This window comes from Molossus molossus, unplaced genomic scaffold (genome assembly GCF_014108415.1).
Source record: "Molossus molossus isolate mMolMol1 unplaced genomic scaffold, mMolMol1.p scaffold_m16_p_4, whole genome shotgun sequence".
Lineage (NCBI taxonomy): Eukaryota > Metazoa > Chordata > Mammalia > Chiroptera > Molossidae > Molossus > Molossus molossus.
In genome coordinates, this window is record NW_023425377.1 from 118,828,759 (window position 1) to 118,900,847 (window position 72,089).

Consider the following 72,089-nt stretch of genomic DNA (forward strand, 5'->3'; position numbering starts at 1 on the left):
TAAACTGGATCCTTTCTTGACTTTTAGCATCTCTTGTAATTTTCGTTGAAAGCTGGATGAGATGTGTCAGGCAACAGGAATGGGACTCAAATCCCTTGAATGGGAGGTCTTGTGTTATTCTGATTGTGATCGAGCCATAATGTTTGCTGTAGCTGTGAAGTGCCAGAGGATTCAGTTTTCTCCATTGTTCTCATTTTGTTTTCTCCCCCATTGTTTTATTTTGACTTCCCAAAAGGCTCCTCCTTAAATAGAAGCTATGCTTTGCAGCTCTTTGAGTAGCAATCCACTGTTGATGTACTGGATACTGGAGTCCTAATGATGTGCAGTAAGGTATCAAGGAGAAGCACTCTCTAGTCCTCTGATTAAGTCCCAGTTTTTTAATGGGCCTGTGTGTCTGGCCTGTGATCTTTATTAGAGTTTTTTTTTTTTGTGTGTGTGTGTTTTGTTTTGTTTTTGCATCACCTACCCTTTTGGTGAAATAATAAGAATAGAGGTGGGTGGTGTGGGCTACATGTTTTTCTCCTTGTGGAATGATGCTCTGTTCAAGTTCTCCACACTCCAAAGTATGCCTTGGTTATGGAAAATGCTCTGGACATAATTCACATTTCTGTTCTTCCTGTTGTCCACAAGGGGCTCTTACTTGACATGAAAATCCGGTTGGTTCTTGGGGGGTAAAACCCATTAAATTCTGGGTGCAAGGGACGGTAGGACTGGGACCAGACAAGTTTCTCACTCTCCTCTAGATCACATGCAGGCTCCAGTAACCCATCAAGTATTCTTTAAGTCTTCCTTTCAGTTCGTGGCTCCAGCAGCTTCTGCTCCAGGATATTGGGTGTACCTCTGGATTGGCCTGTCTTTCCAGATTTTGGGGTTAGTAGTTTTCCCTGTGACTTTAATTCTCTAATAAGTCCAAGAACACTCATTCATTTTCAGTCTGTTCAACTTTTTCTTGTTGTGAGGACAGGAGTAATGACTTCTAAGCTCTACATTTTAGAGTTGAAACCAGTAGTCCAATATCAAAAATTTACTTAATATTTCCACTAAATTCTAAATTACTTCTGAAAATCGACTGCCCCAAAACGAAGTCTAATCTCTACTCACCACCTGTTAACTTGCTTTTCTCCTGAGTATTTCCCCAACCACAAATAGCAGCTCCATCTTCATGTATGTTCAGACTCTACAGCTTGGAAAGATATTTTGTTTCTCTCTCTCATAACCCTTGTACACATTATGAGGAAACCCTGTTGATTTGATCACCTCTGTTACCACCTCTACCACAGCCATCTTGGTCCAAGCATCCCTCATGAGAACACAAGTTATTGCAGGAGCCTCCCTACTGTTGTTCTTCCATGGTCAAAACATGAACAATAGGAGATTCTATTCAAGGATGAGTATGATTTTGTCACTCACATTTTTAAAATTCTAGTATTTACTCTCTCACTATGATTGAAATAGGTATGCCTATATTTAGATAAATCCTACCCACCCCCTCCAGTCTAGCACGGCTACACTCAACGTCAGCCACAATCACTTTTGGACTGGTCTTGGGATGCTCATGCATGCTTCTTCAGAGCCTTTACATTTAATCTCTCTGCCCTGTGTTACCTAAGATGCTCCCTCCTTTTTCTTCCTTCACAGCACCTATTATCATCTTTAATTGTATGTGTTTATTTCTGTACTGTTTGTCTCCACACAGAATATATAATCCTTAAAAGCAAGTATATTTAACTATTTGACTACTGGTCTAATATATTTAACTATTTTATAGACCAATGCAACACCAATACCTTGAACACTAAGATAAAGTAGGTGCTTAATGTATATTTATTCAAAACTGACTAAAGTTTAGTCTACTCAAGTAAGACCATTTTGTCTATATTCTCTCTGTTCTGACTAACAAAAGAATACAGACCTAATTAGGATTATAGATATTTTTATATTCCAAACTTATGGTTAACCTCTTGTGGTTAAATTTGGTATGAGATCTTGACCTTATTATAGGTTATTGAAGGAAGGAGAATGGAATAATGTTGAATAAAACCTAAAGGGGATGAAAGTATTCCTTTCTTCTCTGGAGTAGATTTTCAATGCCAAACATTTTGTCAAGTGGTCCAACTTGATGTAAGTAGCTGCCATTTTCAAGGACTCTACAAATTGTGCAATCACCTGGATAAATACATTTATGTTAAAAGATAAATACTTTCTGACTACAATTAAATAAGACCTCATGTTTACATATGACCTAAAAATAATGAATGCTTGCTCTTTTAGTCATATTTTTTTCTAATTACTTCTTCAAATTACTTAGGCAGCTTCCTGAATCCATAGAGTTCATACTTAGGCATTTCATCATGCACTTATCTTCCATCTCAGACTACTAAGTAATTAAAACTTTTCTGGCTAAGAACCTGCATTTCTAATATATAATCACTTCCAAATTAAATTTGTAATCAATTAATCATTCCTCTAATAGTAATAATCATTATTATAATAATGTTTCTTTTCCTAATTTCCATAATCATGTTACAAGTGGCAGAAAATGTCACAGCTTATTAGAAGTTTGGAAGTCATGTGTGTGCCTCAGCTCTGCTCCTTCCATCTGGTAGAAGGAATTAAAGAATGCCAATACGTTCTTATACTGCTCACCTGTCCCTGCAATCCTTTCCCAGGAAATATGGATGATGCTTCTGGTTCCATTCGAGAAGCAAAGATCCTAAAGAACATGAAGTGCAAAAAAACATGCAGTCATGAATGAAATTCAGGCTATTGTTCAAGGTTGACTTGAGTAAAAAATGAAAAACCACCTGTGCAAGTACTAACCAAAAATCAAGGTTCTTGACCCTTCTATGTGCAGCTCTACTTCCTTACCGTTTATCATATTTTTCTTAAAATTCTATTTTATCTATGGCCTCTCCTCATGTATTCATTTATGCATTGTTCTTCTTAAAGTAGTATCTAAGGGAAAGAGAGTGCTGGCTATCAGCCATGGTCCTGAGTTTAAAATCCTTTAATTGAAGCAAAAAAAAAAAAAAATGTTAAAATATTGTATTATATTTTTGAAATATTTACTTTTCTAATTTATGTGTAATAAATGCTAGTCATATAGTCTAAAGGACAGTTCTTTTATTTTTCAGAGATCTTTAAATATCCTTGCATTTTCCACATTCATTTACTCATGAACTTCTATGAGATGTGAACAGAAAATATGCAAAATCAAAGTCAAGTGAAGCTCTCTCAGTCAGGAGTTTATATGCATCTTTAGTGTATCACATTGAATATTATTATATTTTAGTTTGTTTAGCTTCAAATTTTTTAGGAGAGCTTTTTCTCCCAGATGGATTCGCCACCCCATGGCATGAACTTATAAAATGCCAATAGAGCAAAGTTCCTAGAGATCTATCAGCTCACAGATCTTTCTCATATATGCAAATTTTACCGATTACCAGATTTACATCCTGTTAGCTTGTAAATGAGTCTAAAGGGAAATATCCCAAAGCAATAACTTTTAGAGTTTCTCATTATTCTTTTATCAGGCCTAAGAACCTAATTAATTAGAGGCATGTTAACATGTATTATATTTAAATTGCATAATCCACTTATTCTTATAGAGAGACATCCAGGGAGTGTATGCAGGCTACTGCTTTCTGTTACCTCGTCCACCCAAGTAGACTGACGGACAGGTAGCTCAATTAGCTGGAGATGTTTTCACAATTTTGCCCAATATTTTCATACATTACATGTGCCAAGCATTGTGCCAGATATTAAAGTTATACAGATCAAACTAAAATAATAAAATAGTTCATAGAGCTTTGGGAACTGTACTATATTTTTGAGATAATATAAAAGGTAAAATTTGCTATCCAAAGCATTATGGGAAGAACAGAAAGAGGTATAATGGTTCTGCCTCTTACTGCACCTGTGACCAAGGATGCTCTGATGTCTGGGACTACACTGGGGCTGTAAGATAAAAGGAATTTCTCGTCAGACTTGGTAGAGCTCTCCCACTGGGATGTGACCCCCAATCTCTCCTTATCTTCTACACACTGAAATATTTGGAATCAAGTTTATAATCCACATAGTTGAATATTATTTATAATGGCCTTTATACAATGTCCAATGAACTCTGACCAGACAAACGAGGGTGGACAAAAGTAGGTTAATAATAAGGAATACCATAATTAATTAATTAATAAAAATACAAGAATAAACTCTGTGTACTCACAACTGTGAACCTAATTTTCCCCACCCCTGTATATATGGAGAAGCAGAGGTGCTGACTGTGTGGTGGCCATCTCTTAAGTTCTCTGGAGGTGGTTGTATTAGTCTGAGCTGTCTGAAAACAGTGGTAAGAAATGGTGTAGTATATTAAGCATATAAAAATAAAAATAGAACTGGGCTGTAAACTAGATTCTAGACTGGAATCCTAAATCTGCAATTAATCAATGCTTTTGACTTTTGTTTCATTATTTACAATTTCCACATAAATTATTAAAAGTATTGAATTAAGTAGCTTCTAAAGTTCAGTACCTTCCAAAAAACTTGGCATATTTATTTCATAGATTTGAAGTTAAAATTTATTTGTGTGTGATTCACAACAGTTTATACCAGCAATATTACTTATTTGTTCTGAAATAAGATTGTGTATAAAAATTTGAACTGTGTTTTAAGTATTTACTTAGTGATTCTTGAGGGCTAGACATTTCTATGAGCTGGGGCTTTGGTTCCGTGTTTGCTAATTGACTCCTAGGTTCTGTGTTTGCCAGTTGACTCTTCCCAAAGGAAAAGTGAATTATCTTGTATCTCATGACAGGCGGTAGTTTTACAGCCTGGAGTTTGGCATTCTATAAAGTTAGGCTCCTCCTGTCTCACAGAGAAGGGGAGATAGAGCCTTATCTTCCACGATGATGACTTTTCAATGAGTTGGTTCCTAGGTCGTTTCAGAAAGACATGCCTGAGATGCAACAACTTGCAAGGTGCCTTTAAAAAGATTTAAGTCTCAAAGGATCAGAGTTTTCTGATAAATGCTCTAAGAAAAGACAGGTGTGGGCCTCATGTCAGGGAGAAGCCCATCTAAAGTTTAGTCAAGCTGAGATCTTTTAGATGCTTTTAGTCAATATCATGAGCTTTTGTGTGTGGGCTTAGAAACAGGATTTTACCAGCCTAATTTCCTCTAAGCTGGTCCTCAAGTTTGCCATGTTTTATGGCAGCTGAATGATATATTTGTTGATAGAATTATGTTTAACTTAAAACATGAAGACAACTGTGAATGACTAAGTTATTTGTTGACACATACTGATTTATTGCCCTGCCAGTATAATAATGACGAGCCTTTTAATGCCCATTTTTGTTACTAAATGACCCTTTTGTCATTTCATAAAAATAAGAAATCCTAGGGTAGTAGTTATTGAATGAGTTCTTCGAGCATCCTTTGGAACTATCAGGTTCATTGGGACTAATTATATTCAGAAATGTCATCAAGATAACTGAATCTAAAAAACTGATCTGTTGTGCCTAAAAAAATTAGAATTCACCCAAGAATTTTAGTATATTCTTCTATTTAGCAATAATTATAGTCATACAAAATTGATAGGCAGCTTTCAATTACAACAACTTCTCAAAGCAAACATTATTCATGATCATTCATTATTTCACTATTTTAAGAATATGTTTTGAAATTTCAAAAGTTATATTTTTATAGGCCAACAATTTTTTTCAAAAGTTAGAATATAATGAACTAAGGTAACTGCCATCTAACATAGTACATAGTTGAGTACAAATTTAACTTATATGTTATAATCTCTAAACAATGCTTAATTGATATGTCATAATCTGAATAAAGCCATTAACTTTGAGAATGATCTTATAATTACTAGAAAAATAATTCATGAGGTCTTACCTGGTATTCTTCCCTCCTGAGAGCATTTTCCTTCAAACCTATTAAGGTTCTTCTCAGTAACATGTTAAAATGTGCAGGTGCTATAAGGTCAAATCTCAAGACTCCCCTTTGATTTAATAAATTAAATTAATTTTATTATTAAATAATTAATAAATCAAAATCACTTCAAATAAGAGAGATAAAATATCTTAATGATTTATAAACTCAATAAAATATGGACATATAGATAGATGGAAAAGACCAGGAAAGTATTTTGTAAGATAAACCATATAAAGCTCACACTGATTTTTAAAACATTATGCGATTTGCGCTGGCTGGTTTAGCTCAGCAGTCAGAGCATCAGCCTGAAGACTAAGGGTCTCAGGTTTAATTCCTGGTCAAACCTGAGTTGTACCTGGGTTGCAGGTTTGATCCCAGCCCCAGCTGGGGTCATGCAGGAGAAAACCAACCAATCGATGTGTCTCTCACACGTGGATGTGTGTGTCTCTCTCTCTTCCTTCTTCTCGTCCACTTTATCTAAAAAGCAATGGAAAAATATCCTTAGGTGAGGATTAACAACAAAATAATAATAATAAAATAAAATATTGTGCAATTCAATTGTGTATATAAGGAGTGAAAATACACTTATTGGAACTTTAGTCCTTAGACATCTGTTATATGAAAAATATTATATAAGCCTATTATTTGGTGCCTTGTGTTGGAAAAGCCCATATGTTTGCATTTTTAGACAGTTTTCGGAAGCAGTTAGGCAAAGTCACATTGGAAAGAGATGGCATTTTCTTATACATTTAAGCATATACTTACTATTCAATCCAGGCAGCTCACACCCTGATATTCACCAAGAAGTATGAAAACATATGTCCATAGGACAGCACTTCTCAACCTGTGGGTCACGAACCCTTTGGAGGTCGAATGACCCTTTCACAGGGGTCACCAAAGACCATCAGAAACATGTGTTTTCTGGAACCGAGACCCCGCTCCTCTATCCGTCTCCAGGCGGGTCCGCCCACATGCAGATCCGCCCACATACAGCATGAGAACTGTGTTACAGGGTCGGGGCATTAGGAAGGTTGAGAACCACTGCCTTAGAAGGATTTGTATTCAGATGTTTAGAACAGCTTTATTCATAATAGAGAAAATCTGAAAAACACCCTAAAAAGCACTCATGGAAAATTAATTGTGGTACCATGGGCAATGGGACACTATATAGCAATGAGAAGAAATTAACCACTAAAGGTGGAAGGACACGGAACCATCGCCGCAGTGTTATGTTAACGCAGTGGTTCTCAACCTTCCTAATGCCTGCCCTTCAATACAGTCCCTCATGTTGTGGTGACCCCCAACCATAAAATTATTTTTGTTGCTACTTCATAGCTGTAATTTTGCTACTGTTATGAATTGTAATGTAAATATCTGATATGCAGGATGTATTTTCATTGTTACAAATTGAACAGAATTAAAGCATAGTGATTAATCACAAAAACAATATGTAATTATATATTGTGAAATATTTATTTCTAATTACAAATAAATGAAATTTTGTCTTGAAGCATGGTGTAGCATGGGTAACAGTCTTAATATAACAGCAGTAAACTACAGTGCTACATTTTGCGACAGTATGCATAAAAAGCCAACATCAGTGCGAAGGTTGAGATTGCTTCTTTCTCACCAGATCAGAAATTCTCGGGGCAGTCTTTGCAAGAGCACAACAAAGATCATCTTCCACAACAAGTCTACTTCTGGATTTAGACTTGATAACCAACAAGCTGAAAAACCCTGTTTCACAAAGATGTGTTGTTGGAAAGGGAAGAAGAAGGCACAACACAGTCTCAGACAAAACAAGATATTACTGCAAACACTGGATGCAGAATTTTCTAACTGGAATTGTAGAGAAATCAGTTCTCGCTGCACCACTGTTAATAAGTTCAATGAACTCCTCTTGTGCTGTCTCAGGAACATCTTCAACTTTGACTCTGAATAGGCTCCCGGCAAGTGCAAATGGGGTGTCAGGTAGATTTGGAAAGTACAATGAAATTTCATCTGCAAGCATGTGCACATGTTCTTTCACGGAAATTATTATCATAATCCTTTTGTCTGGTTCAATGTCATGTTCCTCAAAGAAAGCAGATAAAGTAGGCAACATGGAAATTTTATTTTCTTCCAATTTTTTTGCCAAAGCTGAAGTTTCATTTGGAATGATCAGATCTTTTCAGACAAATGAGGCATGTTGCATTTGGTCCTTGCAGTGATAAATTTAACTCATTCAAGATGGCAAAGATGTCAACCAAGTAAGCTATTCTCTGCAGTTCACTTTTATCACTGAAAAGTGCTTGGAACTGTGGTCTTGCTTTCTGATTAAAAAACGTTTTGAGTTCATCACGAAGCTCAAAAACATGTTTTAAAACCTTTCCTGTTGCCAACCATCTCACTTCAGTGTGAAATAGCAAAGCATCATTCAGTGCATCCAACTCGTCACACAGTTGCGAAAACACTCAACTGTTTAAAGTGCTCGTCTTTACAAAATTGACAGAACTTATGACGCTGTTCATTACTTCTTGTAACTCTTGTGGCAGTGTCTTCATTGCTAATATTTGCCAATGAATTATACAGGGAGTTCTGACGACTTTTGGTGATTCATTCAGTACCAAATGTTGAAATCCGGATCAACATCCTAGCATAGCTGGAGCACCATCTGTGCAAACACCACAAACCTTTCCCAAGAGATCTTATGCTCTTTCAGAAATGAACCAGCTGTGTCAAATACATCATGTGCAGTAGTTATCATTCCAAGAGGTTTGCAAAAAAGAACTCATCTTTAAAGTCACCTTTATTAATATACCTCATGTAAACCAGTAACTGTGAACAGTTTGCACGTCTGTAGATTCATCAAGCTGGATGCTAAATATTGGAAGTGGAGCAGAGTTAATTTCCTGGATAACCTGATCAAGAATATCAGCGAACATGTCATCTATTCTTCCGTAGATAGTGTTGTTAGATAAGGACATTGCACTCAATTTTGTAACAAATTCATCTCCAATCACAGCTTGAACAATGTCTTTGGCCGCTGGCAGCAGTAAATCCTCAGCAATGGTGTGAGGTTTCACAGCTCTGGTGATTCTGAGTGCCACCAAATATAAAGCTTCCATGGCTGCTACATTTTGTTTGTGGTACTTGACACCAGTGTCAAGTCTGGCTTTCTTGAGTCGATCAGCTTTGCTTCTAAAATAGTTGGTATCCTTGCCGGGAAAGCTTGGATGCTTGCTATCAAAATGGCGTTTTAGTTTGTTTGGCTTCATAGATTTGGCTGATAGAACTTCACAACAAATAACACATTGCGGTTTCTAAATTTCTGATGTAATTATTGAGGTAAAACTATACTGTAAAAAATCCTCACTATATATATTTTTTCTTAATGTTATTCTCTACATGATCCATTGTCATGGGATGGTTCACAACATGTGTGAAATAATATATAATAAGAGCTTTAATAATACAAGAGATGATACAAGGCATAGTTTAGTCAATATGATTTATTAAATTTTCCTATGATTTATCATTCTGTGTTGTGTGTTTTTTACATATCTGTTACTATCACAAGGGGACAGTCTTCACATCAACCACAGCTGAATATAAAAAGACGGATCAGCATCCAGATTAAGTTCCCATGGTATAGATCTTTTTTTTGTAGTAGTTGATGATTTTACAGTACATGTTTTACATTTACCCACTAATTATAATTCATGAAGTGTCGTTTTTACCTCCAATACTGCTGCTTTCAACACAGTAGCTGCTTTTAACAGAGTAGCTGCTTTCTACACAGTAGCTGCTCTCTAGACATGTGTGACTGGTCCACATAAGTACATTATGGTGCCAACCCTGGCACATACACCTGTATTTGTATGGGGTGTATGTGATGGTCTTGGCGTGATGATGTCATCATGCCAGATACTCGTACATGGGCGTATCTGTATGTGGACGTATCTGCATGTGCGCAGACCCTCCTGGAGACGGATAGAGTAGCGGTGTCTCAGTTCCTAAGACCATCGGAAACATGTGTTTTTCGATGGTCTTAGTCAACCCCTGTGAAAGGGTCACTTGACCCTCAAAGAAGTCACGGCCCAGGTTGAAAACCACAGTGCTAAGGGAAAGAATCAAAAAAAATATGACTGTGTACATTATTCCTTATACCTATAGTTTCTGTTAAATGGAATTCTAGGTGAAAGAAAATGACCTTGGTGGAAAGTCGAGCAGTGGCTATTAGTGCCCAGGGCAAGAGGAAAGGAGACCGAGTGCATGTGGAACAAAGAACAGGTGATCGAAGACTTTAGGTTTTTATTGTCATGTGTGAACAATATGCAACCTCAAAGTCATCAAGAACAAGGAAAATCTGAGGAATTGTCACAGCCAAGAGCTGCCAAAGATATATGACAGCAAAATACAATGTGGGATCCTGGAACAGAAAATGATATGAGGTAAATTCTAAGAATATCTAAATCAATGATAGATTTAAGTTAATAATGGTATGTGAATTTTGATTCATTAATTGTAACAAATATATCCTACTAATGTAAGATGTTCATAAGAGAAAAGGGGTGCATGATGTGTGGGCACTCATTCAATAGTCTGTACCTACCTCCCATATTCAACATGCTTTTGCATGATTTCTTGAATTGTTATTGAATGAAAAGAAATACTTTTTAACTGTCTCCTAAATTCGATGATTCTTGAATATGGAAGCAGCTCAAGAGTCTAACATGTTATTTTCACTGGATGCCAACAAACACCCCAGAAAAATGTCCCTGTAGAACTTCACTGTAACAACTCACTAAAGATTAAGTATCATAACAGCAATACAGAAAGCAATGTATCTGTTACTATTGATTATAAAAGGAAAAAAATGCTCTGGATTTGAAAGTCTCAAGGGCAACAATCTATTTCATTCCAATTAATGAAAGTAAGTTATACTTCCATGAATTCTTAAATATGTCATCAAAGTTTTGCATTTGTTTTTCAGATGAAATGAAAATGTTTTCTAATCTCAGATAAAGTTTCTTCTCACTCTAGATTCCTCTTTTCCTATTGATGATCAGAGTCGACTCACGTTTATTAAAACATGCTATATAGATTTTGTGTCAGTGTTAAAAGTGGTTTTGTATCTACACATCCATGTTTTATTAGCTGTGTTTTATGTATGGCTTAGTTTAAGCAGAACTAAAAGCACAATGAAGGAAGAGCTTATTCAAAGTGGAATTTAATATATGATGTCAGTTCTAAAATATTTTGTGCATATTTCCTCACACAAAATGTATACCAGCGTATTTATTTAAAGCAAAATGCATTCCATATACTATCTTTATCATTTATTTTTTCTTTATTTTTAATTCTTTGTTGATTTTAGAGAAAGAGAGGAAGGGAGAAGGAGAGAGAGATAGAAACATTGCTGAGGGAGAACATCAATTGGCCTCCTGCATGCCCCTCACTGGGGATTTGGCCCACAACCTGGGCATATGCCCTGACTAGGAATCGAACTGGCAACCTCTTGGTGCATGGGTCACATAGGTCGGGCTTGTGTAAATCTTAATAGCTGCTTTTTCATTTCTATCTAATCTACTTATAAATACTGCAATATAATTTTGTGTAATAACATACATTTTCTAATATTATCTTCTTGAAAAAGATGGAGTATTGGGTCAAAAGGTTTTTTTATAATTATTTTGATGTTTAGTCTATGAACATTAGTGATTTTGTTTTCACAGGGAAGATAATATTTTGTCAGTGTAAAACACAAAACAATGCAAAATCACTTTTACATTTTTTTCTATCAAGACAAGAGAGGTCATGTGTGGAATTCACTGTTATTACACTGCAAGCATAAAATGAATTCTAGCACACATATAATAAATAATTTCCATCCTCAATGGTGTAGCTATAAATTAGAAAGTACCAATTTGACACCATCAATACATTTTTTAATTTCAAATTGAAAATCAGAAAAATATCACTCCTTGAATAATCTAATTTTCTATTCAATCATTAAAATTTATGAAGTGACCACTTTAATACATGTGAAGCAGTTATTTAATCTGACTTACATATAAAAACAATATAGAACTTATTTTAAAAGTGCTTCTTTCAACTTCTTTACAACCTAACTAAAATGTTTGATAATTTAACTTAAAATCCTCATTTGAAATATTTCCTTGGAATTTTTGGTAGACGTGAAACTGTTTTTCCCTGAGAACAGTTCCCTCCTTATTTATCACTGTGTCTGCACATAATACATACTTATCACATTGATCGGCATTACTGAATGAATAAATGTATGAATGATAAACTGAGTATAGATTGGCATACAGTTAATCAAGATATAATTTTAAAGGTGGCCCGTGTGGCTCAGTGGGTTGAGTGTTCATCCGTAGACTGAGAGGCCCCAGTTTGATTCCCGGTCAGGGCAAATGCTCAGGTTGCCCCGGGTTGTGGGCTTGATTCCCAGTAGGGGGCGTGCAGGAAGCAGCCGATCAATGTTTCTCTCACATCGATGTTTCTATCTCTCTCTCTCCCTTCTTCTCTCTCTAAAAAGTCAATAAAAACATGTTTTAAAAAGATATAATTTTTTAAGTTATTCCCCATATTTATAAGCTGCTCAAGATGCCCTCTTACCATCTACATAACCGATAAAAGGTTACACGGAGAAGTTCTGACGTGACTCAGATTTTTGCTGGCATGAACTGCCATCTGGACCTGTCACCCACCCAATCAGCTGCATGAGGATAAGCCAGAAAACAATGAATTAATTCATAGATCATCACAATAATAAACTTGTTATTTAAAGATATTACTTTTTGTGATGCTTTGTTATAATAGATAACCAAAACTATGATTCTTACTAAATGCTAAGGAATGTTCTAAGTGCCTTACATATATTAACTTACTTATTTTTCATAAGAAGCCTAAGGAGAAGTGTTATTTTTATCCCTATTTTAGACAGGAGATAAAAAGGCACACTGAGGCTATAACTTGTCAGAGATTCTCAGATTAGTGAGTGGCAGAACTCTTAGTTCTCTCAAAACCCCTATCATTTTATGTCTATTAATATGAAAGTCAGTTTATTTTTGTTTTCAAACTCTCATTTGAAAATCATATTGATTACAATCAGTATCACAGACAAAAATCAGATAGCATGATTAATGAATATTCAGAAACGTGTTACTATCCCTTCAAACTCATCAAATTTAAACTTGTTTGCATTTTTAAATATACATTTATTACAATTACAGATAGATATTTTCTCAAAAGTTAAAATATACTTTTGGTTACACAGCAATGGAAAAATATGTCCAAATTTACTTACCAGAATTTTATGAAAATTAATTACCACAGTCAATAATCAAGAAGTCTCTATACCAATTCTAAAATAAGTATGGGCTTTGAGCAGATCACACATTCCGTTATAGGTATTCCTCTATGTATTACAAATCAAAACACAATAATGATGACCAGCAATTGAGTGTTTGCTTAAGTACCAAGTCTTTGGTAAACACTTTGCATAATATAATGCTTCGTTTAGCCTTTAAACAACGCAGGGAGGTAGACAAGATGACTGTTCCTTTTAACATATGAGAAAACTGGGGTTGAAAGAAGTTATATAAATTCCCCAAAGTTAAAGCACCTGTGAATCTAACTTCTGATCCTCTATTATTACCCACTGTCCTATATTGCCTCAGTTCTCTTTCTTTTGTCTAATGAAAATAAGAACTTTTATTTATAAATATTTTCTTTTTCAATATCTTGGGTAGAGCAATTTTTCTAAATCATTACTTGCCTATATAACTGCCCAGAGAGCTAGGTATTAAAATGAAGAAACCAAACCAATTTCTGTTATGGGTTAGCAGTTTAGTTTTAGCTAAGTTATGCGTGTGTGTGTGTGTGTGTGTGTGTGTATAATTTTGCACATAGTAAATATGTACATATGTATATCATTCTATTAATAAACATATGTAACCTTATTTAAGAATTTCATCATTCATAGCCAAATATGTCACATTGATGTTTTTTTTTACTTTTTCCCCTTAAAAAAATGTTTTAAGTTTGATGATTCCACTTTCTTTTTATTCAATGCCAACTGATACATGCTATCAAATAAGCATTTGCACCAAAATCCTCATCTCCTTACATTTGATTAGTACTTAAATGCAGTCACACAATGTAAACATTCCAGCACTTTTTAAAGAAATTACTTTAGTTTGTTTTGTAGTATAGTCAATTTACAACATGTATTGGCAACCGAGATTATGTAGCTATCTGTGGCAGGTGTCGGGTCTCATGTGTCTGTTGTACATACAGTGCGCTTACCTCAAATTTTGCTTATAGTAAATAATAAATACTTGTGTTTTCAAGTAAAGCGAACCAAAATCATTGGGAGTTAATAAAAAAATGCAAACCTGTTCTGATATGAAAAGTTTAAATCAGACCAACAACTTGAACTTGCCAACAGATTGGCCTCAACCAAAGCTGGAAAAACAATGCTCAGTTATTCTGTACCCAGTTGTCACATATATGGCTTATTTAAATCTGAGTCTTAAAAGCGGTTTAGCTTAAGTAAAAACAAATCCTCCTGACATGCCTTTGAGCATTTTGAGGCTTAATGATGCCTATCGCAGCAATGTAATTAACAGTGCCCGTGATATATAACTCCGCTATGTTTCCTAGTGCTGCAAACAGAAGGTTTATGCCAGATTGCTTGTTAAGGTGCACACGGTATCAAAGTACACCAGATGAAACAATCCCCTAGTAACCATGTAATGAGGTGAAGACATCTGTAACATAATTCTCCAACTTTGAGTGCGACGATTTAAAGTCTTTGTAATGGTACATATGGAATTATCACCATCCCCTTGGACACTAACTAGAAATAAATTGGCCCCGTCATACTACCACTAAGAGATAAATTGTGTTTGCCTTCAACAACAACGAAAATAACATCCCCTAGGTTAATGGTACATCTTAACTGCAAATGAATATCACCATCTCAAAGTCAATAAAGATTTCTTACAGCGGGAATATTGTACAGATTGAGAGACATCGAAACGAATATAAGACACTCATTTGATAGATGATTTTTTTTAAAAAAAAATAGAGAAATATGTCTATATTTGTTAAGCCACTTAACCAGGAATATACTATTAAATATACAGATAAAAGCAATCAAATGCAACTAAAAGAAAATATTCTGAAAAAATTGGAAAACGGTAGGATCTTGCTGTGGCAGACTGAAAATTCCAGAAGAAACATTGGAAGCATTTGTTTGGGGCGGTGGACACTGAATCAGACGAGACTGACGCAGAAGAGACCTGGCAGGCTGTGCCTACTAGTGGAGCCTAGACCACGGCTTGGCTCAGGGATTCAACTCGAACATGATGTGTCGTGGGGAACGGGTTGCTTAGGGAGTTGTCAGTGTTGAGGAAGACGGCGATCTGCTGGGTGGGTGGTGCGGGTATAGAATGGGGAAGATTTACCCAAAATAACAGAAGTTCTGGGGATTTCAACCTCTGCCTAATCCCCCCCCCCTTTTTTTTTTAAATGAAAGACCAAAAGGTCCTCTAACACCACAGACTAACTTAATTTTAAGCGATTTTATCCATCTCTATTGTATAAACTGATTTTCCGTCGGACACAATAATCTGAGTGTCAATGTTATGTCCACTGTATGCCGGGCACCGTAAATCTCTTCACATTCTGTGCAGTGTACCTTATAATCCAGAAAGCAAACTTGTGAGTGTACACAGGAGAGTACACTCTAAGAGCTACATCCCAGTAAAAGGAAAGAATAAGACTCATTCTGTGCACTGTGCTTTTTCTGATTTTTTTAAATCATCTTTATGTTGCTATATAATTATATTATTATTAGTTTTAATGAGACTTGAATAAAAACTCAATTTACTAAGTTTTCTGGCTAACAATCTGACAATTAATTAAAGGTCTTGTAGTATTTATTGGATTCACTTTCTTTGTTCCTTCCTTAATTCATCCCTTAAACTCTATCTGAATTGCTTTCTTAATGCTCTGCTGACAACTCTTTGAGTCCTCTCCTCCTTATTCGACTTTCCATCCCTTATTCTCTTTCCTTTCTAGTCTTCATTTATTCTCTTCTTTCCTGTCTTTTTAAAAAATTTAATTGTGATATAATTTACATATAATTGTATGAGTTTTAGGTGTACAACACAATGATTCGGTATACGTATTATATTGAAAAATGGTCACAACAACAAATTTTAGTTAACACCCCTCACCACATTAAGGTACAAGTCTTTTTGCGATGAGAACTTAGTGTTCTCTTGGTAACTTTAAAATATAAAATACAGTATTGTTAACTATAGTCACCATGCTGTACATTAGATCCCCAGACTCTTTATCTTATAACTGAAAGTTTGTACCTTTTGACTACCCACACCCATTTTACACCGTTCCCCAACCTGGCAACCACCGATCTGTTCTCTCTAGCTATGAGCATCAGTGTCCTGATGTTTCTGAAAGAGAATGTATGGTAGTTTGGACAGTTTCGTTTTGAGTTTGTCCAAAGATATAAAGTAACTAACTTCCAAATGTGATGTATAATATGATTACAAATTAATATTTACTTGTGCTCACATTTAAATATATGGAGATAGAAATAGATATGTTAGTTTTAGAATTCTAGGAACTAACCATACAACTTATGTTACAACTTTGATTCACTGTTCCAATAACTGAACATATATTTTTATTTTATTTAGTGATCCCCTATAAATGGCTTTCAACTTTGTAATCTTAGGACAATAACATGTTGGCCTTAAATAACACGTCTTTAAAAAAATATGTTTTTATTGATTTTAGAGAGAGAAGCAGGGAGAGGGAGAGAGAGATAGAAACATTGGTGAGAGAGAAACATCAGTCCGCTGCTCCTGCACGCCCCCTACTGGGATGGAGCCCACAACCTGGGCATTTGCCCTGACCGGGAATCGAACGGGTACCTCTCAGTCCATGGGATGATGCTCAATCCACTGAGCCACACCAGCCGAGCAATAACACTTTTTTTTTTTTTATGAACATGATATTTTAAGAAAGTCAAAAGATATTTATATTACTAAATTTTGTTAAAGAGTGCAAAATTTTGTTTGAAAATTTTGATTTTAAAACTGATTTAATTGACTGTCACATAAGCAAAAGATAAATGTAATCATATATCTATGCCCTCAAGAATACTGAATCTTATAAAATTTTGTTACATTGACAACATGATAGTTATAAGATTTTATCTTATTGTAATAATCATCACTTCCCTAACTTCCAGTGGCCTTAAGAATAATTTTATACATTAACTGCTCCACTAAAATTCCGTTTTTGTGAAATATTTATTTATGTTTTTGCATTGTAATTTATTTTGTCTGTTTAACTTGTCTCGCTTGTCTTATCCATATGAATTATTAGCATCTCTGCACATATTTTTATCACACTTTGATATTATTTTCTCTAAGCCTGTCACATATATTTTGGTTTTGTTGATATTCTTTGTAAACTGTTACCATGTAATGTTTTTATTTACAAATTTATACACTGCAAAATGTCTTAACTTTATCATTGTGATTGCTCTTCTCAAAACTAACATATGTATACAGGTTTACCTTTATCTTGATTCTTTCATTTTTAATATCTAGCAATAGTATAATGGCTAAGTATGTGGATACTGTGCCTTGGTTCAAATCCCAGCTTCACCCCCTAGCAGCTGTGTGGCATTGGCAAGTACTACTCTCTCTGTGAAGATCATAATATAAAGATACTGGTACTGCCCATGTCATGAAGTAGTTATGAAGATAAAATATCTTATTTTAAAAAGTGTAAGGCAATGATTGGCATACATTAAATTATTTGTAGGCTCTTAGTTATTACTTATTTTGTAAATAATTTATTTACCTATAATATTTTATCTTTATTTTGCATAAAAATCATAAAGCTTTATACATATGTAAATACTTAGCTGATTGCCATTAAAATTATAATTGTGATAGAAAATCAAATCAAGAAATTTTGCCAAATATCACTGAAAGTTTTTAAAAAGTGGTATTAACATTAAAAATAATTGATTAAAGTATCTTTATTTTAAATTGATATAAATTACATTTTAAAAACCTGACTTTTATAAAATAAATATGGTAAAAATATATACATAGAGCAAATAATTTTAAGTGTTTATTAATATATATTTAATATATGTGCAACTTATTTTATATGCTATCATATATTTTATGAGAAAGTCTAAGTATATTACCACTTTGCCTATATTTTATTCTGAGGTTATAAATTTAAATGATCTTTCTCTTCCTTAAAATCTTTACATATTTTTAGCAAAAAGTTATATTGGCTTTATAAAATAAACAGGCTACTTGTTTGTTTTATTGGTTTTCTATTCATTCATAATAAATCACCACAAAATTAGCATTGGAAAACCACAACGGTTTTTTATGTCCTCTGCTAAGCTCATTCAAACTTTAGGCAAAGTTTAGTATCTTGAGGTTTGTTCATCTAAAAATAAAAGGCCAAAATGGGAGGCAAGAAGCGCTTCTTTGAGATCCAAAAAGTAGCGACTCAAGAAGCACAGTTCAGGCAGAAACCCAGGACTGTTTCTGTTAGGGGGTAAAGATAGGGGTTTGTGAGAAAGGGAGGAGGGGCCATTATAGGAAGACAAGGAAGGAATTTCTATTGGTGTTAATAAACCACATTGTTCTTTAGTTGTATGTGGTGTGCCAGCTCTAAAGAACGTCTTTAATTTTCTGTTCGGTGGTCAGAGTGTCTGCTTTCCTGTTAGCTTTGGAAGAATGGTTTGGAACACAATGTTGGGGTGACCCAGTCCACAGGTAATTTCGCCCTGTTTTAACGTTCTAAAGGGTCGAGGAGTAAGACCTGCAAGGCACCTCCTCTGGGAAGGCAGCTTCGACTCCAGTTTGAAGTGATTCCATTTTTATTCTTTTTCACAGGTTGTAGAACCAAGGTCACAATTTTTTGGCTGGCCGACAAATGGAGACAATTCTCAGCTTCCAGAAGCTTCCACAGACCCTGCCCTGCAGTCCTCTGCACAAGGGGGCAGTGTGCTTCTCCAAGGTGAACAGGAAACCGCTGCTGCGGCCTCCAACCTCTGGGATTGGCCCATCTCTGTCCCTTAGACATCCCTTTAAAGGACTCGGTTTATGGAGGGCTTCTACACCAGGACTGTGGGATCATCTTAAAATTCTGCCTGTGGCATTCATCTTATTTCTATCAACTGGAATATTCTGGATAGCATAGATAGTCTCTAGCCCTCTTTTTTATATTGTACGAGTTATTGGTATAAAATTAATCCTGGTTTTATTATTCTTAATTTTTCTTAGGCGTTGCTGAATGCTATAAATAGGCTACTGATATAATCTTTTACATTTCTAGCATCATTTATTTCTTTTTGCTCTTCGATATTTTGTTCCGTTTGGCCAGTGATATATTGCTTTGCCTTTTCGAGGACCCAGTATTTGTCGTCGCTTGTTCCTCTGGTCCCAACTATTGAGAGTCATTAGCTGCGTGGTGGAGATTTTCATCTCCACCTTCCCACCTCTTAATTTGTTTTTGGTCTTTCTCATTTTAATATAGCATGCCTCTACTTGTGCTGCTGACTTTCAGTAGTTCCGCCCAGTGCAGACGGAGCTGGGCAGCCGGGTGTCAGAGCAGTAGGTTGAAATAAGCCCAAGTGAAACTTTCCATCACTTAGTGAGACAGGGCAGCAAGAAGCTAACCCAGAGAAAGTGCTGACCCCTCCCCCACACTGCACAGCTGCCAGCAGGTCAAGTGTGTGAACATGGATGGGAGGGTCGTCACACTGCCAAGGAAGACCTGAGCAAAAGCTCCTGCAGTTTTAGGAACCAAAATTGAGGAGGGGGAGGCCAAGGGAAATGGGGGAGGACTAAGAGTGGAAACTACTGAGACGTACATGAGCTCGGGGAAAGGTATAGTCAAGGTTTCTTCTTCGGCTCCGTGAGGACGCCTAGGCAGAGAGGCCAAAACCAAACCTCACAGAAAGCCTCAGATACAGAGACCTACAAATGAGGGTGCCTGGGCTAAGGATGCTGATGCGAACATGGTCAGGAAGGTCCTTGATCCTTGACTGTGCCCCCCCCCTTAGGACAGCAGTGCACTGGCTGTTCATCCGGCCTGGCAGCTGTGCCCAGGGAGACACCAGGCGAGGCCTTCGTAACTGCCGGTGGCGGACCCTGACAAATCACCCAAACTTGTTGGCCCACAGACAGCTTCCTGAGACCCACAGCTCCCTTTCATTCCCACTTCTCTTTTCGGGAATGCCACTCGACAGTTGCCTATTTATCAAGCGTTTATCCTCTTGTCACGGTTTCTTAAATGTTTTAGGTCATCCGGCTGGATGACTTCTAAATATTCCTTTTCTGTTTCTCATTCGCATCATTAATTTATGCATTCTCAAGAAAATACACATCTAGTTTTATAACCCCATTATTTTTGTGTGTGATTTTCAATGACTTTGGTACAATTCTCTTTCATTTTATCTACTGACTAAGCTACAAATGGGAGGATTACCTAATATTTGTGTAAGAGTGTGTGGTGTGTGTGTGTGTGTGTGTGTGTGTGAGTGTGGGGCAGACCATCAGCCTGACTTGTGAATGTACTTCACTTGATGTTTATGGATGAATTTTGCCTTTTGCCTTTATTTTGGTCTATGTTCTGTGTGACTTGTTTCAAGACCAGTGTTTTAGTTGTCCATGGAGTTGGAGTTTCAGTGCACATGACACTGCGAAGTTTGTTGGCCCATTCAAGCAGAAAGGGCTCTGGGAGGATTGTGTTTCTCCATCAGTTCTGTAGGATGGCTAACCTATTTTTAGAATATAGCTCAAGGCTGGTGAGTAGAATGTTTCTGGTCTTACTCGTGAATGAGAGGATTTTATCCTGACCATTTCCTTTCTCGTGTGTAGAGAATAACTTCCTGCTCCCACCACCTTGACCCTTATCACCTATTTCTTCCTCTCGGCTTCCCTCTTTCTTCATGACACCTGTGAACCTCACCTTCTCGCTCTCGAGCTCATCCATGCTCCTCTCCACCCCAATGTACCCACTATGATGTGTGTTCTGGGTAATAGTGTTTTTTGTTCTGCCTCCAATAAATATAACATTTTGCCAAGAATTGTTTAAGTTTTCCTCTTATGAAGCTTTTGTCATTGTTTTGAAGGGTCTGGAACAAATGAGCAGACGTTTTATAAAAACAGATTTCAGTTATCTCTAACCTACTCACATATTTTGAGTGAATTAAGCCCCACACATAAAGCTGACACTTAAAAGCAAAGAGAACCATGAAAGAGAGTGGACCTGTAAGGCTCATCTTAATAAATCATGTTTTCAAACTTCAGACTTCTAGAAGCATGGAAACTGACTTTCACCGTCCTGTCTGGAGAGACCGCTAGAGGGCTGATAATGAGAACTTGGTTCTGGTTCTTCCTTCCTAAATTTTTTTTTTTTTCTTTATTGACTTTTAGAGAGACAGGAAGGGAGAGGGAGAGAGAGATAAAAACATCGATGAGAGAGAACATCGATTGGTCGCCTCCTGCATGCCCCGCACTGGGATGGAGCCCACAACCTGGGCATGTGTCCTGACCGGGAATCAAACCCAGCAACCTCTTGGTGCGTGGGCTGATGCTCAACCACTGAGCCACACCAGCTGGGCTTGGTTCCCATTCTAGCTCTGCCACTTAGGAGCCATATCTGAAAACTTGACATAATTTATAAAATAAAAAGTCAGGAGAAATGCTGATGATGTCTGCAGGACTATTAAGCTTTATAATATTCTGAAAGTATGATTCTGAATTCACCCCAAAATCTCATTGTCCCTAATTCAGAAATCACTCACCCCTCTTTCATTATTGTCTCATTCATCAGTCCTCACCACAGCTTGGTCTGTCAGGATTCCTTCCGACGGGATAAATGTAAGGATCATTTCTTTGTACCCATGAGTTGTTTTTTTTATTGTGGTCAAATAGAACACAGCTGTGGCAGAGTTCCTAAGCAAACTCTATCTATAACTGTCTCTATCTTTATATCTGTTTCATCATTATCTATATGCTTGTAAGAGTGGATGGTGGAAAGAAAGCCGGTGTTGGTATGTAAATCAAGATTGACCAGATTTGTTAGTTATAAACAACTCCTAAATCACTTTGTCATAAATGGATAAAAGTTTATATCTTATCCATGTGATGTGTCTAATATGGATGTGGGCAGGATGCTTGTGGCAGCCTTCAGAGATGTAGGCTGGCGGAGGCTCTGTCCTTGTGCGTGTATATGTTAGCACCTTGGCAGGTGATAATGTACAAGGCATAACCACAAATAGTACAAGGGCTTTTAACGTTTTGTTTTTTTTTTCCTCTGAAGTGACAGTCACCAATTCCATACTCTTCACTATCAAAAAACATCACATGGCCACACCTGACTTGAAAGGGATAGGGAAGTACAATATCACCACGGACTGTGAACTAGAACCCCATGCTTGTACATCCCAGAAGTATGAAAAGAGTTTGACTCTTCCATGAGGTATTATTCCGTGACTGTGACTTACTGTCTTCACCCAGGCGGAAGGAAAGGGATGTGTATTAAGTAGGCTGCTATGTAGACATATTGTCTGGCATTAAGAAGGACGTATGAGTGATTTTCTTCCAAATACATTTAGAAATAAAATTTTACTAAACTAAAAAGTAATTATTACTATTATTAAAATAAAAATTAATGTGGACTTTGGACAAAAGAGTTTAAAATAAGTGTTACTGTTTAAAGAGTTAAAGCTATATTAGAGATTAATAATTTGTAATAAAAAGCAGCATTATTGTAATAAAAAGCAAGAGTTTAATAAACACTATTTCTAGTTTTATAAAGTTGCTTTGTAACCAATGTTACCTACATACCTCACACATACCAAATAGCGAAAGCAGAATTATTTAATGGAGCAAATTATTTACACTACTACTATCTTGAATAAAAAGTTAACAAGTCAAGAGATCAGTACTACTTCTTTGTCCTTGTGTTTGTAGAAAATACATATTAGCTAGCCAGTGGTCTGGTTACTTCAAGGACAAATAGAAGAAGGGCAATTTGGGAGTTAAGATTTAACACTAAGGAAGACATCATTATGGGCTCATTCATATCTTTTTCATTGACATATACATTTCTCAATATGATTATTTTTGTTTCCTGTCTTCATATATTCAAGAAGTGCTATTAATTGGCCATTTGGAGCCCTGGCTGGTTTGGCTCAGTGGTTACAGTGTTGGCCCATGGACCAATGAGTCACGGGTTTGATTCTGGTCAAGGGCATGTACCTCAGTTGCAGTTCGACCCGAGCCCTGATTGGGGTCATGCGGGAGGCAACCAATCGATGTGTCTCACCCCCGTGGATGTTTCTCTTTCTTTCCCTCTGTCTCTCTCCCTCCCTCCCTCTCTCCCACTCTATCTAAAAAAAGGGAAAAGATGCTTGGGTGAGGATTTAAAAAAAGAAGAGAAAAAGGCTACATACTGTATGATTCCTACTAAATGACATTCTTGAAAAAACAAAACTAAGGAGACAAAAAGATTAGTGGTTATCAAGACTTGAGAGAAGGAGGGTTGCAGAGGTGGAGCTCTGAGGACTTTAGTGAAAATACTTTGTAATATAAATTATGATCTTTCAGTGTCAAAGTAAGTACATTAGTTGTAACAAATGCACCATTTTGGTGGGGGCTGCTGGCAATGGGAGAAGCTATGTGTGGAGGCAGAGGGTATATGGGAAATCTGTATCCTCTGCTCAGATTTGCTATAAACTTTAATTCTATTAAATAATGATCTTAAAAAATAAAATAAGGAATACTGTTAAAAAACATTTTTAAACTACAAGTACGTTGTTGAAGTGCTTCTTGACAGAGTGACATTCTGGCAAATTCAACACATCTGAAGAATCAGTCCATTGGAGAAAAAATAAAACATCTGGAGTAAAATTTACAGAGGCAAAAGCAAAATGTAGAAAGGATCAGAGACCCAGGGATACAATGAGATGTTCTAACAGCTGGGATTCAAATCCCAGAATGAGAGGAGACAAAGCCGTGCTTCAGAGACAATCGCTAAAAATTATGGATCATAATGATGCAAAACTCCCATTCACTTAAATGGTATAAATATAAATTTATAACACCTAATTTTGTAATCTCAAAATATATAAATAAATAAACAGTGACTAAAAGAAACAGTAAGGAATTCTAGTCACAGTGGGAAATTTTAACCTATTCTTTCTGTTGTACGTTATTATCTTCTGAGATACTCTGAAGTGGCCTAGGAGAGTATGTGTTCTTGGGCTGCATACATTTTTCCTTTCTTTTCAATTGTAGGCTGTTGAAATTTGTGCTTGGAGTTTCTTTGTGATGCAATAACAGTTTGCTTATGATCAACCTCGCTTGGAATTTCCAATTTCAAGAGAAAAACTTACCAATAATGTTTCAAGGACTTGCAAGTATTCCATTTAAGAACCTTGACCTAATTTTGCATTTATAATTTTGTATTTTATAAGTCTGCTTCAATTGTCTAAAACCCTAATCTTGCATTTCCAATATCCTGTAATCTTTTCATTCTTCGTCTATTATTTGATGGGGGCTATCCTGAGGGTGTTAAAAACAAAAGGTGGGCAGGGGCCTTAGTTATAAATGGAGGACCCTTAATATGATCTTAGTCTTTGGGGTGCTTGACACTGTTTAGAAGAAATCATTTTTCTTCACTCTCTTAATTGAAATGTGTTTGAGTATAACATTGCATAAATTTAAGTTGTATAGCATGTTCATTTGATATATTTATATATTGTAATGTGGTTGCCATTATAGTGATAATTAGCACCTCCATAATATCACATAAATATCATTTCCTTATAATGGTTGAAATAAAGCAGAAAACATTTTGACATTTTTGGGAAAGTTTTGTATCTACTGGCTTATCTTTTGAAAAGACTTACATGTTAGATGCACATCTTAGAGCTGCTCCAGTTGGGGTGCAGAAGTAGCTGGCTTTGTAACTTATGGAGACTCAGATGAACAAATTCTCAGTGTAGGAAGATAAATGTTCCTTGATCAGAAGTAAACTCAAATCCATTTCAGTTTTAAAAAGGGTGCTAATTTAGCTTTTGTTCAAACAATAACAAGATAGCAATATATGCCAAAATTTGATTTCTCTCCAACACTGCTCCTAAAATAAGCTCGGTTAGCATGTGGAATGGTTTTCAAAGTACAGAAGGTGATCCTTTTACCAACACTCTTGCCAGAGGATAATAGGCATTTAATTAATATTTTTAAGGTAGTGGATTGTTTAATGAAAGATTCAAAACTTTGGTCCACCCCTGACATTGTCAAAGATCTTGTGCACACATTCATCTTAATCCTGAAAACTCTAGTCTTGACAGTATTGGGATATTCTCATCCCTCTTTTATTAGCTTAAGGACTATGTTCAGGACATTAAAAATAAAGTGCCTTAGAAATGAATGCACATGTGAATGAATGTTTATGTCATGAGTGTCATGTATGAATGAATTGCCCTTAGTATTTGAAGATAGAACAGCCTGATTCCATTTTTCCCGATTTTATTACACAATATTCATTCATTGTGATCAACATTCTCATGCTGTTGCGAAATGAAAAGCTAAGGATTTCTCAAGATTCTGCTAGTCAAAGTCATTGTTAAAGTTAAATAGATAGCCTGGTCAGTGTGGCTCAGTGGATTGAGCATCTTCCCATGGACTGAGAGGTCCCAATTTGATTCACAGTCAGGGCATATGCCCAGGTTGCAGCCTCCATCCCCAGTAGGGGGCGTGCAGGAGTAGCTGGCTTTTTAACTTATGAAGATGTTTGTCTCTCCCATCAATGTTTGTATCTCTCTCTCCCTTCCTGTCTCACTAAAAAATCAATAAAAACATATTTTAAAAGAAATAAAAATAAAATTTAAATATATGAATATATATTTCAATGTATGCTTTATGTATTTTAAATAATGAAGACTATTTTAAGTACATTAATAAAAGTAGAGATTAATACATTCAATACCCATGTACCTACCACCAAACTTTAAAATACTAACATAAGCCATATTTGTTTCTGCCTCTTTTGAGAAATAAAATACTCCTAATATATTTGAGACCCACTGTGATCATTTTCCTCATTAAATTCTTCTAACTTCGTTACAGAGGTAATCACTATCAATCAATCAAGATATAGCAATCTTTTGTGTGTTTTCATACTTTCACTACATATGATTCCTTGTAATAGGTTTTTTATTGTTTTAAGTGATAGCATATGTATGTATTATTCTGGGACATGATTTTTGGTCTTTTTTTTAGATTTATTATATGTAGTTCTAGTTTTAACTTCAGTATACATCTCTTATAAATAAACTATAACTTATTTATTCTATTATTGACATTTTAGATTGTTTAAATATTTTCATTATGATATATAACACTCTAATAAATCTTTTTGTGTAAGCTTTATCATACACAAAAATTTCTCTGGGGCATGTACTTAGGAATAGAATTTAGAGTTATATCGTCAAATGAGACATTCAAATTCTGTCTGTAAAGTGATACATTTATTACTCATTGGAATTACATCAGAGTTCTTTTTTCTTCATATTCTGTAATATGCAAAATTCTGTCACCACTGAAATATATGACATCTGACAGGTCTGAAATATTATTTTATTTTAATTTGAATTTCCTTATTACAAAATTGAACATCTTTTCATGTAGCTTATTTGCTATTGGTTTTATTCTTCTCAAAGTTGACAATCACACCTTCTGAGCATTACTTTCTATTAGTTCTTTTACCTTAATCCATTTATTTAAATTCCTTTTATATATTCTAGAGTTTAATCCTTTCAAATATTTACACATTTAAAATACCTCTTTTCAGATTTTATCTTGTCTCTGATAAAGGGATTTTAATTTTCACAGAAGTTTAAGTAACATAAAAATTAATGACTGGAATATATTTGTACTTTTCTTTATGGTATATGCTTAGTTGTGTTGTATGTTTTAAAACCTGTTCTCACAAGTTCAACATTATGTAGTGTCGCTGACTTCCTCCTCTAACCCTGCCCTGCTCTGCAAACACACCCACACGTGTCCTTGAGCATGAAGATTTTCTCAAGTTCAAAATGACTTGCAACTTCCGAGTCGTGGTTGTGTGGTCAGGTCTGAATTACTCTGCTTTCAACAAACACACTGAACAATAGAAATAGAAAAAAAAGGTATTTAAGTTGAACACGAGAAAATCATATGCGTGAACTAGAAATATAGAAAAACAAATTACTGAGCAGAGCCGGAGCTGAAGAGTTGCTGGAATTCAAGCCACAGAAAAAGCCAATGGAGGTTAGGCAGTTGGTCCCTAAGAGAAAAAATGCCACTTGAAGCTCCATCCTGAAGCCAGGCGAGGGCCACCTCTCTCTAGCCTTGAGTCTCTCTACTGAACTAAGTGGTGCTATTAACACAGAATCTTAACTTCGGATACTGTATATCCTCTCTCTTCGGGTTTAAGACAAAAGAACTTCAAAAGCTTTCTAAAATTGTCCCCGAAATAATTTTGTACTTTTAAAAAAAAATTTTTTTTTTATCCTCACCCGAGCACATTGTTTTGTTTTTTGTTCAGATAGAGTGGAGGGAGACAGAGGAGGAGAGAGAGAGAAACATCGATCCGGGGACAAACTGCATCCGAGGTACATGTCCTTAGCGGGAACCGAACCCGGGTTTCTCCAGACCATAGGCCAACGCTCCAGCCACTGAGCCAAACTGGCCAGGGCTGATTTTGTACTTTTAAACAATGATGTCATTAAGAGCCAGCTGATGAATTTCTATGTAAATGAAGTCTTATTGTCCCATCCATTCCCGTAACATCTGATCCGTGGAATAGATGGCAGCTTTGAAGCCTTGTAATATTGATTTCTACGTTTCAGCCTAATTTTTCTGGTGTTTAAGTCCTCAGAGGACACTTTTTGGAAGAAAATGTCCACTCCCCGGTTTTACAAACATTCTGTACTCTGGAGTCCTACCTTCCTTGATTTTCCCGCAGAGAGGCTCACGTCGTTTTCCTTCCCAGTTCGAATCGCCACCATGCTTTTGATAACCCCACTCAAGTTCTGCGCAGTGGGTGTTGCTTTAGAATAACTCCCCATGCTCCACTTATGTTTTAATGACTTTCGGCTTATAAAACATGCAAAAATAGTAATACATTTTAAGGTGATCTTGCCTACTAGTTTCAGGTACTTGATCATGATCCTTTAGTAAAATAATGTTGGGGAGCTGGTATTAGGGGGGTAGGAGAGCTTTATGGGGAGTAGAGTATAGATCATGTCAGCCCATTCATAAGGATTCAAAAAACATTCAAAGGTTTAACTTAGTTTTTCAAAAGTAAACTAACAAAAAGTTAACATAAATTTATTGTGCTTTCTAAACTGCAGTTAATTAAGTTGAATTTTGTAGTGATACGTTCTTTTAAAATGTCTAAAGATCTTAATGTAATATGTTCTTATATTTGATTCTGAACAGAACATCAAATGTTTAGACCTGTGAAATGCAACAAATTTATTTATTACGGTTTTATGTTTGGATGTTCCTTCCCTCCTCATTCCTCTGAAGAAGCTCCGAGGAGATAAACGTGATTTATAGCAGGTTATTGGAGTAAGCAGAAATATAATTTACACATTTCAACAGCGAAGCATTAAACACACACAATACCATAATAATAAATCGCTCACATTAACTGCCTCTAAAAACTGAAAAACATATTACAAGAAAGTATCATTTAAGAATTGTCATAATTCCATGTTCTGTGGAATGTATAACTGTCATCATTTACTACTATTTTGAACTGTTTTTAATATTTTAGCTTCCCATTCACCCCACTCCAAACAAAGTGAAAATTTGAAAGGCATACAAAATCCAAAGGCTATTGTAAATCATAAAATAAAAACTTAGAGAAATATGACAGAAGAAAATAAACAGAAGTTATTTATCTTTTATTTGTTAATATTTTATGTCAATGCTATTTTGGAGATGGTTCCCTCTTCAAATAAAGCCCTGTGGAGATAAGACATTTGTATAAAAATCCGGTCTGCTACTTACATGGTCTTGATTACCCCTGGGGATATTCACCCAAAAAGGCCCTCTGCTGAGCTAAACGTGAGACCGAATGTTCTCAATCCAGAACAAGCACCTTTGTGATCAACCGCCTCTGAACCCGGGAGAAGACAGCTGGTGGAAACTGAGGCACCGTCCCAAACTGCGCCCTCAGGCATGACGACCACTCCTTCAGTGTCCCCGCCCTGACCAATCCTGGTGAAGATGAAAAATACTACCCAACAGCCCGCAGAGTTTTTGGCAAATAGATCTCATTGGGCCTTGCGTTCTATCCAGGGGGCGCCACCAAATCCCGACTCCACGTGACCCTCCCTTCAGGGCTGTCTCAGCCCTCCCAGGAGCCCGGCCCTGCAAGACCACATTTCATGCCACGTGTATGTAGGTCATCTGAGCACGCTGCATCTGATAATGACCCCCGACTTGTAGCAAAAGCTCCACATCAGTTGACTCAGTCATGGACACATAGCAGATTCTCCATGTTCATAACAACCCCATGCTACAGTGTGGGAATGGGGGGGGGGGGGTTCAGCATTTTAATGGACAATGAAATAATAGCCCAAGTGGCTATTGGGAGGGGACGAGATAACCCCAGCCTGGACGGCACATTTCAGGGGGGCAATGTGGCCTCATTGCAGCCATGCTCTACCAGGTACCTCTCATAGCTGCTCACATTGACCACACTGTGCCCCTGTCCTCCAATTTCACCCCCCCCCCATTCTTTCTTTTTACAATTATTGACAGCTAAGTCTCTATGACAACCCTGAAAGGGCCTTCCATCCCCCTCACCCCCTTCAAAAATACGAATTGATGGGACACCCAAGCTGGCTTTAAACACAAGTGATGAAATTTGAGAGGTTATGTAAACGCTTGATAAAATTTTCAGATTTTCACCCTGACCAATTCTTAAGTAGAGTATGTCGCTGGATAAATCGCACAAAAATGTTGTCCTAGAAAAATGTTTTTCCCCTCTTGTATAACCCTTCAGGTTGAAGAGTCTGGGAGAAAGTAAGGAATGATGAAGAAATACCCAACTGTGATGACTGCATGGGTTTTAGAACAAGGGTGGGGGTGGCGCGGGCAATGTGGCACCCGGGAGGCGGGGCGGGGGCAGGTGTTCCTGATCCTGTTTGTCAGGTTGCGCCTGGAGCTTTCTCTTCCTCCTGAACGAAAACCCCTCCTGCTGCCTCCCCTGCTGCTGGGAGCACTTTGAATTTAAACCGGCTGCTGAGCCCAGGCTCACTCCTGAGGTACCGACTGTGAGACAGTAGGGGATGGGCTGAGCTCCTGCAGTTCCCACAGAGAACACCGCCAGAGGTCGTCTGCACACCTGAGGCTGGTGAACTAAAGTCATGGACAAACCAACCTGTCTTCAACTGGCTGCTTCAGGTAGTCCTTTTGAAACCAAGGTCTAACCTGAATCATCCAGACTTTCCAGGGAACTCCGGGGCGCAAGGACAGATGGGCGCCCTGTTAATCTGATGAACGTAGATCCTGATTGGAGCGCCCTAACCTGGCCAACACTCTTTCCAGCAGTGCCCTCCAAGACTGTACTTGTATGTGGGTACCATGACCGTGTCACCATCATCATGATGCCCAAGCAACGGTGCATATTAAATAACAGTCCTGGAGGGCACACAGCATAGGGTAGTCTAGGCTTCACGTTCACCCTTGCAGGAACAGTGAAGGACCCGAGGACTCGAACTCCCAGGCCAAAATCCTCTTTGTGATCCTTCAGGTTGCATCATAGGCAATTACGGAGCCTTTAATAGTGGGCCTCGGAGGGAGGCTGCCCTCCCCACACGGGAAGGCGCACCGCCGGGGCATTGGGATTTTCTGGAGAAAGCTGCATGAAGGACTCGGGACCCGCAGGTCCAGGGTGCTCGCGTGCATGTTTGCATTCCTAGCCCTCCTTTAGGCAGCTGTGAAATGCTAAATGCCTGTGGAAATACGCTTTTGTTCCCCACCAACTACCCTGTACTGGTGCATGAGTAATAAGTACTCTTTAATCATGTGACCTGCTCTATATCCTTGAGTCGAATGCATGGTAGCCCTGCATTTCTGACTAGCTAACTGCCCTCTTGGCTCTCTACCATTTGACTATATTTAAAGTTGCATAAGCTAGGCTCTTGGGACACTGACTTTCACTTTGCCCAGTGACTGTGTTTATTGTGCACACCGCCATCATCTCTGCATAGGAGAAATCTTCTACTGATGTCACTGAGGTTTCTTTTATCACCAGCAACTGAATCCTATGCAACACTAGCCTCACTGTGTGTCAGTGTAAGGATTGCCAAATCCCCCAAACCTGGGCACTTTTACCCTAACACTGCGAAACAGTGGGAGAGTGAGTAAATGATGTTAAAGAGTAGGAGGAATCCTTGATAGGGTAGTCAGAGAAGTCTCTGGGATGGGCTGACATTTGAGGAGATAATCGAATCGTTTGAAATAGCAAGCCGTGCAGAGCTGGCGGGGAGAACTGTGCAGGACTTTGTTAACACTGCACAGCTCAGTTCCTTGCAACTTAAGCAGGAAGCCAACACTCACAGAGCAGATCCAGCCCTAGACATTTCGAATTAGAGTTATGGGAGCAGCAAAACTCTATCAGCTATATTGTTAGAGAAGGGGAAAAAAACCAGCACTTTATTGGTATTTTATTTAAGTACTTTTATATACAAGTGTTTCTATTACTTCTTATCATCTGCAGTAATACATCTTTATAAGTATAATTGAATAAAGTGCCACTATCCATATATTCCCTGCCTAGTTAATGACTCTAATACTAATTGAAAAGCTTCTACAGTGTCATAATTCCATCAATAAATCTATGTATTTATAGCACTGCTATCACCAGAGTATCTCATTGTTTTGACCTGGTGCCATTTTAGCAACAGGCAATAAAAAAGGGGGGAGGAATAAGATCTGACTGAGCAAACCTTCCCGCTACGCAAACATGCCTATTTCTCAGGTCTAGGAAAAGAGTCCTTTTTAAAGCTTTTTCCTTTAATTTTCCAGACCTGGATTTTATTGTTCTTAATTTATATAATATTTCTTGATAACCATGTCGTCAGACTACCTGTAAATTGTCCATGAGAACATTTTATTTTCCTTTTGGCCGTTGACCTTCTGTTACACAATATGACTTTAATTACATTTGGGAGATTTTTTAAAAGATCCTGAATAGAAGGTTAGCATTGCTAGCCCAGAGCTCTTTCTCCCATCCACTCTTCTCATCTCTGCTAATAAGATTTTCCTAGTTTGTGACATGCTTTCTGCCTTCACTGCAAATCCACACAGGGCCGGGCAGAGTTCATGTTTGAAAACGCGGTAGTTGTCATTCTGACATTTAAACTGTCCACTTTTATGGAGCTCACAGAAGCTTCCTTGTACAGTGAGGTAAGTGTTGCCTAAAATCCAGACTTCTGTTTCAGAGCCGGCTCCCCTAGTGTACGGCAGAGGAGTACAAAGGTGTGGCTTGCTCAGTGTGTTTGGTGTCAAGCAGAGCGCTATACAACGCTGATTAAGCAGTGACCAAAATTGATATGCGACCCCATTTTCATGGAGACGAGCCAAGAAATGAGTAGAAAGGCAGGTAGATAATTAATTTTACCATGATCATTTAGTATCTAATGTGTCTAAATTTAGTGACTACTTTGTTAGGATAAACTTAAAAAAAAATACACATTTATTTTGTGAGAAAAAAATAATAGGGAGTCTTAATCTAATCTGGAATATAACATAATATGTCCCCCGGAAAGAAACTATACGCAGAGATCTGATAGTGGAGTGAGTGTCAGTAGGACAAGGGGGTGACCAGGGGAAGCTGGTTAGTATTTCAGGTAAAGGAAGAGTATGATCAATGATAATAAATCAGAAAAACATTACATGTGTGAAAAATGGAGATAGGCTGATATATCTGGGGCCTAATGAGCAAAAGATTTGCAGGAGATTGGGCTGGAATCAGTCAATGTGTTAGCATAGGTAGCTACACGTTAATAAAAGGGAAGGGAGCAAAACTGGCTGAGCTTAATTAGGTTGGCAACTACAGGTGCACACACCCCAGGGAGCCACTGCCTCCTCCTGCCAAAGAGACTTAAGCTTGTTTGGCCCGTAGCAGTATATGGGGGGAGGAGGGGTAGAATGCCTCTGCTGGGCGCATGCGCAGTAGAAGCCAAGCTAGCGACCATCAAGGAGCAGTGTCTAGCCTGGGAAAAGGATCAGATTGGATAAAAACCCAGAAGATCTAGGATATGGATTGCTTAGGGGGAGAACCCACAGGAAGGACTAGGAAAGAGATGGTCACTTTGAAAGCCTGGGGTAATAAAATCAAAGGTTAACAAAGGCCTCTCTCGCGCTCTCACTCTCTCTCTGTAGCACGTGTTCATTCATCATTGATCATTCGGATCCTTCATCTGCTCATTCATCCGCCCTTTCCCATAGCAGCCAGGCAGGCCCAGCAGCAACGCAGGCCCACGCATGGGCTCCCAAGTGAGAGCCTGGGTCTGGCAGCCCCGCACCAGCTGGAAGGCACTGGGAACAGACCTAGGCTAGTTGGATGGGGACAGAGACCGGGCCGGACTGAGCTGTGGCATGGACTGAACCAATGGCACAGAATTTTGAGATCATGGCCCTTCTTTTGGGCTTGATGAGGAAAGTCTGGACTCTACAGCAGGATGAAGATAAGGCACTGGGAACCTGGGGGCAGTCTTTTATTTCTATTCCAATAAATCTTACCACTACATCTTATCCTCCCATGTGTGTCCCCAGAAATGCTTTTATTGTGATTCTGAGGAAGGACCCCATTTCCACTGGAAATAAGTTGATAGATTATCTATGGACAATTCATTAGTCAATTTAAGAATGGAGGTTTGTTATTGCAATAATAAAACAGCGCAATAATGACCCAAACTTTGAAGCCCAATAATCTCAAATATGAAAAATATAAGCAACTTAAAAATAATTATATAGTGAAAAAGATTAACAGTTAATACAGCTATTAAAGCAAGTACATTATCCAGATAAACTTAAGAGGGGTATTTTCTTATTTTAAGCCAATTAATGATATTCATTTGTGTAACAAGAAAAAATAATGTTAGAATTGTTTGGGTGCGATAGCATGCCTACTTTTGAATAAAATAACCTTAAATGGCATTTAAATTACTGAATATGTAACAATATTAGACCATGAGTCTTTCAAAAACATGTTTCTTTGGGACCAATTAAAAATAGAATGTTAATTTGCCTTCTCAAATTCTAGGAGAATCAAAAAGTCCAAAATCACAATGAACATTTTTTAAGATAAATCAACAATCAAGAATTTTAAAATAAAGGGAATATATAATTTAACTTTTATTAAATACAAAAATTAAGATTTATTATTGTATATTAAAAATTCATTCTTTGATTTTTTTTAGACTAGGCTTTGCCTGAATATTTATTTTCATTTGAAATCTATACCATTGGCCCTGTTTTTTGCATTGGTAACATATAACAACACCTCAACCAGTATATCAACACTGATACAGTCCAGTAATAGAACATTTCCATCTCCCTCATGTAGCTCCAACCACTTCTATCCCGTCGTATCCTCTCCTCAACTCCAGGCCACTGCTAATCTCTTCTCCATTTTTATAATTTTTTTTTTAAATTTCAAGAATATCTATTAATGAAATGGTATAGTATATAACCTTTTAGGATTGTCTTTATTCAATCAGCAGACTCCTTTGGACATTCATCCAGGTATCAATAGTTCATTCCTATTTATGGCCGAGTAGCATTCCATAGTATGGGTGTACCGCAGTTGGCTTCACCATTTACCTGTGAGAACATCTTGTTCACAGTTTGGAGCTGTTATCAATAAAGTGGCTCTAAGCAACTATGTGCAAACTTTTATGTAAGCATAGTTCTCATTTTTCTGGGTAAATGTCCAGGAGTGCAACTGCCGAATTATACAATGATTGCATATTTAATTTGTTTAAGAAATTGCAAAACTTTTTCCAGGATGGCTATACCATTCTACATTGCCCTTAGTGATGTAGGAATAATATAATTTCTTCACATTTTAGCTAATATTCGGTATCGCCCCTACTTTTTAATCTGAAATATGCTCATATGTGCACAGTGATATCTCATTGTAATTTTCATTTGCATTGTCCTAAGGGCTAATGATTTTCAACATGATTTCATGGGTTTCTTTGCCATCTCTAATTATCCTTTGGTGAAATGCCTCTGGATAGCTTTTTCCTATTTTCTTACTGGATTATTTATTTATTTATTTAGTACTATGGAATTTTTCGAGCTTTTTATACATTCTAGTATTTTTTTTTTAAATTACTTAATCCTAGTTTTCCCCCTCAGCCTTCATTGGGATATTACTGACTCAGAACACTTAAACTTAAGTACAGTATGATAATTTGATACACTTATATGTTGCAAAATTATCATCACAGCAAAAACAAAACTATGCAATGATCCAGCAATCCTACTTCTGGGTTTGTAAACAAAGGAATTAAAATCAGGATCTCAAAAACATATCTACACTCCTGGGCTCACACAGCGTTATTTACAATAGCCAAGATGTGGAAGCAACTTGAGGATCCAACTAAAAACAAGTGGTTAAGTAAGATGTGATACACACCCACCTCCCCCCTGCGCACCACAATGAAATATTATTCAGCCATGAGAAAAGAGGAAACCTTGTCACTTACCATCACGTGGATGGACCCTGAGGACATTAAGCTAAGTGGAATAAGTCAGACAGAAAAAAAACAAATACTCTATGAAATCCCTTGTATGTGATTTCTAAAAAAAAAAAATTGGACTCCTGGAAACAGAGTAGAATGATGGTCACAAGGGGATGATGGGTGAGAAAAATGGGGAGATGCCAGTAAAAGAAGACAAACTTCCACTTACAAGACAAATGTGTGCTGGAGACACATCTAACATCTGCGGTGACTACAGCTAACAGGACTGTATCATACACATGGACGTTGCTGAGAGAATAGATCTGAAATGTTCTCTTCAAAAATAAGAAGAACAAAATAGCAATTGTGTAAGGTCTTAATTAACCCAACTGTAGAATTAATTTTGAAATACATAAGTGAACATTTATTTGTAATGCTTGGACCTTTGCTATTTAACCAAAACATGCTATTGCTTCACCTCTAAAATGATATGGTTCACACACGGCGGGGCATTGAACATCGAGAAGCTATTGAGAGGACGAGGGATTATGGTGGTAGGTCCGCCAAATCCTCTCTCTTTCTTTTCAATCTTTATTACGATGCTGACTGCATAGCTATAGCATGTTCATTGTGCCGTGCGTGGGGGCAGACATTTTTTACAAGAGAAGAACCACATGGCACACTATGCAATAAACTTTTAATTCAGTAAAATCATGGGTGCATTGCATATACTTCTGCAGAGTGCTCTATGCGGTACTTGTTCAAAGAACATTACACATTACCAAAAAGATACTCAATATTAGTATGTAAAATGTGCTACTTTCCTCGCAAATAAAAAATTAGCTATAAACCCTGAAGACTTGATTTGGCATGCTTGTAGGAAGAATGCACATTTCACCCAAGCTTTAGCACTCTATGATTTAATTAGGAAATTTAATTTTCAGTATTAAATCTAGGTGGCTCCTCTGCTTCTGCGGATTTCTGATTTCTGTATCCAACAACGTGAAGAATAATGGAATATGTTAAAATATTTGGATTACATTTTCACTTGTTAATTTGACAAGAATACTTTATGTGCCATATTTTTGCTATATCTTAAGCAAGACTTCAAAACTCAAGAAAAGATTCAAGAAATAATACAGAGGTTTTCACTGGTTTATTTTTTCAGTATCTTTATTCCTTGTTCAAGTTGTAGAAGTGGTATGGTTTAAAGTGTTGAAATATGTGTGTACAGTTTCTGGTTCTAATTTTGCTAGTCGTGTAACAAAGGTCAAGTCACAGAACTTCTGAGTATCATGGTGTCTTATACTTTAAAATGGGCGTAATGAAACTTGTGTAGTTTATCTGAGTGTAGGGATAATAGAATATTTATTATCCTCAATGGATTTTCTAAACTGTAATATGTGACCCTATTATATTTAGTCCACCACTGTAAAAAAATGTCATAATATATTTTACACTCATTTTTTTTTTATTATGACCTTAAAAAATAGGCACAGTTTCTGGTTTTTTTAATCTTCAGAACATTTTTGACACGTACACATCAAAAATGTTAAATATGTGAATTATATCAGTAATTAGTTCTGTATATTACATTGCATGTTTTAATAGATAAATGATGATGTAGAAAATTATAAAAACAGAAAATAAAGGCATATTGCGTAGCTTTAGAAATGTACTAATAACATGTAATTTATAACACTTACTTAGAGTTTAGTCAGTAATAATAGTCACATCTGGAGGCCAATTAAAATTTGATTTTTTTAATTTGCTCTTGCAAGTTTCTGCCACTTGTTTTCAGTTTTCCACCTGGTTGGAAACCCATTGCCAGAGACGCGCTAACCTTTCACTTGTTACCAGGAGAATTTCCCGAGCATGTTTGCGTAGAATTCCAGTGCAGCCAGACAGAAGGCTGAATTATCCGAGGTGGGCTGGAAGGTAAACAGCTGTCAGAGAACATGAATCATTTCAAAGGCACATCAGCTAAACTCCTTCTAAAAAGGAAAATTATTTTGCATGTTGAGAAGAATCCCTGCACTGGCTCTTAATTTTGTTTAACTCACAGCCTCCTCGGGAAGGCGCTGAGCTGCTTCAGGGTATTTGTGAGTTTGTTTGTTTATATTTAAAACATACTGTCGGGTTTCTTTTGTCTGCACCCTGAAATAAACAAGGGGAGGCAAATTGAAATGTCCCTTTTTACAGAGAGGTAGGGAAGTAGCAGTATTTCTATTCTGGGGCTGAAAGCCAACCTAGGTTTAATTGTTAAAAAATGTTCTGCTGATGACTTGGGGATTTTTTTTGTATGTTTGTTTGTCTGTTTTTTTGTTTTGTTTTATCTTGTCTGTGTTTTAAAGGCACTATTAAGGTGTCTATGTTAATGACACCGATGAATTGGGCTTCTCTTTCATTTGCTCTTTTTTAAAATCCATATATATGAGATAATGTTTATGCACTCAAATAGTTTGAAATGGAAATGTTTTTCTAACACTATATCTTATGCTTTTCTTTTTTTAGATCTATTATTATTCATTTAAAAAAATTTTCTTTATCGATATGAGAGAGAGAGAGGAAGGGAGAGGGAAAGAGAGAGATAGAAACATGGATAAGAGAGAACATTGATTGGCTGACTCCTGCATGTCCCTCACTGGGAACTGGGCCCACAACCTGGGCATGTGCCCTGATTGGAAATCGAACTGGCGACCTCTTGGTGCATGGGTTGATGCTCAACCACTGAGCCACACTGGCCGGACTGTTTTTATTTATTTTCTTAGAGAGAGAGGAAGGGATAGAAAGATAGGAATGTTGATGTGAAAGAGATACAGCCATTGGCTGCCCCCCAGCACACCCCCACAGGGTATTGAGCCCACAACCTGGGCTTGTGCCCTGACCAGGAATCAGTCCGGGACCTCTCAGTCCATGGGATGACGTTCAATCCACTGAGCCACGCTGGCTGGGCTGTCTTGCGCTTTTAAAATGCAATTTATTTAAACATAAATGGCAGAGGAAACTTTATACTGATTCCTGCAACAAAAACAAACCATTAAATAAAGAGTAAATCCAGCAGCAGAACCTGAAGATGCCAGTGGGTTGCACATTTATATGGGATTCATTTGAGTATTCATGTTCCTTATTGATGTTTTAAAATGTTCCAAATTAAATTCTAATTCAGAATGAAACATTATGACACGAAGGCATATCCGTCTGGATTACAGCTTAAAATGTTTGCCTTTAACCTTGAATTTATTGCTCAATCTTGTGTGTTCTAATTTCCATGATTGTGATCTGGCTTTAGTAAAACGTGTATGAAGATTTTCACTTCCTGGTAGTTTGCAGCTGCGGATGCTGTATAAATTATAAAATCTCAAATGTAAATGCTTCAGCAAGACCTCAGTGGCTTAAAATTCCATCGAAGGAGCATTACTCATTATCTGCAGCTGATTATAAGGGCGGTTGTCAATTGTGAACAAGGTCCAGATGTAAGAAAATGAGCTAGACCCAGGTCAGGCTTGCCGAAGGAAAAAGAAACCAGCAGAGACGTTAGCAGCTATATGAGGCCATAATAATAAAATTTGATACATGAGGGCCCTCAAATACATAAATACTTTTTTTTCTAAAGGCATTTTCTATATTTCAAAGTTGAAAAGTTCAGGAGAGTAGAACAATAAGACAGAATAGGAATTCCCAGAATCCCACGGTGCCTAGAAAGCAAGACCCTGGAGAGGAGAGGCGACAGCAGCCACCTGCAGCGGCTTCTCCTTTGGGACAGTCGCTGATCCTCGGCACAGAGGCAGCTCAGAACCCAGAGGGTGGCTACTGGCGTCAGAGGGACTCGGACAAGGTTTGGTCGCGGTGTGACTCCTGTGTGCTCAAATAAAAGGATTGAGATTTCAAATATACATTGTGGTCGAGCCCAGACATTTCCAAATTCTAAAAACGCATGGGTGGGTGGGTAAGATGCTAAGTCAAATGTAATCCCCTGGAAAGCATAGTTGAAATTTCCATCATGTCTGTCTGCAAAGAAAACGACACTTGTGAGGGATCAAGAAAGTCCTGCACACTGTTCACAGAAAGCCCTTGCGAGCCGAGCTCTAGAAGCAGGACAAGCGGCGAGGGGTGAGCCCCAGCAACCTGCAGCGCAGCCCCGCCCCCACTCAGCCTGCCTTGCACTGGGCCACCAGCATCCTCACCGTGCACGCCGGGAGTCCAGAGAGCAAATCCTCTTTTTTAGAGGAAATGTGGAACCTTCGCAATCCTTTATGTAGCATCTGAATGAACATGCACATGCTTAGTGAAGGTGAGAAGGCACGCAACTAACAGGAAAAGAACCAATTACAACTCTAGTGATCTAGATATTGCAATTTACAAAGGCTTTAGAATCTAAAATAATTGATGAAAATGTGGATTATAGAGGTTAAAACATATACGGTGTAAAATGAGAGGTGTATTTTTGAAAAGATACCAAATGGATATCCTGGAATACAGAATATAACATCTGTAATTAACAATTAATACATGAAATTTATTGCAGAATGAATACAGCAAAAGAAAATATTCAAGAAGGATAAATAAGTTATTAGAAAATATCCAAATTAAAGTACACATAAAAAATATCTGAGCATTAAAAATAATGAAGACACAGTGAAAAAGATATTTGGTCCGGGCGGTGTGGCTCAGTGGATTGAGCGTTGTGGTATAGACTGAAAAGTCGCTGGTTCGATTCCTGATCAGAGCACATGCCCAGGTTGTGGGCTCGATCCCCAATGGGGGGCATGCAGGAGGCAGCCAATCCATGTTTCTCTCTCACACCGATGTTTCACTTCCTTCCTCTCTGTCTCTAAAAACTCAATTAAAAAAAACTAAAAATAATATATATATTTGAAGAGTTAATGATGGAGAATTTTTCATAACTATTGAAAGATCTCAGCAAATAGTTCTATAATATTGAGAATTCAAAATAAAATAAGCATATAAAAATTAACCGCTAAGTATATCATAGTAAAACTGCTTAAAAAAAAAAAAATAGTAGGAGAGAGAAAGAGAGAGAAAAAATCCTGAAAGCATTCATAAGAAAAAAGCATATTTTCTTTTAAAAAAATATATAAGACTGGCAGCTTATTAACAGAGAAAAAGGTGTCAGAAGACAGTGAATAATTTTGGAAATGATACCTAAAGCATAAGAACTAAAGTAAAATATAAACAAATGAAACCAGATCAAACTAAAAAGCTTCTACAGAAAGGAAACTATCAACAAAATAAAAATGACAACCTAAGGAATGAGAAAAACATTTGCAAACCATATAACTGATAAAGGGTTAATATCCAAAAGCATATAAAGATATCATACAAATCCATAGCAAATAAAAACATAAAAATAATAACCGAGTTAAAAAATAAGCAAAGGAACTGAAATGAATATACTAACTCAAAAGATATCTGCACCCCATGTTCATGGAAGTTACTTACAACAGCCAAGGCATGCAAACAATCAGATGAATGGATAAAGAAAATGTGATCTATCTCTCTTTCTCTACACACACACACACACACACACACACACACGCACACACACACGCACACACCGTAGAATACTGTTCAGCCATAACAAATGAGGAAATCCTACCATATTCTACATGATGAAACTTGAAGGCAATATGCTAAGTGAAAAGAGTCAAACAGAGAAAAACAAACACTGTATAATGTCTCTTATATGTGGGATCTAAAAACAAACAAACAAAAAACCCCCAAACTCATGTAAAAAAAGATCAGACTTATGGACTTGTGGTTACCAGAGGTGGAGGGCAGGGAGAGGTGGAATTGGAAGAAGGTGGTCAAAAGATACACAGTTTTAGAGATAAAATAAATAAGCACTAGTTATGTAATATGCAAGATGATGACTATGTTTAACACTGCTGTATGATATACATTTATTTAAGAAATAAATGCTAAGAGTTCTCACCACAAGAATTTGTTTTTTTCTTTTCTTTTTATTGTAATATAAACTTATGGCTGAACCTATGGCAATCATTTCACAATATATGTAAATCAAACTATCATGCTGTCCTCTTTAAATTTACACATTGATGTATCATCATCTCACCTGCATTAAAATTATGATTGTTGGATAAACATGCAGGAGTCCATTTTAGGGCTATAGATACCCTATTATATAGAGAAGTATGCATTAGCTATTTGGTGGTTTAGCATACTATAAATGTTGAACTCATATATTAAACATATTTAGTGTTTAAAAAAGTGTTTATGGAAAACAACATCAAAATCAGCTTATATTCAAAAGACAGTTTGGGAGATATATATATTTAAATAAATGTGTCTTATTTTCAAACTACAACTTGAGTCTATTAAGCTAATTCAGAAGTGGAACTTTTGCAAGAATGATGTAATATAATTGAGTGAACGTATTCAAAGTTCAAATTCTTTATTTTTTAGGAGACTGTAGAATTTTAATATTTCAAAGGCCAACATCTAAATGTGTAGAAATATTTAGTGGTTGTCAGTGATAAATTACAATTGTTTTCCATGTAGCTTTCTATTTACTTCAATCTTTTCTGGTCAATGTCAGGGCAATTCACCTCCATAAGAAAGACTTTGAAAGACATTCTTATGAAGATCGTGCTATAACATAAACTAATCAATTAGAAATAGGAAATGTTATTATCAGTGGAATTAAATGGCCAAAATTAAAACAAAACAAAAAGTCTAAGAGTACAGGTCATTTTTCATTATGAATTATAATAAAATGAACTCAATAATCAAGATATAAATATTTCTTGACATAAATTGCCAGTTGACTACTATTTATGAAATTTTAAGTATGAAAATAGTTTAAATTCTACACGCATGCTCTGTAAACATTTTTTAAAGCTCTCCTGACTGCAGTTTTTCTAAATTATCAAGTGTTGAAACATTTGTTCATATGTCCTCGGCATTAACATTGTCTAAGAGATAAAATTATTGTGTATCACAAGATGAAAAAAAAAAAAAAAACCTGAAAAGATGCTGATTTGTAAATGATAAAGATACTTAGAAGATATAAAATGAATGATTTATTAGCATATAAAGAACTATAGTGTTGTTTGTTGCTTTTTCCCTCTATGCACTTGTAAGTAGATTATAATCAAATATGACTTCCTGTTAGGCTCATCATTTATGTTGCTGATTCAGCTCTTGCTAATGAGAATTGTAAGCCTTTGTTGATTAAGTCACTGAAATCTCGCTAGTACCATTACAACACATTTACAGTATAAAAGTGATAAAAAAGGGGGACCTTTGTCTTTTCATTTCTGTAGATGTAGATTTTCTACCTGAGAACAGAGCTATATCTATTTTAAATACCTTTGATCAATTTTCTTCTCTTACCGCCTTCAGCGGCCACATATATAAATATCAACCAATTTATAGAACATATATTCTGCAAAAATATGCACTGGGATAAAAGCATTTCAATAAGAAGATTAGACAGAGTCTGAAATACTAAAATCTAGCTTTTGAAGACCAACTTCAGAGAACATGACCCAACAAGGGAATAAAATAGGGCACAGGCTGATCTGTGTGACAGAGCGGTCAGCCTCTCATCATGTAATAAAGCGAACGGATCTAAGTAATCGATTGCACCAGCAGGTTCAGATTTAAAATTTAACACCTTGTTAGGAAATACTAGCTATAGTTCAAAGATTCGGAGATGCTATGCTAGAATCGGCGGGGAGGTCACAGTCAGAATGAGAACCCACCGAAACAAGTTGTCTCATGCAGGCAAACAGTGGCAGTCTGCTGGTAACCAAGTAACACAGTCACGCTTTTCTCTTTATTTAGGAACATTCTCACTAATGACCCAGATAACTTTCTATTATAAAAACCTGAGGAGTTCCTAATGTCTCCAGAAAAAGCATCACAAAGTAGATATAGAGGAGATGAAAGACACTTTTGTAGGCCCTGGCCAGGTAGGTCAGTTGGTTAGAGCATCATCCTAAGGTTGGGGGCTCAATCCCTGGTCAGGGCACATGCAAGAATCAGCCGATGAATGCATAAATAACTGGAACAACCAATAATGTCTCTCTCTCTTTCTCCCTCCCACTCTCAAATCAATAACTTATATTTAAAAAGATGTACATTTGTAAACCCAACTTGAAACAGTGACAGCCACACACAGGTAGGGAGTAAGTTAATATCCTCCTAAATGTAACATTGTGCTTCTTAGAATTATAAAGCTTGTTTGATTTTTCTGACAATTCTTTTCCTCTGTTATTTTTCCCCCGCTATGATCCAAAGGTTTATGCGATCAGCCATTTAGTACACCATAGGAGATTTTTCTGTCTTACATGCTTTTCGATTGAGTAATCATTTTTTACTTCAAATCAAGAACGTGAGCATTTGCTAGTCATGTCCTATGAAGGGCGGTGTGATGTCTTACCAATTTCTGCTGACAGTCCTGAGGGCCACCATGCGAGCAGTCCTGCCTCTTTTGCAGTCTTAGTGCAAGATGTTTGGAAAACAGACTTTAAGTCGTAAATTTGATGCAGAGAATGTGTTAGGGTTTATCTCCTGCTTTCTGAAGTGCATGAATGTTTTAAGGCTTCTAATGTGCTTTCAACTTCTTTGCTCCTATTGAGATGAGGTAATTAATAGTGGAGAATGTGATGTTCTGAGGAAAGGCTAGAGGCTCAAAAAGAAAACACAGCCCTGGATAAATTCATACTCTTGTCCATCGCGTGTGAACCTAAACAGCTTCACAACCCCCACCTGATAAAGCTGGAACACAATGCATTCGTCTGCACCGTGGCCACAGATGGTGCACCTGAAGCCACGCTAATCTCTAGCAAAGATGCTATGCATTGCCCTGTAGCTGAAAATAAAATTACTTCTTCATTGCATTGTGGCTGCCCACTCCCGTACGATGAGAAAAATATTGCTTTTAAAAAGTGTTTTATTTATTTATTTATCGCGTGTTCTGTTAAAAATTATAAATATATTACTTCCAAAATCCGTTAAATACAACAAAACCTATCCAGGTTTTTATTGGCCTCAGGTAAACCAATAACAATATCACTCTGTCTCTTTCCAAAGGAGTCACTTTTTTCTTTCTTTTTTTATTAATAACGATAATACTCTAAACACATGAATATGTTTGGGTTTGTTAAACCCAGCCATCTACTGGAGAATGATTTTGAACACTGTTATTGAAAGACTAAATAAAAAAAAACAAACATTATTTCTAAGCAAATTATCTCAATAAGTTATTTGGATTTTTAAAGGGCAACACATAATACGCACACTTTGTTATCATGTGGTTCTCATTCGTAGCATTAAACATTTACAGTTACTATTTGCTTCGCATTTCTCTAGTGCTAATAGCATATTAGGATTTTGGACACAAACGCTTCTTCTTTTGAACAGATGCAGCCATGGGAATGGACATGAAGAAATCAGTCTCGCAAACCGGGTTCAAGGGATAAGGAAACCCCAGGAATCCTTTTTCCTTTTTCTGGCCCTTTTCCCAAGACAGTATATTCAGTGGCCACAGGACTGAACAGAACATAAAATCGTCCTTTCTGCTGAAGGGCTGAAGCGGTGTATTTACAGACCCTTAAAGCAAATACAAAGGCCTGGATTCACAACCTAAGAGGTCTCTTGTTTTCTCTCGGGCCATGGGCGGAGCAGTCCACCTCTGTCTGCTGTGTGAGCCCCTCTGACACCGCCTGGACCCAGCAGAGGGTCCCTCCCGCCTGCGTCCGGGCGCTGGGTGCTAGGGTGCAGCTCACCTTCCTTTCCCCGCCCTTCTCCGTCATATATAAAACCTCGATCTAGTCACATACATGACACACACCTATGCAGCCACTCACATACGTAGAAAATACATTTTTAAAACATTTCTTTTTATTTTTCTTAAAATTAAAGTGATGAATAATTCTGGGAAGTGGTTCTGGAAAGGGCAGTATGCGCTTTCTTTCAAATACCACCTGTATGAGCTAAGAAAATTAAGAAGACGGGGGCCTTTGTGTGAAGCAAATCAGAAGAGAGAGATGAGGGGCAATGTTCAAAGCACATTATCTGTCGAGTTCTGTGAACCCAGAAACTAGAAGCTTCCTTCCTTTCCCCAGCTCCCCCTTTTCACCTCCAGGCAATGGTCCCCAAGGGGCCTCCCGGCCCCCCAGTCAGCCTCCAAGGCGCCACCACCTTTCTAAACGTCTGTTAAAGTCACAGACTTGTAAACTGCGGTCACTGTCATCTGTGGACATTTTCAGAGAACACATTTTAAGTAAAGTTGTGAGCTGTAGGTTCTCCCCAGGGAGTAAGTCCCTCTAGATGACAGAGATTTTAAAAAATAAACTTCTATGCATGTATGCGAAACCAATGGACACAGACAACAGAGCTTGGTGGGGGGCGGGGTAGGGAGGAGGGTGTCTGGGGGGAAAAGGAGAAACGTCTGTAATAAAAAGAAATTTATAACAAACAAAAAACCCCAAAAAACAATGTAGGTAAGGAAAGAATCCTAGAGGACAGCAAAGCCAATAGTTCCCAGCAAAAACAAAACAACAAAACAAAACAACCCTGTAAAGCAATGCTATTTGTTGACTGTTAAATGAGAAAAAAACAAAAATACATAAAAATAAAAAGGTAAAACGATGAAGAACGGTTTCTTTTCTGAAGGCAATGGTTACCGATGTATGATGCTCTGAAAACATCGTCTGTATTCATGTCAGGTAACTCACTTCCACAAGGTGGACAGAGGACAAAGGGCCACCGCGCATGTCTGGAACGTCAGCTATGACTTTAAAAGGGTGCCTACCAGGGGCACAGCGAGGAGGATGTTAAATGGAGAGAAATGTTGGCAGTGTTTACGAGGACATGCAAATAAAGCGAAATGGGGCAGAAATGGTGAAACAGTCCCCAAAACATGTAAATGCTTTAAAAACAAGCCTCTTTACACAAACCACATAATTAAAAGGACATATTTTTTTTTGAGAATGTAGTTTCCAAAATCAGATGTATACTGATTCCTTTTCTCACTTTTCTGTTTCTTTGATTCATTTACTACATTTTCCCCCCTGCTAACAGTTTTAAAATAATATCCCTGAAGGTGATTCATTTTCAGTGAAAAATTAAGGCCGACCTTCTTGCAATCAGGTCTTTTTTAGTCTTTCTTATTAATATTTTCAGATTCCATACTATCACTTCATATTTCCTTGAAATTTTTTCTTGCAAGGATGTTGAGCCTGGCTGAAAATAAGAAAAAAGAAAGAACGAAGAGAAGTGTTGGAGGAGATCGAGAGAATATCAAGAAGAATGAACAATGAGGAGATAATTAGAATCCATAATGCCTTTGAGATCCAAGAGTTCTGAACCCTTTAAGCCCAACTTCTTTGATACTATACTTAACATATCTCTAATTACAGTTCTGCCTCCAGTGGGACATTATCCAAAATCTCAGGTATTAGTTTTTTATAAAAATAGCACATTATATTTCTCACAAAGAAATAAAATATGAAAAATTTTCTATGAACAATAAATACATTGATGGTTCTTTAAGAAACGTTTTCAGAACATGTTGCAATGAGTCAATTTGTATGCGGTTATGAACTATGCCCTCATCTTCTGATCTTTCCTATTATAATCAGTAATTACATTTCTTTCAATAAAAATCCCCTAGAAGATGCATTTTTAACATTCAATCAAAGAGTTAAGTAAATTAATTCCACTTAGTGGTGCATTTTCATCTATATTCACTTACTCTCATTATCATGAGGTCCATATGGATTAATATTAAAATATATAATAACAATAAATTAATATTAATTTTCTAGCAAGTATTTCTATCTTTAAGGGAAAAAGCCACAAAAGGTAACTAATCACGTGATATCATTCACCTTTTTTGTTCTTTAATTTTTTTTTCTCTTTATTGATTTAAGAGAAAGAGGAAGGGAGAGGGAGAGAGAGAAAAACATCAATGAGAGAGAACATCGACTGGCTGCCTCCTACATGTCCCCCACTGGGGATCAGGCCCACAACCTGGGCATGTGCCCTGACCAGGAATTGAACCGGTGACCTCTTGGTATATGGGTTAATGCTCAACCACTGAGCCACACTGGCCAGGCAATCATTTACCTTTTAAATTTAGGGTACATTTAAATAAACCTATGTTAGGCTTGCTAACACAATACCAAATAGAACATTCTCCCAGCCTCAAAGCTGTTGATGCTTAGTAGGAGAATTGTGCATGCCAATGTTTAAAGAGTTTTTATTAACTAAAATTGACATATTCCATGATGATCAGTAAATAAGAAAAAAATAGTCCATTTTATTTAGGGAATGTCGTGAAGGTTTGATGGAAGAGATTTAAGTGGCACTGAGTTTTCGAAGACAAATAGCTATCAATGGGAAGGAGAGTTTGGGATGGTGTAAAAGACTGTCGATGAAGTGCAGGAAGAAAGGAAATACACAAGTGGATTCAGAAATACACAATAACTTGCAATTTTCCGGGAGTGCCTGCAGTTTTATCAGTCCAGAGAAGGCTCTGTCCGTGAGGATGAGGCAACGGTGGGGAAGGCTTCTAGAATCCTGGAGAGGGAAGCAGAGAATCAAATAAAGTTTAAGAAATTATTAGACAAGTTTAAGGAATGTGCTGGGATAGTGACACACCTAGATTTCAGGAGGCTAGGTCATGGAAGCTGTCTCTCTCTCTCTCTCTCTCTCTCTCACACACACACACATACACACACACACACACACACACACACACACACACACGCCATGTCCTATGTCTCTCTGCATTTGGCCGGTCCTGATCTGTACTCTTTTTTAGAAACCTGTATCATAAGTATTATATTTTTACTGAGTTCTGTAAGTCAGCTCAGCAAATTCACACCGGAGGGGACTGTGGAAAGCTCTCAATGTGTAACCAGTTGGTGGGCAGTGTAGATGACCACCAAGCCTGGCTGATGGTGTCCGAAGTGGGGCAGTCTTGTGAAGGACTTGCTGGGCATGTGTAGGATCTGCACTTTACATAGTTACTGTGTAAATTAAATTGCAATAGTCAGTTTGTGTCAGAGAATTGATGTCAGAACAGCTATGAAGCAAAGTCTTTCGGAAAATTAATTAAAAACACCATACCTCAGCTTTCTTCTGTGGCTGAGCAAATTTGATCTAAAAATTTAAGTAAGTTAAACAAACAAACAAAAACAGCCTGGCTGGTATGGCTCAGTGGATTGAGCATCGTCCCATGCACCAAGAGGTTGCAGGTTCAATTCCTGGTCAGGTTGTAGGCTCGATCCCTAGTAGGGGACATTCAGGAGGCAGCAGATCAATGTTTCTCTCTCATCCATGTCTCTATCTCTCTCCCTCCCTTCCTCTCTCTCTAAAATCAATAAAAACATTTTTAAAAATTTAATTGCCTTTAATCAGGATCTTAGGAAGTAAGAATCTACATTAACATCAGTTTCTAAGTTCCAGAACAATATCTGCTACCAAGATCCAAGTATGAATCAATGTAATATAAAGAGTATTATATATTAATAAAAGTAATATAAAGAATATTATACGTTAGTAAATGTAAATGAAACTACTGTTTTTTAAAAATGGTATTGTAAGACTTTGAAATATTAACCTAACGTGGCCATGGTGAATTGCACATAATCCATTTTTTCATACCCACATATGAGTAGATAACTGGTGAGAGTATTTTGATCAAATTGTTTCAATTTGATTTGTAATTTACTAATTTAAGTTGTCATCTTTGGAGTAATGAAAAAAATAAAGTTTTGATAATATTCTATTTATCCATAAGGAAGAGAGATACACTAGACCTTCAGGTTTTGAGATGCTATGATTAATTTGGTGAAAAAATAAAGTGATATAGTCTGAGAGAGGATGCATCAACATTCCTTTTAAAGTTGATTGGGAAAGGAAGTTACGAATTTAGGTCCACACTATGTCAAGGAGAGGGTGAACGTTTACAAAGTAAGTTTATTGCAGTAGAACACTAATGTGCAGGCAGAAATGTGTATTCTAAATGTTTTTATTCTTAACCTTAACATTTGTGTACTTTTTTAACACCATTACTGATGTCTTTAATAATTAAACAATTATCTATTCTCTGACTCTTTGTATTTTATTATAATAAAGATTAGAAATGGAGTTGGATTCAAAAAATAAGAAGCCAAGTGTATAATCTACTTTTTAATACAAGAAAACTTTTGATAAATCTAGAATGTTACTGGTTATTCAATATCATGATACTGGAATAAAAATAAAGTAGACATGAGGCAGGACAAATGCACATGCCAATTGTCATGGAGAAGTGTAAAGACAGGTAAGAGGAATGATGGTTGCCGCTGTGATGGGGCATAGCGTGCTCCCTGTATGCAGCACACAGATAAGAGGACCGTAGACTTAAATAGAGGCATTTTTCTCAAAACCAAAGATGACATAATTAGTTTCAGTAAAAAAAGGCTGACCTTGATTCCTGGATGTGTTTATCTGAAGTATAAGAGGCAGTCATTCAGTAAAAAAAAAAGATGATATGAATTTTTAGATATATGTTTTTTAAACCAAGAAACAATTTGTATCTTTGATCAACTATCAGATCCCAACTTGTAAGTGAGTAAAATTATTATTTTACTTTACAAAAACCTTAGGTATTTGTTAGGATATATAGAGTGTTGGTGGTCTCCTATAATCCACATTCAAGATTTAATTCTAACAAATTATTTGTATCGGTTCACAGAAGGACAATCGGTCTCTGGTGAATTGAGCCTTTGAGTAAGATAATCAACCATTTATTATAACTTACAACACTATGAATATTCAAGGACATAAAATCTTGACTGACCACAAAGTCTTCTTTTGAATATATATGATTAAAATAAGAGATAAAAACTAGGATAATTCTAAAATCTCTGTACAGCTACACTGCCAATAAGAAAAAGCTTCTATAAAAATAAAGAAATGTATACTATTATATTTTGAGAACTGCTTATTTTGGGCATTAAAGTATATATTTGTATGCCTTCAGGAAAGAGCCAAGGTAAAATTAAACCCACCAAAAAAGTTAGCAAGTTTAAAATGTCCACCCTATTTTAAAAGTATATTAAGCATGATTCAAGACAGTGTCAATATTAAGTAGATATTCTAATGAATTCTAGAAAAATAAATATAACGTGTGATGCCAGTATTTTCCATGTATTCTGATTCTAAAGAAATACATTCACTCACAAATCACTTAACAGATATTTAGAGCCTGACCTGTTCTCTAGGCTCTTTGTCAGGGAGAGAGAAATTGAATTCAGCACCTACTGGGAAATTCAGAGAAGAATCTCAAGAATGATGGCACAGTTATTAGGACTGAAATTATGTATCTTTATAGAATGCTGCTGAAGCCTGGTACAGGGTAGTACTTTCAGTCTTAGGAAGGGAGAGAATGCTCCTATCCTACAGGACAAGTATGTATTAGGCCAAACAGGAAGTAAGGGGTTTCCAGATCTGTAAAAGCAAAACAACATAAAATAATGACAAGCAACTAGTAATTAACTAATGTTAAGTAGCTAGACAACACGAATGATTCAGAAGGGTGTCCGATGGCTAAGGCACGCCTGGTATCACACCAAGAAGATGACATAAAATGAATAGTCATCAAATGATTTTGAACAGAGTAAGATACACGTGACTGCTTTTTATTAAAGCGCACTTTGAAAGGAGTTGGGATAATGAATTTAAGAGGGCGAATGAGAATTCTGGAGATGAGAGAGAGAAGGTGGGAGACCTTGAGAGGGAGAGAAACGTTAGGAGTCTGTGTCATTTATCTATGCAAGAGAGGGAACGGCAGCAATAAAGAGGAGAGTGGGAATTAATGAAATGGAAAAGATATGCCATAGAATGTATAGAATGATAAAATTTAACATTTTAAAGCACTATTAACTTTGATAAAAGAAATAACAAAATTAGTAAAGCAAAAAAACAGAGATAGAGCATGTAACCAATATAATGAGTACAAGGGGAGTGATTATTATAGATGCTTTATACAGTACCAAGACTAAACATAACATTTCTGCTTATGAACTTCACATTTTAAAATTTTATGATGAAGTTCAAGTGGTGTCACTTGAGTTGGTGTCTTTCCCTAAAGTATCATAGAAGAAGTAACAGCAATCTTTACAATCAGCCAGAAAATAAATACATAAATGGAAATGTTTCTGAAAATGTTTATGTGGCCAGTATAAAATAGAAACCAAATGTGACAGATGGCACAAAATAAAATTTAAGACCATAAATTCCAATACAAAATTATCAACAAAATAGTAACAAACCAACCTAGTTATATATAAAGAATACTGCATCCTGACAAACTTGGATTTATTCCAGGAGCGCATGTTATTTACTGTTAAAAATGAGCAATATAATAAGCATATTAGAGGCACAAACAAGAAAGACCAAAGTGATCATTTCAGCATATACAGAAGAGTAATCATTATAGTTAACATCCATCTGATAAAGGAACCTATAGAAAAACACTAAACATTTTACTGTCAAATATTTGTGAATATTTGTCAAATATTTGCCTCTAGACTAGGATGGACACTGTCTGCACTGCATTCACCTTCTAATAGAAAGTCTAATTCGTGCAACAAAGCGAAAAGTACAGGAATGTCTCCACAGAAAGCCATAAATAATCAGCATAAGAAATTAAAGTCCCAAATAAATGAAATTATTAGGTTGAACCATATAAAATATTTTAATAGGTCAAAAATATTTGATATAAGCAATTTAATTATAATATTTAATATTGCAAACATGTCAAATATTTCCAAAATTATCTATTGATTGAACAGAATTCCATAAAAAATTCCAATGTTGTCTCTGTAGAAATTGACAAGTCAATTTATATGTTCATTTGTAACTTGAAATAGCCAAAGACAGTTGAGAGAAATGTGAAGAAGAACACCGATGTGCTTATGTTACCGTATATCAATACATTATTGTAGTTGTTGTAATGAAACATTATGATAGCAACACAAACATGAACAACTAGATCAATAGGGAGTCCAGAAATTATAACAATCCACATAAGCACAACTGTTTTATGAGAAAGATAGCAGTACATAGAAGTAGAAAGAGAAAAAAATAAAAATAAAAAGATGATTTCAACATGGTGGGAGGGGGGGAAGGGTAAAAACCATACCCCTGCCTTGTGTATGGTGTAATAAACAAAACCCAATCCCTGGTAGCCCATAGATCTGAACATAATAATTACAAAAATAAGGCTTGAGAAGATAACGTGAGAATATTTTAATGAACAGTGGAGAGGAAAATATTCTTTTAAAATGAGACAAAAAAAGCAAACTTTAAACAATAAAGAACACTAAACTGCCCTACATTAAAATGAAGAATTTCTGTTCATTAATAAATATCAATGAAAGAAAGAAAAAGTAAGACATGGAAGGGAAGCATATAACTGTAACACACATGGCAAGAAAAGACATCTTTAATATAGAAAGAACTACGAAATAACAAGAAAAAGACAAAATCTCAAGAGGAAAATGATGGACAGACTTGAAACAATACTTCATAAATGATATACAATTGACTATAAAGATATGAAAAGTGCCCCTAATGTATTAGTCATCCGGGGAATGCAAATTAAACTAATATGACCTACCCTCTGATAATTGCTGAAATGCAACTGTGAATACAAAGTGTTATGGAGCAATAACAAGCATCATCTTGTGTTCATGTGAATGACAATTAATTAAAAACCTACTTGGGAAACTGTCATTTTCTTTTAAAGATGATGCGATGTAGCCAGTGTACTGCTAGGTATATACCATGAAAATCTATGCAGATATCATCCAAATGCTATGTACAAGAATGTGCTTAACAAATTATCTGTAATTGCCCCAAATAAAACATGCATCAATATTATAATACAAAGAAACGTTAACACATTCCTAAAGTGAAATATGCAAGAATGGGTAAACTGTGTCTACATGTAACTGTATTGTTTTACAAGATCTAAAGATTCTTTTGATGGTGAGACACGACACCGTGACCTGGGTTAGATGAAAAAATGATTTATTTACAACTCCAAAGTAGGGCCACGTAGGGGCTGCACCCAGAGACAGCAGGCTGGAGCTGGAGGAGCAGCTTGTGTGTGACCAGTGGGTGTGGTCCCTGTGGGGCGGCACCTTTGGATGATTGTCTGGTACTTAGTCCTGGGTGATGCCCAGTGGCTCACAGTATGGGAGCCTGAAGAGGGAGGTGTTGGGTCTGGGTTTAATCTGCTGTTTGTAAAGAGGAACGAGCTGCCTCTAGCAGGGCCTCAGTGCTGGGTCAAGACAGCACGACTTAAAAAACAAAAGCGGGGCTCTGGCCGGTTTAGCTCAGCGGTTAGAGCATCGGTCTGTGGTCCAGAGACACCGGGGTTTGGTTCCTGCTAAGGGCATGTACCTCGGTTGCAGTTTGTCCCCGGCCTTGGTTGAGTCGTGCGGGTGGCAGCCACTCTGTGTCCCTTCCACATCGATGTTTCTCTCTCTCTCTCTCTCTCTCTCTCTCTCTCTCTCTCTCTCTCTCTCTCCTTCCCACTCCAACTGAACAACAACAAAAAACCATAAGCATGTATTACATTCATGAAATACAAAGACAATATTTAGTGTAAAAGCCAAAAGAAAACATACTTTATACTTTTTTTATATAAAGATAAATAAAAAGCAATGGGAATGTATTGGTTGAGAAGTCAATTTAGCCATTTCCTTGGAAGACTAGGAACGAGGTTCTGAGTGGGAACGTGTGAGCAGGAGCTTTGGGGGTCTGGTAAAATGCTTTATCGTCCTTGCGTGATGGTTCACGCTTTTCACAATTTATGTAGCTGTACATTTACCCACCTTTGCATGTTAGTTTATCTCCACAGAGAAATGATATATGAACATATACACGCACATATAAACAATTTATTTTACATTATACTTTATACATCCATTCATTCATAAATTTTGAATGGAATGTTAAAAAGTCAGAATTTAAAGAAATATAAATTTTACCATCAAATAAAGTACAAGGAACTTAAATGTGTTCATTTTATGAGAAGTGATTTGTGCAAGAGAGTTGCTAATATATTAGCTTTCAAAAGATAGAATTGATTATGACTAATCAGGAAGGGAGCATAACAAAAATGGCAATCCACAAGAGAGTGTTTTCCCATCAGCCTTGTATTAGATAAAAAGCATTAACATTTTTTTTTGTAAAATAGCAATGGTAATGAAAACAGAAACTAGTACTAGAAGAGAAAATTAGCTAGAAACTACAAATTGAAAGCAAATGTAAAATAATTAACTGAATAAGTCATAAAAGCTTTTTGAAATAAAATATTTCAATGACCCATAGCAAGTAAATGGCAATAATAAGCACCATTTTGTCTAACAGCTATTAATAACATAATCTTATTTCATTCTGAAAGTAGCTCAGTAAAATTAAAAAAACAACAACAACATAATTTCATGTTCTGAAGACCTAATGTACAGCCTAGTGACTATAGTTAATAATATTGTATTGTATACTTGAAATATGCTAAGAGAGTAGATCCTAAGTGTTCCCACCAAAAACCAAACACATACACACACACACACACACACACACACACACACACAACGGTAACTGTGAAGTGATGGATGGGTTAACTTGATTGTGGTCATTATTTCACAATGTATACATATATCAAATTGTCACATTGTACACTTTAATTATATTACAGTTTTGTTGGTTATACCTCAATAAAGCTGGGGGGGGAGCTTTTTTGAAACAAAATAAAAATTGTAAGAGCTATAGGTGACCCATTGAAAGTAATTCTGCAAGATACAGAGAACTCTAGCTTATGAGGCTTCTTGTACACCATCCCTGGATAAGAAGATATTATATCCCGTATGACAGTCCTGGCTAAGTCTATTGTCCACCATAATCATTAATAGGAACCTTTTACCCTCTTAAATGTGTTCCTTTGTGAACTTAAATCATATGGCTGGTCAAGGACAACTAATGATCTAACGATCTTTTTGTTCATCAAATTGCTGATGATAAACCACTTTTTTAATATTCAAGAGGCCTAACTACTAATTTATTCTGAGTATCAACCCATTAGAAAAAGCTGATTCGAATACGTCTGATGCCATGACCTATCAGTATCACCAGGTTTTTACAGGAGTAACAATATCAACTGATGTCCTGGACATCACAGTAGTGATTGTTATTATTATTATTATTTATCCTCACCTGGGGACATTTTTCTATTTTTTGTTCAGGTAGAGTGGAAGGAGAGAGAGGAAGAGAGAGAAAGAGAAACATCGATGTGAAAGGGACACATCAAGTGGCTGCCACCCGCTTGACCCAACCAGTGCTGGGACAAACTGCAACCGAGGTACATGCCCCTAGCGGGAACTGAACCTGGGTCTCTCTGGACCACAGGCCAACGCTCTAACCGTTGAGCCAAACTGGCCAGGGCTATTTTTTTATTTTTAAATATTTTTTCTTTATTGATTTCAGAGAGAGAGGAAGGGAGAGGGAAAGAGAGATAGAAACATTGATGAGATAGGACATCAATTGGCTGCCTACTGCATGACGCCCACTGGATCTGGCCCACAACCTGGGCATTGTCCTGACCAGAAATCGAACCGGAGACCGCTTGGTGCATGGGTCGATGCTCAACCACTGAGCCACACCACCTGGGCACAGTGGTGATTTTTAAATTTACTTTCTACTCATATAATTTTCAGAACTTATGCATATTGAGTAACTATTCAAATTGGGTCTGAAATTATGGAAAATTATTTACCACTTAGTATTATTCAGCAAAGAAATACACATACATTTTAATATTCTTTAGAATTTTTGGAAACAAATTCCATGCTTCTGAATTAATATTTTATTAGGAGCTGGTTAGTATATGTCTATACGCCCTGAATCTTATTCATAGTTTATTTTTTAAAAGCAACACATGTGTAATAATAAATTAATCCAATCAAGTATGTAGCTAGATAAGTGCAAACCTGCGGATTTGTAATTTGCCAAATAGTACCAAATATTAATTTTAATCCCTAATGTGGATACTATAATTTGCAAAGACATCTTAGACTATAATTAAAAAGTAATTATATTATCTATACAGAAAGCATAAAATATTTTAAATGTATGTGTAATGAATCCCTAATTATAGTTTTATAGTAGAGAGATAAGTTTCTCCTTTTTGTAGCTCTGTATTTAAGCCATATTTTTTCAGCACTTTTATTATTTGATATTAGTTTTAACGTAATAAATTATTTTATATGAAATTATTTTTAAAAATTTATTTTAATGTGTAATATGTATGTAGAACACATAAAGGAAATCATATCATTTAGATATATTGGGGTAATAGCTGATATAGATATTTTAAAATTGGAATATAGATTAAACCAAAGAAAACGCCATTTGATTACTTTGGCATACATGTCTTGTCCTGTAATCGAATATGCTTTATTCTTATGTCCTTAAATAAGATCTTTGACTACATAGAGATACTTAGGAAGAGGCTTTGCCCATCATATATAATAAAACACTGCAGTAACCTATTCCATTACTCACTAGAAATTGAAAGACATAAATTGTATGAATTTCTTTAAAACAATTCACAGTCCTGTGGTTCGCACGTAGAGTGCCTGCAAAATGGCTCACTAAGTACAAGCGAGCCCGGCTGCGAGGAGGGAGGGAGGCAGCGCGCGGAATCCACAGAACCTAGACGGTTCTCTCCAGCCAGGATTTGCAGAGGCCCGATCTCTAAAGATTGTGCCAATAGGTTCTTCAGGCCTGTTCGCCGGAACAGAAAATGCATTCGTGTTGTCTTTCATGGAAGACATAGCCATTTAAGGAAAAGCTTTAAGTGGAGGGGAACATGGAGAGATTTGTATTCCAAATGACCTTTTATTTCCTAATATGCAGAAGCACAAATGGGCAGTGATCTGAGCTAGAGACATATTTCTATTAGAATCATTCAATGTGATTACAATTAATGTCATTATCTACATTTTATTGGGGAAGAACAAACTTAAGGCTGATATCGAGAGACAGGATTAACTTTCTGGCCACTCTAGGTATTTATTTGTACCAGATTGTGTAACTGGAAGTGCATTATGGGCAAACGCTTTTTCTTTTAAACTAACATAATGACTTTTATAAGGTCTGATACAGTTAACTAAGATGTCAGGTATATAAAGTTTTGTAAACAAATGTTGAATTTTGTAATAACTCAAATGAAAAATTACTATTTGTAATAAATCACATAGCTTTGTAACTAATTATGTAATTGCCTCATATAAACAAACCATTTCAAATAATCTGTGATCAGATTAAAAAACCAATTACATTAGAACATAACAGATTCTAATGTTTGGCTATACAGATTTCAGTCTTAGAGATTAGGTCCTCTAGAAACCTATGACTATGGTATTTTTCCATTCCTACTTTTGTTAATTGGAGGCATAGGGATTTATTTTGTTTTGATTTAACTACAAGGTAGTATCTAGGGCAATAATTTATATAAGGTAATCTGGGACTTTATGGTTAATTTTTATTGATTTATATTTAAGTTCACCAATTCTTTTTCCAACATCACAAATCTGAATTTGATTAAACGTATATTTTAATTATTATACTCTTAAAGTCCATGCATTCACTTTGGTTCTTTTAATAGCCAACAAACCTATTTATATTAATTTATTGTAGCCACACTTGGCTTTATTTCTTTAAACTTTATTTTCCTTATCTTTGAATATATTTATATTCGTTGATTTTAAATCTCTGCGGGGACAGGAATAGTTTCTATAAAGTTTTTCTTAAAAGTATGGCTCACAATTTTCTGTTTCCATACTTCATAATATTTTTGACTGAACACTGACTATTTTGGTAATATATTTTATCAACTCTCAAGTCTAATATCCGCACCCCCATTGGTTTTGTTGTTCTTTTTAGAGTCATTTTCTTTGTGTTCTCTGTCTCTGCCTCTTTTTTCCTCTCTTTTTCATTGGACAGTCAGTTACTGATGTCCCTGCTTAGTTTTATTTTATATTTAAGTAATTCTTGATTCTATGTTCAAGCCTAACTTTACTGTCATTTACCCTTGTTTTTGCATAACTTAGTGATCAGCCAATGACCACGCAGAGGTTGTCTTTAAACAATCTAGGCAATAATCCTAATTCCATCAATGGTCTGTGTTAGCAGAGAGGAGCATATTAAATATTCAAAGTATTTTCAAATCGTCGCAGGATATAACTTCATCCCTGGCCCTTTTTGCACCGTGGACAGCTCCCCAGGTACCCCAGGAATTCGTCAGTAGGTGGGGCACTCACTCTCCACTGCACACGAGCAAAGCCAGTGAGCGGTCTGCTTTCTCTAACCATGACCTCAGCCGCAGGTGATCTGCACCCATCGCACCTTCGTTCCTCTGAGAAGTCACATACCCTGATGATGATGCTGACCTTGGCATTGCTCATTGCTCCACATCAAATGAGTCCCCTTTGCCCGTGACAGAGAAGCTGCCAGTTTTCCTGCTTTCCCCACGCTGGCAGAAGCCTCCTGCTAAGCAGGCGTGAGCACGTGTGTAGCAAAGGAAGTGGAAGCAGCCCCAGGCCACCTGCCCCAGCCCCCCACCCTTCCCGCTCATCGGTCAGCACTTTTTCAAGCACAAGTGATTCTCAGGTTGGTTTATGCATTTGCGCAGAGTGGAACATTGAAATGGGCGTCATTGGCCTATTTTTTTTACAGCTCTGCAGCTACTTTTGGGAAGAGAACCTGCCAGGCTCATCCCCTGGCCAAAGCTGAAAGTCCCGCCGTCTTACAACGTCCAAAACCAGATGCGATGTTAAAATTACAGTGTGTTTCCCAATCTGTTAGGGTAGCTCCACAGTACTGATTTTAGTGGAAGTGGGCATATTTGTGTGAAAAGTTTATTCCTCCATCTCCTTAAACTTATATTTAATTTGAGAACTAGTATTCTAATTAATGGATGGACTATTAAGTCCATATTTGCTTCAATCATTAGTTTGGACAGTTTTGTGTTTCTCCCAGAATCGTCTTAATATTTCTGATGCTCACTTTCCTTCCTGAGACTCTGGTGTAATTGGTTTCTAGTTTATGGTGTAGGGACTATCAACAGTATTCCTAAAACGCCCTGGGGTGCGACACTCTGCCCCCCATCTCCACACTGTTTTCAGCGGAGGTGACATACACTCCCCGAGTCCTGCGTCAGGCGTACCAGTGACTGCAGGGGTCACACGCATGGCAGTGGATGGTGTTTCTCCTGCAGAGGCAGGTGTGTAAGCACGCCCATCGGGGGCCGAAGCCTCCACCCCACTTCAGCAACAAACACTTCGACACTCGAGCAAAGGAGTCAAAGGAGGAATAGTTTCAAGGTCTCAAGTGATGGCCCAGTCATATCTCTTGTTCTTTTGCTAAAAGGTTGTTTTTCTTTTAAGATTATCTGGCCTATAACTACAAATGACTATAAACTTACCTCAATTTAATAATTTTACTTGCATGTGAGAATTGGACTCGTAAGAGATTGATAAAAACGTCGTGAAGGAAGCATGGAAAATTAAATGCGATGACCCACAGCAGTGCGATTATGGGTTGGGGCTTAATTTTATAGCTACGAAGTACTCCTCATCTCCTGTAAGTGGGTGATGGGAAAATTTTATATGCAGCAAAATCTTAGACTATTTCTTGTAAGAGTCTAATGGCTTATGTATAAATCACTATGTCTCTTTAAGGCTGATAAATTCAAGAAACCTGTAAAACAAATTTCAGAGCAGAGTGAAGGGTAGAAGTAAACCCTAAGAAAAAAATCTGCAGGTAAAATTTTGAAGTATGAAAATAGAAGACCAGAATAATTAACACAATTTCATAAATGGTAGTGCACACAGAGGCACAGAAAAAGATGACTATCTGGTCTCTATTTTCCTGTCAGACTCCAAGTCAACATCCTGCTCCCAAGCCTGAAGGCTTCACAAGAACTGATCCCCTTTAGTGAAAGTGGGTCCACATTAGACCGGCCTGAAGTCGTGAAAACTGTCAGAAGGCTTTAAACAGCGAGAGGTTCCCATCTCTTTCCTGTGTTCTAGGCAGATACAGTGTGGCCGAGATAACCCTCCGTATTCATTCTCGGTCAGATCCGGTTATTCAGCCTGACGATGAGGAGCGATGCCCTAGCCTGACAGTTCACACAATAGGAAAAATCTGGGGGAAGTCCTTGATTTCACGGAGTCTGCAGTGGAGATAGGTCAGAGAAACATCCTATAAACTGTACAATTTGGGGATGATTTTCTCCATCAACAACTTAACACTTGGGAGTAAAGAAAACATCAAGCTTTCCAACCCACAGCAGTATTAGTACCATTAAATCACTTAATCACAAAAATGCATAATCGCAGTGAAGTCTGATAGAGAAGAAAGACTTATTCTGATAGTATTGTAGAAGGTGACCTGCTATTTAAATCTCCAGCTCATTCTATGTTGACATAACTTTCATCGGTTGTTCTTTAAAGTTGCAAAACTACTTTTTCAATGAGATTTTTCATAAGCAGGAGAAATGTTGCTGTTCCTTAAAATGTATGACTTAATAATAATAATTATTATATTTACACACACACACACACACATGCACACATAGTGGAAATAAACAAAACTGCTAGCAAGAATAAGTAAAAGCTACCTATTCAGAGTTTGTAAGGGTGCCAGCCACCATCACCTGTACAGGGTGGGGCAAAGGTAGGTTCACAGTTGTGAGCACAAGAAGCACAGACTTGATTCTTGTATCATTATTTCTTAATTATTATATTGTTTTCTGTAAGAACAACTCTAGCCCTGTATTTGCCCTGCCGGGGACTGGGAAGCTCTCAGGCGGAACAGAGGGAGGCTTCAGTTGTGCCCGGAGGGCAGATGTTGGCACTGGTGAGCTGGAGTAGTCCTCTGTAGTTGGTGAGTGTGGCATCCGTGCCTTGTCCGTGGCTGGTCCTGAGTAGGAAACAGGGAGGGAGGGAAGAGGATGGCCAACCGGGAAACCAGCAGTCACTGAACAAGCCCGTCCCTCGGGTGGATGGCTGCGCACACCCATGGGGACCTGGCTTCTGGGCTGGTTGCGGTCAGGGCTGTGTGGTCAGACTTCTGTTTTTATATGTGGTCTGGCAGTTACCGGTTTGAATATGTATTCTCTCACTGGGATGCCTTTATTTGAACTTTCTGCATTTTATTGATTTAATATTTCTTTCTTTGTTGATTTTAGAGAGAGGAAAGGAGAGGGAGAGAGAGAGAGAAGCACCAATGAGAGAGAACATGGGTTGGCCACCTCCTGCACGCCCCCCACTGTGGATCAGGCCCACAACCAGCGACCTCGGGGTGCATCGGTGGACGCTCAACCAGTGAGCCACACCAGCCGGGCAATTTTCTGCACGTTAAAATATATGTGCATTTTCAAACAGCAGATATTGAATCTTATGTTAAATGTGTCTGAAAAGAATAAGTGATATAACCGCATTTGGTCTATATGCATGTAACACAAGTGTCAGAGGTAATCAAATATTCTAGGTCTCCCTGGCCATTTTGGTTCAGCAGTTAGAGCGTCGGCCTGCGGTCCCGAGAGACCCGGGTTCGGTTCCCGCTAAGGGCATGTACCTCGGTTGCAGTTTGTCCCCGGCCCTGGTTGGGTCGTGTGGGTGGCAGCCACTCGATGTGTCCCTTTCACATCAGTGTTTCTCTCTCTCTCTCTCTCTCTCTCTCTCTCTCTTACTCTCTCTCCTTCCCACTCTATCTGAACAAAAAAGGAAAAAATGTCCTCAGGTGAGGATAAAAAATATATATATACATACATCTCGGTCTACTTTACCCTGTAGCATCAACACTTCTCGGATTTTGTCCTCGAGGGCAATTTCTCCGCAACCCACTACAGACATGCCTCGCGGGCCCTTTGTGAGCGAAGCTTCCGTTTTCTCTGGCTGCCTCCATTTTCTCTATTTCTTTCACTCATTTTTAGGGAAAGTGACGGATGACTTTTCAGTGCTTAAGCCTTTGATGCCGTGATCCACCATGCAGATTGCTTCCGGCACGAAAACAAGCTGAAAGCGATGCTGTGCAAATTGCCAGCTTAGGCTAAAGATGCACACGATTTGGGGAGCCTCTGCTTGCCATCCCGTGACCCTCTGCTTGTCAGGGGACCCTCCTGTGCTGACCTCCTGGTTCCAGAGCAAATGGAAACCAGCGAACACGCAGACATGTGACTGTGCTCAACAAAGAAGGGCTCCAGCTAGCCCGGTTCAGGCAAACCCTCCAGGTGCTGGAGGCTAGTCTGTTTGGGGTGTATTTTAACAACGTGAAGTCCGACAGAGAGATTTGTTTATTGCGCTGAAGCTATATGAGTTTATATTTTTATAGGGACATATATTTGCCTTGATTTCTCTATGCCATTTTAAAAAGCTTTAGTCTCCCCCAAGCTTCTTCACATACCCCCAGAATTCTGTTTTTAAACATCTGTCTAATTATTGAATGAATTGCTTTGATTTGAAGGGATGATAACAATTTATCTTGCAACCCTGAGCGAACCAGTGGTTGCAACCTGGACTTTGTCCCTGGGCTACGCTCTCGAGGGGGAAGCCTGGAGGGAGTCATGTGTCACAAGGGATGAAGACACAGAATCTGAACCATTTCTATGTCATAGAAACTGCTGAGAGACATCAGACTTTCTGGATATTAGGCAGATTTTGTTTACATTCTGACACTTTGGAGTAAGCACTCAGTTTCATGACTCTTCCAAGACCGTTCCAGATGGGCGGGGCACAGCAGCCTCCCTCCTCTCCTAAGGAGAGCATAAGACGATTTCCTGGCCTCTGATCTATGGAGAGCCTGGCTGCTTTTATAGGGAAAATTGCTATTGATTCTCATCACCTCATGCCAGGAGTAAGCATGAGGACACAGGGGCCAACTCACTTATTCTTCACTGAGAAATGATAGGACTAAATTTGTCTCTGACCCAGAATATCATGTGTGCTCATTCGGGATAAAATTAATAGATGAATATTCACCCACAGTGATCTAACTTGGTTTAGTTTAAATAAGATAGAATTTAACTCTTGAAAGTACAAAACTCTGTAGCTTTTCATGATTTAGACAGTTCTATCTGATATATACTATGGAAGTTTTAGAAAAATTATGAGAGTGTTTCTGTGCAGTATTTCTATCAAAAGAAAGAAATCTTTAAACCAAACCATTTAGTCAACTGAGTTCAATTTAGGATTATGGTTATATAGATACTGGCAAAACAACATTGTGTTTATTAGAAGCTAGAAAGATGGAAAAGAGTATTGTAACAATTTTTAATACTGAAAAGCTAGAGCAGTAAGGTTTTGTTTAGTAAAATTTAAACTGAAATGTGTATTCAAAATCCCATTATTCAATATGAAAGTAAATCCAAGGAAAATATTATAACATGATACATGATACTAGATTACAGGGCCCAGATCATACTGCAGGCCTTTTAAATAAATAAATAGTAGCAGTAAGAGCCCCTGAGTGTAGAAGGAATTACATAGAAGCACAATGAGTTAAAGAATGGGATAATCAGGAAGAGACTTAGATATTGGCTAATTTGATTGGCTTTTAAAAAATATATTGTTTTTATTGATGTTTTAGAGAGTGAAGGAGAGAGAGAAACATCAATGTGAGAGAGAAACATTGATTGGCTGCCTCCTGCACGCCCCCTACTGGGCCCACAATCCAGGTATGTGCCCTGACTGGGAGTCCAACTGGGACCTCTCAGTCCATGGGACGAAGCTCAATCCACTGGGCCCTACTGGCCAGGCTGATTGGCATTTTTTTATATTGAGAAAACCAATGCCCCTGATATTGAACTCACAGATGAGAAGTAATTTATCATTAAGTCACAGAACCATGGACTGAGGATTGATGTCTTTAAAATGCAAACTATGATGAACAAAGTGCAAATCTGAGCACTTGTGGGTTTTTCTCTTGCAGTTCTTGTTTTAAAGGTCAAAGGGAGTTCTGATCCATTTGGGAAGCAAAAAGTCATGTTCTTGATATTCACCTGTTTCAAGAAAATGTTTCAAAGTGAAACCAGAAAGAAGGAACAGGGTTGAGGAAACAACACAGACCCTCTTTCAGGTGACCGAGGACAGGAAACTGACTGCAGGGATTACTGACACAAAAATGAAGACAGAGAATGATGAAGAATACAATCAACTGTGCAGCTTCTTAAAGGAGAACGTGATGGTTGGAGAGGAATTGTGAGGAGCCAGAGCAGTGACCGAGGCGCAGTAAGTTGGGACAGTTGGGACTTTTATTTTATTTCACCCTGATAAACCTTGCCCGTGAGCTTTCTAGATCAACACTGGGCTGGCTGGCTGACGGCTTGCATTATGTTGCATTCTGGAAATCAAGAGAAATGTGTCTTACAGTCCAAGAGTGGTGTTTGTGGTATCTCATTTGCTAATATACAAAATGAGATTGTGACATAATAAAACATATTTTTATATTTGATTCATATAATTAATACCACATATACATATTTCTATTATATAATATAAATATATATGTATAATTATAATCTATGTATTTTTAATAAATTAAATTAAAGTTTCTGGTCATGGGAGGTACAGAGACAATGTTCTTTGAACAAGGAATTATCAGGTAGATATTTAATCTGCTAATAAGAAACCTAACAGTGGGTATATAGACTACATCATTAAGCCCCAAACGATGTTGATTCTAAGATTAATGATTCAAAGGATTAAATTTTCACTCTCTCCCTTTTTTTCAGCTCTGCCTGTTACTCTTTCCTTCATTTCCTTTTTCAAGATGATAAGGACATTGGGGAAATGTATAGTAAATATGAACCTTGGGGATCACATCCATTAAAACACCTAGTTACATACCCTGGTTTTACTGTAGATAGGTGTCTGGACTCTTACTTGATGCCCAAGATTCAGTCCCATAATATTGATTTGTTTCCATTTTCATTCTCAAATGATATTATTATTTGATTCACTTCTCACAGAAATCATCAAGGGTAGTTTTTAGCCTGTAAAGAGTTCCATCCACTTACAAGTTTATGTAGCTTGAGCACATTAAAATTCCTATTCCCAGTGTAGATATAAAAAAAGAAATGGAAAAATACATATTTGTCAGATGTAATCACTGTTTGCCGTAATGATGCAAAGGCCACAGAAGGGAATTCCAAACGCACTTCCTGATCGTGTGATGCTGTGATTGCAGCCTTTGTTGTTCCCCCAAGTTTGTGTGCGTTGATCAGCCCCGTTGGGTTTTCCCCTGACTACAGGCTCAGCTACACTTGCAGAAGAGCGTGCCCATCTAAAACTATAAAGACATTCTTAAGTGAAGCTAGGAAGTCTCAGTACTGCAGAGTCAGAAGTGTGTGAAAACAAAACCTGGGTGAAAACTTTTGATAGGAAAACTAAAATCTGCTGCATGTCTGTGGACTTCAGGCGTTCAGGAGGTCGGATGGTAGAGTCAGGCGCAGTCGGGGAATAAAAGAAAAGACGAGCCGCCACTGTTCACACCAGCATTTTCTCTCCTGGATCCTAAATAATTTGAGGAATCAATGGGGTGTCATTTATATCCTCTTTAAGAAGAAAAATTCACTGCCTCTTTAACCAATATTTCTTTGTGAGATTTGTTTTGTTCTCTTTCCTATTTTTCTCACTTTAAATTTCTTTTAACGTGAATTGATTTTACCTTATTTGCAAGTGTATTTGGAAAGGAATAAAAGGAATACTAGCTTAGTAAATAGATTATTCACAGTTATAGAATCAGTGTGTGTTTCAAAAGAAATTACTAAATAATTCTTTGTTTTCTTTTAAATGAAATAATTTAACATATTTCTAGATGTCTTTAAACTATTGCACTATTAATGCCCCCATATTTAATATGTTAACAGAAATTTAACCTAAGATTTAAGAAAAAGCTACTTCAAAAAACCAGATTCAAATTTTCAAATGAGAGAGTTTTTAATACTTCCTTAATGTGTAGAAATTGTCCTTTTTACTATAATTACACAAGTCTACTCCTTACACTAAGATTCTTAGACCCATGCGTGGTCTCTAGTCTACCAGTCTGGAGGTGACAGTCAACACCCATTCATTCGGCAGAGGTTGAATGTCTAATATATGCCAGGAACCATACAAGATAGAAACACAGATAAAAAGACAATGTTTAATTAACTTATAGCAGTCAAAATCATAAGAGATTTTTTTAGAAAAACCTTTCTTTCTAATATATCACGTGGGTGGAGGGATGGAGGATATGTAACAGGATTTGCTAAATTATTTTTTAAAAATTAGCTATGCTAATAGGAGGTCAGAGGTATTGAATATTTCCTGGTGTTACAGAAGAGAAAACTGAGATAGAAGTAAAATAACCTTAATATATTCTGAGGAAAAAGTGTAGGTCTTTAATTAGGCATCTTGTTTTTCACTTGTAGTTTACTTGGAAGTGACTGATTGGAAAATACATGTTATAGTTAAATTATGAACCTTTATCAAGGAAAATTATAAAAGCCACCCTCCTTAAGAATAGTGTTCAGCCCTGGCCAGTTTGGCTCAGCGGTTAAAGCGTCCGCCTGCGGTCTGGAGAGACCCGGGTTTGGTTCCCGCTAAGGGCATGTACTTCGGTTGCAGTTTGTCCCTGGCCCTGGTTGGTCGTGCGGGTGGCAGCCACTCGATGTGTCCCTTCATGTCGATGTTTCTCTCTCTCTCTCCCTTCCTCTCTCTCCCTCCCACTCTATCTGTACAAAAAATGGAAAAATATCCTCTGGTGAGGATAAAAAAAAAAAAAGAATAGTGTTCAATGTACTAGAAATGGGAAACTGGTAGAGTTTAGGGTACCTGGACAATGATAAGGCACATGGCTAAAAAATACTAGGGTTTTTATTAATTAAATTTATTGGGATGACATTGGTTAATAAAATTATATTGGTTTCAACTATACAATTCTATGATACATCATCTGGATATCACATTGTGTGTTACCACCTAAAGTCCAATCTTCTTTTGTCACCACATATTTGAAAAGCAAAAAAAAAAAAAAAAAAAAAAAAACAAAGAAAAATGCAAATGCAAAGCAAGACAAGGTTTTCTAAGGGCAACAATTCAGAACACTCAAAATGTGAAAGAAGTTACCAAAAGCATCCTCATATCCTTGCGTCTATGTCAAAAACTTGCATTGTCTTATATCAAACACACAAGGAAAATAATGATGCAGGTGAAATTTCCAAGGTCATAAAGCAAATGAATGGTAGACTCAGGGCTCAGTCACGGTTTCAGACCAAACTGCAGCCTGTACCACAGCAATGCTCCCATCCTGGCTTTGTAGCAGGGCCTTCGGTAGATACATTGGTTCCTCAGTATATTGATTTTCACTGAATAAATTATACACTAGATGGCATAAATATTTTAATCGCTTTATGTACATTGAGAAAGTATCAGACACAAATGTTTATGTTCAAATACATTCTTAACACAGTCTGTTTCTTCTCTTAATCCTTGTAGGAGGGTGCTAGTAAGACATGCCAAGCTTGTGATGTACAAAGAAAAAAAATATTTTACACTACTTGATGATCATAGACATAATATAGAGCTGAGGTCTAACCACCATTGATCAGGGGGTTACATTAGCCAGTCAGTCGAACATCTGTGACATCTGTATCAGGTAGGGACCACTGTGTAACTTGACAGCCACAAAATACTTGCTTAGCCCTCTCCATCCCTACTCTATTTCAGTCACTTATCCAAATCTGTCTTGTTTCCCAACTTCCATTCAGAACAATTCTTTTAAAGGGCTCCATGTACTAGAGTCCCCTTTTCTCCACATCCTCACCAGCACTTGTTTGATGATTTGTTGATGGCAGCAATTCTGGCTGGTGTGAGGGGATACCTCACAGTTGTTTGAATTTGCATCTCTCTGATGATTAGTGACGCTAAGCATTTTTGCAAATGTGTCTTGGTCATTTGTATGGTCTCTTTGGAGAAGTGTCTATTGAGGTCCATTTTTAAATTGGGTTGTTTGTCTTCCTTTTGTTGAGTTGTATGAGTACCTTACATATTTTAGAAATTAACCCCTTATCAGATGTAACATTGACAAATATGTTCTCCCATACATTGGTTTCCGTTTCATTTTGATGCTGGTTTTCTTTTGCTGTGCAGAAGCTTTTTAGTTTGATGTAGTCCCATTATTGATTTTTTTCATTCGTTTCACTGCTGGTGGGAATGCGGACTGGTGCAGCCACTATGGAAAACAATATGGTGTTTCCTCAAAAAATTAGAAATGGACTGTCATTTGACCCAGTGATCCCACTTATAGAATATATCCTAAGAAGCCTAAAACACAAATCAGAAAGAATTTATGCACCCCTGTGTTCATAGTAGCACTATATACTATGATCTGGAAACAGCCCAAGTGTCCACCAGTAGACAAATGGATAAAAAAAAAACTGTGGTACATATACACAATGGAATACTATGCAGCTGTAAGAAAGAAAGATCTTTTACCCTTTGAGACAACATGGAGGGTCCTGGAGAGTATTATGCTCAGCGAAATAAGCCAGTCAGAGAAAGACAGATATCACATGATCTCACTTATTTGTGAAATATAATGAATAAAATAAGCTGACAACAAAATAGATTCAGAGACATGGAAGTAGGGAACAGACTGACAAACCTCAGAGGGAAGCTGGGGTGGGTGGTGGGGAGGGAAGAGATAAACCAAAGAACTGATGTGCACATAAGCATAACCAATGGACACAGACAACAGTGTGGTGAAGGGGTGTGGGGTGGGGAGGAGGGTGTCAATGGGGGGAAAAGGAAGGACATCTGTAATACCTTCAACCATAAAGACAAAAACAAAGGGGCTTCAGTGACTTTCTGAAACAGAATTAATAAGACTCATTTAGCCTTTGAAACTTTTCACATGGTTCCAATTTAGCACTTTCATAGAATGTCTAACTTCAAACTCCAGCAACAGAAAGTCTGAGTAGTAACCTTCTCCCCTGACTCTGTACAAATGTTTCCAAGAACAATGAGATTTGAGCCTATTTAAGGCTGGGAATCTATCTTATTTTTCTTTACAACATGCAACATAATAATAATGCAACAAATACGTACAGAACTAATGAGCTAATTGAGAAAATTATGAAATGTCTTTAGAACTTGACATTATTGTTCACATCTCATAATTCTGTCCTTCATTTATTCTATGCCACCCCATTTCCCAGCTCAATACCTAGTGTTTCTGGTACTCCTTTGATGAACCCATTCTTTTTTTCCATTCTATTGATCATATTCTCTTTAGAAGTTCTAGTTTGGTCTTCCTAATGGTATAGGCTCTTTTTCTTGCTATTTCTATTTTTACTTCTTTACACGCCCTGATATACAACTTTAAGCAGAGTAACCCCTCTCTTTTTGCCTGTGTCTCCATAGAAGTTCACAATTTTTTACAACCTTTTGAGAGTGAACATGGAAAGTAACTCTAGCTTTTGTTTCTTTTTATTCATGTGATAGGGGGAGTCAGTTATTCTAACCCTCCCACCTGGAAAAAAATCCTGAATAAGTAGAAACACACTTCTAGAATATATCCTAAGAAGCACATAATTTCTTTGAAAAAAGTAGATATTGAAAAATGGACTGGGCGTGGGGGAGAAGCATAGTTAGGACAAACTGAGAAGAAATATAGAGCTATCCTGGACCCAGATATATTGAATATATTACATGTTATATAATATTAAATACATTAATATATTAGCCACGCCAGTGTGGCTCAGTGGTTGAGCATCGACCCCTGCACCAAGAAGTCACCGGTTTGATCCCCGGTCAGGGCACATGCCCAGGTTGTGGGCCAAATCCCCAGTAGGGGGCATGCAGGAGGCGGCCATCAGTGTTCTCTCTCATCGATGTTTCCTTTCCTTTCTCTCTAAAATCAATAAAGAAAAAAAATTTATATATATGTATACATATATATACACACATATATATATTAGATTATTTGGGGGAGGAAATTGTGTATGTATTTATTTTAATTTTATTTTTAATCTATTTTTAATTTACTTTTTAAAATTTACCTTTATTGTTGAAAGTATTACAGATAACCCCCCCCCCCCCCACAGCCCCTCCAGCCCACTCCTGCCTCCAGGCTCTCGTGGCATTGTCTGTGTCCGTGGTGGGTCATGCATACATACATATAAATTATCTGGCTAATCTCCTCCTGCTCCCCTTCCCTCTGAGGTTTGTCAGTCTGGCCCATGTTTCCATGGCACTGGCTCTATTTTGTTTATATTTGTGTAGTGTGCTCTCCTGATATTTTGGCAAGGAAGTTAATTTAGTATCAGTTTTCTGGTGGACATTTTGACAATATTTTTGTGTTATGTTTTTAATATACATCTTTATTAATTTTATCCACAATAATTTTAATCAACACAGGAGATGTTCTGCATCAAAGCTGGATATCTTATGAATTACTCCACAGTACACACGTGTGTTGGTTCTCTTGACCAAGTGCTTACTCCGGGTAACAAAGAGTCATCCCGATAACCTGTATGCGTTGTGGAGTATTCCATAGGTGAGGGTTGAACAAAGATGATTTTTCTTTGTTTATGAAGGGTTAGGATGAGGGTCTCCTTGGAAGTATAAATGGTCTGAGTCATTCTTTTATTTGCCATATAAAATCTCGGCAGAAACCAGATAGTCCAGGTCTTCCCCAAGTTTTAGGACGTCATCACCTTTGCATGCAGATACCTGGGGAGCTGGCTCTCTAGTCTTCCTAACCTGCTGGAGCTTAATTTGAGGCCTAGTCTAGGCTATGACCCTTTGGTTTTCTTAGGGAGGTAAGGGACTGTGTCATCACTCTAATCATCAGTGCAATTGGCCCCACAGATAGTTCTCTTGGTACATGAAGAGTTTCAGAAGGCTAGGACTTTTGGAGGAGCACTGAGAAATCAAGGAAAATTTTCTAAAATATATATATATATATATATATATATATATATATATATATATATATATTTTTTTTTTGTACATGCCCCTAGTGGAAACCAAACCCAGGACTCTCTGGTCTGCAGGCCGACGCTCCAACTACTGAGCCAAACCGGCCAGGGCCAAGAAAAATTTTCTTTCTTCGTGTCGTGGAATTAAAAATCCAACAATCTTTGAATTAAGGATGGCTAGAAAATTACACTGTTCATATACTTATAAGTGTACTTCAAAATATATC